This window comes from Dreissena polymorpha, chromosome 9, assembly GCF_020536995.1.
Source record: "Dreissena polymorpha isolate Duluth1 chromosome 9, UMN_Dpol_1.0, whole genome shotgun sequence".
In the NCBI taxonomy this organism is placed as follows: domain Eukaryota; kingdom Metazoa; phylum Mollusca; class Bivalvia; order Myida; family Dreissenidae; genus Dreissena; species Dreissena polymorpha.
In genome coordinates this window covers 76903259-76975347 of record NC_068363.1, presented here as the reverse complement: position 1 = coordinate 76975347, position 72089 = coordinate 76903259, and the positions used below count along the sequence as shown (strand labels likewise).

The 72089-nt window shown below is 33.9% G+C and overlaps 5 protein-coding genes across 7 annotated transcripts; 2 read left to right on the top strand and 3 right to left on the bottom strand.

The window, feature by feature from the left end:
• The first annotated feature begins 13799 nt into the window (after positions 1-13799).
• Positions 13800-28196, top strand: LOC127846551 (uncharacterized). 3 transcript variants are annotated; one of them, XM_052377906.1, is made up of 5 exons: positions 13800-14297; positions 24956-25103; positions 26714-26833; positions 27128-27204; positions 27472-28196. In XM_052377906.1, exons 1-4 carry the CDS (start codon positions 14112-14114, stop codon positions 27175-27177), a joined length of 504 nt encoding a protein of 167 aa, XP_052233866.1. In that variant the 5' UTR covers positions 13800-14111; the 3' UTR covers positions 27178-27204; positions 27472-28196. The 3 variants fall into 3 exon arrangements, with proteins under 3 accessions (XP_052233866.1, XP_052233865.1, XP_052233867.1); XM_052377905.1 differs by having other exon boundaries at positions 27031-27204; XM_052377907.1 differs by lacking the exon at positions 27128-27204.
• Positions 14987-18759, bottom strand: LOC127846550 (uncharacterized). The gene has a single exon (XM_052377904.1). It carries the CDS (start codon positions 18325-18327, stop codon positions 16189-16191), a length of 2139 nt encoding a protein of 712 aa, XP_052233864.1. The 5' UTR covers positions 18328-18759; the 3' UTR covers positions 14987-16188.
• A 2423-nt stretch (positions 28197-30619) lies between the features above and the next one.
• Positions 30620-38841, bottom strand: LOC127844900 (baculoviral IAP repeat-containing protein 7-A-like). Its single transcript, XM_052375450.1, has 9 exons — positions 38528-38841; positions 36809-37843; positions 36498-36649; positions 36299-36377; positions 35722-35850; positions 35245-35426; positions 34711-34852; positions 32689-32784; positions 30620-32448 (listed from the first exon to the last, which is right to left on the bottom strand). Exons 2-9 carry the CDS (start codon positions 37815-37817, stop codon positions 32258-32260), a joined length of 1980 nt encoding a protein of 659 aa, XP_052231410.1. The 5' UTR covers positions 37818-37843; positions 38528-38841; the 3' UTR covers positions 30620-32257.
• A 6110-nt stretch (positions 38842-44951) lies between these two features.
• LOC127845660 (RING finger protein 145-like) lies at positions 44952-49321 on the top strand. The gene is made up of 3 exons (XM_052376686.1): positions 44952-45172; positions 46708-46947; positions 47146-49321. Exons 1-3 carry the CDS (start codon positions 45163-45165, stop codon positions 48807-48809), a joined length of 1914 nt encoding a protein of 637 aa, XP_052232646.1. The 5' UTR covers positions 44952-45162; the 3' UTR covers positions 48810-49321.
• A 2201-nt stretch (positions 49322-51522) lies between these two features.
• Positions 51523-54426, bottom strand: LOC127845354 (uncharacterized). The gene is made up of 2 exons (XM_052376218.1): positions 54374-54426; positions 51523-53833 (listed from the first exon to the last, which is right to left on the bottom strand). Exon 2 carries the CDS (start codon positions 53488-53490, stop codon positions 53071-53073), a length of 420 nt encoding a protein of 139 aa, XP_052232178.1. The 5' UTR covers positions 53491-53833; positions 54374-54426; the 3' UTR covers positions 51523-53070.
• Positions 54427-72089: the final 17663 nt, after the last annotated feature.

The following is a 72089-nucleotide window of genomic DNA, read 5'->3' as shown; positions in this document are numbered from 1 at the left end:
TGAAGGATTGTTCAGTCAAGAACAAGTATTACATGGTATACGAAAGGCTGCCAAAGGAAACGCAGCAGAAAGTCTTAGGAGGCTAGGTGTTGGAGTGAATCTTCAACAAGTTTTGATTAAATTAGAAAGTGTATATGGTGACATTGAAAGTAAGGAAGTTATTCTAAGAAGTTTGTATAATTGTACACAAAAACCCAATGAATCGGTGTCATCTTTTGCATCGAGAGTGGAAGATCTTTTTGATAAAGCTGTGGGTGTAGGTGGTGTTTAAAAGAATGATTTTGAAATTTTTAAAGGTGTTTTATACCAAGGGTTGAGAAAAGAGTTGAAACACATGGCAGCATACAAACATGATACTGTGAACAATTATGATACCTTTAAATTGAGCTGCGAAAATTAGAATTGGATTTGATTGATGAAAAGAATAGTGAAACAAAACCTTGTAAACCAGTAGTAACACCTGAAACTTCTGAGATAAATGAAATAAAGAACCTTTTGAAAAAATTAAATGAACGCATAGATAAAATTGAAAATGAAAAATCAGGTAAGTATGAGCATGTTCAGTACAGACCCTATACCAGTAGAGGTGAAAGAAGAGGACAGTTTTATCCCAACAGAGGGGAAAGGCGTGGTTTCCGAAGTCAGGTAGGTAGAAATTTTCGACCCTCTAGGCCAACCTCCAGTTTTACGTTTGCCAGATCCTGTCATAAATGTGGACAGACTGGACATTTTCAAGCTCAGTGCCCAAACTAGACTGTGCTCCAGTTAGGGGATCGAACCTGAGCACGAAATATATGAAAGATCCCACATTAGTAGGGGAGGTCAGCGAGGTAAGTATAGTGTTAAGAAACATCAATACCAGAGCATTGTTAGACACTGGATCTTGTGTAAGTATCATTTCAGAAAGTTTTTACAAAAATAATTTTAAAAACATCAGCTTGGAGCCATTGAATGATTTACTTAACATTGAATGTGCTGATGGTAATCAGTTGCCATATCTTGGTTTTGTTGAACTTGAAGTACACATTTGTGAAGGACTTGAGAGTTCGAAACCAAGTTATTGTTTATTTTTAGTGTCACCCGACACAAAATATGCTTCAAAAGTACCAGTTATTCTGGGAACCAATATTTTGAACAGATTGTTGGAAGAATGTCATGATACATTTGGTGAACAGTTTTTACAGAAAGCTAAGTTACATACACCATGGTATTTGAGCTTTAGAGCTATTTCATTGAGAGAAAAGTCTTTGAAAAGAAACAATGGCAGAGTTGCAATTGTAAGAAGTTTGAACAGAGAGACTATTTTGCTGAAGCCAAATGAAGTAAGAAATTTTAAATGTTATACAGATATACACATTGCTTATCCATCTTCAAGTGTTATAACTGTAGCTTGTACTGATGCACACATTCCAGATTTCATTGATGTTACACCTTCTGTGAATGTGTTTGAATTTGGTAAATACAATGAAATATTTGTCACATTGTCAAATTTGACAACAAACACAGTTGCTATTCAACCTAAAGCAATTTTAGGGGAGTTACAACCTGTAACCATAGCAACGAAAATTACAAATGTGAAAGACAGTGATTTAGATAACAAAAGATCAGAAATTGTTCACAATATTGTGATCGAAAATAATGATCTACTTACTGCTGAACAAATTGTTGAAATAAAAACTTTGTTGTTAAAACACAAAGATATTTTTTCAACAAGTGATACAGATATCGGTCAGTGTTCAGAAACTACACACCGAATTGACTTGACGAATGACACACCTTTTTAATTGCGTCATAGGCGTATACCGCCTGGCATGGTTGACGAAGTGCGTGAGCACTTAGAACAATTACACTCATGTGGTGTAATTAGACCATCAAAGTCACCATTTGCTTCACCAATTGTTTTGGTTAGGAAACGCAATGGGAAATTAAGAATGTGTGTCGATTACAGAAATTTGAATGAAAGAACAATACAAGACTCTTATGCTTTGCCAAGACTTGAAGAAATATTTGATTGTTTAAATGGTGCTCAATACTTTACTACTTTGGACATGAAGTCAGGATATCACCAAATTGAAATAGAAGAATCACATAAACAAAGAACAGCATTTACTTTAGGACCATTTGGACTTTGGGAGTTTAATAAAATGGCTTTTGGTTTGACGAATTCGCCCGCCACATACCAGAGAGCAATGACTGAATGTCTTGGTGATTTAAACATGAAAATTTGTGTCGCTTTTATTGACGATATTATTATTCATAGCAAAACTTACAAAGAACATTTGGATAATATAGAACAAGTATTTGAACGTTTAAAATCTTGGAATTTGAAGCTTACACCTGAAAAGTGTATTTTTTTTAGAAAGAATGTATCTTTTCTGGGTCATGTTGTGGGCAGTGATGAAGTAAAAACTGACCCTGAAAAAAATTGATAAAGTTAGTAAGTGGCCAACACCTACAAATCCAGATGAACTTCGAAGTTTCCTTGCTTTTGCAGGATATAATCGTCGTTTTGTAAAAGATTTCAGCACCATTACACGTTGTTTGGCGGATTTACTTCCACCCACTAATGAAAAAAAAGGGAAATTGAAGTCTAAAAAAGAATGGCAAGGGGGTGCAGATCACCAGAAAAGTTTTGAACTTTTGAAAAGTATTTTAACTTCTTCGCCTGTATTGGCAAATCCCAATTTTAAACTTCCTTTTGAATTGCATACTGATGCTTCTTCCAAAGGACTTGGTGCAATTTTATATCAAGAACAAGATGGGCTCAAACGCGTAATTTCATACGCTAGTAGATCTTTGTCCCCATCTGAAAAAAACTACTCAGCTTTTAAATTAGAGTTTTTAGCTCTAAAATGGGCAGTAACAGAAAATTTTTCTGATTACTTGACCAACAATCACTTTCGTGTGTTAATAATCCGTTAACATATATTTTAACAACTGCTAAATTAGATGCTACTGGCCAACGTTGGGTATCAGCATTAAGTTCTTTTTCTTTTGACATTCAATACCGTAGAGGTATAAATAACAAAGATGCGGATGCTATGAGCCGTTATCCATATTCTCAACTGGAGTCAGATAAGTATTCAATGGACACTGATGTAGTGAATGCAATATGTGGTTGTATGTCACCACCTTTTGTAGAACTACTGCCATCAATGAATGTCAATATTGTTGAAATTACTGAAAATCCTGGAAAGCCAATGGCTCAAATTGAACTAAGAGAAATTAGAAAACAACAAAGAATGGATCCTTTGATTGACAAATGGAGAATAGCCACCATCGATAAAATAATTCCACAATGTTTTTCCAGAGAAGACCAAATAATGAAAAAACAATTTAGTAATTTTGTCATTAAAAGAAGAATCTTATTTAGAAAGATTAGGGAAAATGATGAAACTGTTGAACAATTAGTTTTACCTATAGTTTATAGGCAACAAGTTCTTTGTGGTCTACACACGGATGTTGGTCATCCCGGAAAAGACAGAACAGCACGTTTGCTGCGAGAGCGTTTTTACATGGCCATTTATGTTAACTGATGTTGAAAACTGGATTTTAAATTGTGACAGATGTGTGAGAAGAAAAACCTCAACGAACATCAGAGCTCCATCGATAAATGTTAATACCACATATCCTTTTGAGTTAGTTTGCTTTGATTTTCTGAGTGTTGAACCTTGTAAGGGTGGATATTCAAATATTTTGGTTATTACTGATGATTTTACTAAGTTTGCCATGGCTATACCAACAAAAAACCAAACTGAAAAAACTACTGCAGAAATATTCTATAATAATTTCATTGTGCACTATGGTATACCTACAAGGTTACATAGTGACCAAGGTGCCAACTTTGAATCTGAAATAATCAAAGAATTGTGTACAATTGGAAACATAAAAAAAATCACATACTTCTGTTTATCATCCACAAGGAAACTCTGGTCCAGAGTCCAGAGCGATTCAACCGTACACTTTTAGACATGCTTGGAACATTGGACAATTCAGAAAAACAACATTGGAAGAAATATGTAAACTCTTTAGTATATAGCTATAATTGCATACCTCATGAGTCCACTAAATTGTCTCCCTTTGAAGTGATGTTTGGTCGTAAACCAAAATTGTTTATTGATGCTGTTTTTGAGAAAGCAAACCCTGATTCAAATCAGAAAAGTTTTTCAGAATATATTGCGGATTTGCAATGTAGAATGCAGAAAACCAGAGATATTGTTGAAAAACACTTTGATAAAGAAAAATTTAAACAAAAGTCAGTGTATGACAGGAAAGCTAAAGAAGCTAAACTGGAAGTAGGAGACAGAGTTTTGGTCAAGATACTTGCTTTTAAAGGAAAACATAAGATATCAGACAAATTTGAAGAAGAACTTTATACTGTAATTGAACAAATTAATGATAATGTGCCAGTTTATAAAGTTCAGGGCTTAGAAACAAAAAGTATAAAAACTCTACATCGAAATCATTTGCATTTGGTTGCAAATCAAGATGAAGAAATCATTAGGATAAATGATTCTGCCGGACAGAAAGAACCGGTACCGGACGAGTATAAAGAAAATGTTTCTGTAAAAGAGAAACTTGATGGGGAAGAAAGTGACGTCACTAAGTCAGAAGATGAACTAGTGCAGCTTGTATTTGGGGACGCCCAAACGAAGACCGTTGTTACGGATGATCAAGTTGTAGTTCATGTAGTCAGATAATGGACATACTGAATGTCCAAATACTGTCATTCAAGATGACAGTACATTTGAAAATGTTGAACATGTAGGAGTTACAAGTGAAGACCAAGATGGTGTAAATGTAGAAGAAAGCCCTGTTCTTACTGAAAATGTTGATGAGGTATTAGAACCAAGTACTGAAGAAAGGGAGAGTGTGCAAGTGAATGATGTAAGCGAGTCAGCGAATGAGGTTAGAGAGCGTGTTGAAGATCAAGATGGAAGAGAGATACCAAAACCTGCACCAAGAAGGCCAGACAGAGTAAGAAATGTCCCAGATAGGTATAAAGATTTTAAAATGTATGCATGTGTAAATATGCGAGAAAATTAATGGTTCGCTATTCTCGAAGAGTTTATGAACAGTGAATTGATTGAAACAATGAGCCCAGATATGGTAAAACGAATTATAAATAGTATTATGCAATAGATTTGCAAATTCACTGTGTAATAATGATATTGTATCATTTTTATGTGAAATTTTGTTGTTGCTTTTCATGTGTGTATTATATTGTGTTTTTTTACAATCGGTATACATTGTGTTGCATCAAATAGCCAGATATTTGATGCACAATTTTATTTTATATTCTATGTTGTGTGTTTTATTTTGTTCCAAATATGTGTTAGTCTATGTGAGGACTACATATTAAAAACAGAGGAGAGCTAAATGTGCTGTCTACATGGTAAGTATTAGTAGTCTGTATCTGTAGTCTGTACAGATCTAGTTGTAAGTATGAGTTGTATATTTTTACTTGTATAGATAGTTACTGTACAATTGTAGTGGTAATGTATTGTAAGTTGGTGTAATGCTTACTTTATTGTATTGGTATAGTACTGTATCATAGTAAGTTTGTATTTTCTTATGTAAGACAGACTATGTTATGTGACAGGGACAATTCTTGTGACATTTGACAAATATTATGGACATACACATGTTATGATGAGGACATCATTTCTGAGCTGGGGGAAGTGTGTAACCAGTCACAAATTCTATTTAAAAGTTGTCTCCCTTGTGTGCATAGTTGTTTTTAGCCTATTTTCTTTCCTGTACATTGAATCTGTTGGGCAAGTTTTTTTTCCCGCTCTGGCAGTAGTATGTCATGGGTTGAGCTGGAAGGACATGTTTTTTTCTAATGTAATTTAAGAGCCGTGCTTCTTTGAGGTTAGTATAAGTCTTTTGGTTGCAATAGTGTTTTTATAAAGATTGTGGATAATTGATTTGTGTTGTACAAGTAATTGTCTAATATATTGTGCATTTATATTTATTTGTAATGTGTTTCCGCGACTTGGCAAAATGGCAGCACTTCTCAGAATTGCTATTTCCTATCTTAGTCACTATTTCTGTATGCTTTATTAGCACATGCATTTAACTTGCAGAGCTTAACATCTTCACGGAGAATCCTGTGTGTAAGATCAGTGTGTGAGGGTAAAGCAGCCATTCCATAAATGGTAAGAATATTGAAATATTGTTAAAGTCATGAATGTATTATAAGAGCGGATATGTATGTTTTATATTGATCATTATATAGTTTTCTATGCAACTTTGTATAAAAGCCACTAGATGACCATCATATTATTATGTATGTTATTTTACTATAATTTGTGTTATTATTAATTTCAGGTTGTCTTCATATCTGGAATTCAACATTGAATATTGAATATTTAATATGTAGCACTATAATAAAGTATAAAACAACCTTATAAAAGGTTTACATGTCTTAAATCTTCCTGAACATTAACGAACCCGTACTTGTGGAACAATATAATTAGGTATAATTAATATATAAATACCACCAGTGTTACATGTATTGAAAGAACATTCAGAATTTGAATGTTAACTTACATATTAAATACTTATAGTTTATTCGTATACATACATGTTATCAATGTGTAGGTCATTTTGCTCCGACTATGCATGTATATGACGTCTTCGTCACATGTTCAACGTATCTTCAACATGTATTGACCATTGAACATTGTTCGAGGTTAATTACATTATAGTCAACATACAAACTCCAATAGTTTCTATTCGTAGATTTTATATTAAAAAACACACAAATGAAAAGACACAAACATTGGAAAATTCAAGCATCCGATAGTTATTTTCGATTGCTTGCATATGACATCAGCCCCGTGTTGCCAAAATCTGGATTGTTGTGTTCAGGGCGTCATCTGCTTGTAATAAACGATAAAACAATACATTATGCAACAATTGTATTTCGGTGTCAACAAAAACATACCATATTGGTGGCGTTACTATATATCATCGTCAACAAACGATTCTATGAATGCGATTGGCTTTTAAATTGGCTAAAGTGGATAACGAAAATACCTGAACATTTTATATATTTAGAACATACTGATTTGTTGATTATTTGAAATTGTCTACTTGAATATATTATAGACTGGTATTTTAATTGAAAGGCCATAGTGTTCGCTCTTGCTTGCATTTTTCTGATGACAATCGTTTGTTTTTTTAATATGAGTTAACTATGCTTGTAAACTTATGAAATCATTTTGTACATAGCATTGACATATTGGGCATTATTTGCATGGAATTTGATCGTTTCGCGAAGAATAAATGTTATGAAGGGCAAATTATGAGTAAAGATGTATGTAGACATATTAAAAGGTTCAACGTTGGCGTTTAATGTCTGCAATCAATACAAAAAACATTACAAATACATGTGTGAAAGAATGTACAAAGAATCTGTATGTAATTTTGTATAAAATTAATATAAACTGGCAATAGTTATACGCATGAGTTGTTAAAAACCTGCTTTAATGTATCCTACGTAATTATTAAAATTGTGTATGCACACGCATTTTAACACATTTTACGTCCACGTGCTTTAAGTTTTACCTGTCGAAATGTCTCGTCTCGGATCATCCTTTCTTCTTTCGTCAAGAATCCTCAAGAGCTTTTGCTATTGGCTCGTTCGGTTCTAATGAAATTAAGTCCGTGAGTATACATGTAATTGCTCAGAATCCTGGCCAAAAATAATGGATCGTTCGCGAAATCATATTAACACATTATCTTGCAATATTAGTGTATCCGGGATGGTCAGGTTGTAATAATAGGAGTAAAAATCAAATTTAATTACAACACGGACAAAGGAAATGTTAGAACTGAAGCCAGGAACTTCGAAACAATTACCACTTAACTACATTTGACTTTCGATATACATGTATAAACGGATGCTTAAAGTTTACTGCATGACATTGAGAACCAATAGTAAAACAATGTGCTTTGCAATTATAACTATACAATCCAGAAACAATACCAACCTAATTTAGCCGCAGGATTTCTATCCTGGACTTCAAATTCGTCAAACGAGATTCCATCGTCTTCGGACTTCATATGACGGTATATGTTGGCGGTGTCTTTCGTCAGTTCTTCATAAGTGTCGGCTATCACTTGGACAATACCAACGTCACGCAGTTACAATGAACCTAACAACAAAAATAACAAACTACTTTCTATACTCTTTTCAGAAACTGTGGTTTGTTTAAAACATGACAGACATTTTGACGTTGTGACTCAGTCGAAGTCCTTCAAAATACAAGTTAATGTTTTTTATCCCTTAATACGTGAAACAAAGCTCTAAGTAAGTTCAATTATATGCTGTATCAGTGTATTCGGTCACTTCTTTATAAAGTACCAACGTCACGCAATGGCGATCAAAAGAGAGAAAAAAGAAAATAACAACATACATTCTATAATCTTGTCAGAAAGCGCTGTTTTGTTAAAAACTTGAACGAAATGTTCATGTGGTGACTCTAAAACTGTTTGCCGGCGCGGTAAAATTATTATTAGTAGTAGATGCTTATTTGAATATAATGCATGCATTCTTTATTAATATTATAACATAATTTTGCATCATTTTGCAAAACCGATCTTTATGGCCGTTCTATGTAACCATGCAAATGCGTGTATGAGAAAGTCTTATTCTCATGCATTGTTTTTCTAACAGAACACCAAGTATAAACATCTCCCCAACTTCCTTCTCTTACCGTAACTTCCTTGTTATCGATATGTGACAGTGCACTCTGACACAAACATAAAAAGCGATATTTAAATGGTGAGGTATACCGGGTGCATCCTTTATCTCAACAGAGCCTTTATATATCGTGACATAAGCAAATGTAAACAAAGTACTTTTTTATCGATTGCGTTACTTATAACTATGCTGTTCTTATTTTTTAATTTGTATTATACATTTAAAATATATTGAACTATAGGATAATAATAAAAGCACCGTTCCCACGCAAAAACTTGTGTAAATGTTAAATCTCCGAACAAGGGGAAGTTAATGCATTTTTAAGCAGAGTTTTAAGTTAAGCAGTGTGCTCGGGTTTAACCGCGGTCACAATGGTAAATAATCCTAATAAGTAAGCAAGTACAATGTTTGTATGTGGCTGATTTGTATTCAGTGCACCGGCAATTTCCAAAACGGCCATCGTCCCAAATAGACTTGTAAGCTGAGTTGCGGGAGAGATACAAGATACGACCCTGGGTCTTTTAATACCCTGTGTGCAGCACCTAGTATTTTGCACCTCGGTTTAACTTCTCACACAAAAGACAAGTTTATCTTCTTATGTGAACGACGATTTAGTAAGTGTGACTCCTTTGTTTTGGTGCTAATGTTTTACAACTAGATCACGGATCTTCTCGCAAGTATAATGCTATTACGTATTACCGATACGTATGAGGGTGGCAATCTCTTGCACGACGGTTACATTACATTCACCTCTGTGTTGGGCTCAGAACGGACCATTGTTATAAAAGCGTCTCATTCATTTCATGATCATTCCAAGCGTTCATCATTGAGGTTACAGTATACTAAACAATCTCTTGCACGACGTTTACATTGCATTCACTGCATTAAAGAAAACCATCTCATACCATGATAACTTATATCAGTCTTATTTCAATTATAAAATTGATATGTTTTTTTATGTTAAGAAACCAACATACATACACACGTCGAAGCAATTCCTAACGTTATTCAAACAAAAATATGTTCAATTGTTTACTTTTGTGAAGTGCGTGGAATGATTTCATCTGCGTAAATGGGCAATAAAATAGCTCCAAAGATTTGCATTTAAACTCGCAAGTTTTTTCACGATTTATCGTACATTTAAAAGTCATATTTCTTAATTTAATGCATGCGATCTTAAATATCCAATCAAATATACATTGAATGCGTTTGTTCGGTTTTACCTATTTTATAGGCAAAATGGAAAGCTGAGCCTTTCGCAGAGTTGTATGTGAGAGCAAGGAATGACAACTCTGCGTGGAGATTGTGAGGGCGGTTTAACCTGAACGAAAAGATATTACGCAGTTAATAGTCGCGCGATGCGATCTAGGGTTTACAATCGTACACAAACACAACTATTTCCAATATTAAAACTCGGAGTTAAAAACGCACTGTGTGCACGAGCATGCCCATCCCACCATTGGAATACGTGCAAAAAGTGTTGAACTATTGCGAAGTACTGGAAGAAGAAGGAAGACAGTGGTAAAACAACACACATGGGATCATAATGTATTTTATGTTTAGTGACAGCCCAAAATGCTGTTGTATACAAACAACGTCACCTTTGCCTAACAGTTAAAACCTGAAACCGTCATCGTACGTCGTTCGCTTGTGAGCACGAATAACGATAATGCTTACAGCATGCATCCTTTTGCATTATAAGCCACATAAAGTTCATATAATGAAACTGTTTACCTGGTCTAAGATTTTTTTTACACAACAGTTGTTTCGCCGCAAACTGATTTTTCTTTGTCCATTTCAAAACTTAAGTCCTTGCTTTCGCCGTGTTGAACAATAGTTTGGAAAAATAATATAACAAGCCCAAGGCTTATCATCACGATGATTATCCTAGTATACAAACTCCGGATTATTATAGGATATTTTTTATTGATATAAATAACCACTCTAAACCATAGCACGAATCGTACACAAACGCTTCGATAGTTGGCTGCTTCAGCTGTATTCAGTGAATTAGTAGCTAATAATAGGTACATGACCAATCTTGGATTCTCATCTTTCCCAAATTATTATTGTAGAATGTCGCTTGCAGACGGCACACATGTACACTCATAAAGAAGCCACCTTTAAAGCAATGCATTTCTTACCCTCTAAACGGAGACTTTAATGTTGACTTGTCTCTATTTTTGGGAATTTCAGCTTGAATGTCCGCAATGAAATCTTGCATATGATGTTATAGTTTAGAATGCAGATCTGATGTGCACGCAGAAAATAATTGGGGCAGTCATTTGTTTTCCCATTACAAATATGACTTAGCCGAAATCCTAATGGTTTCCCATTAATCATGGACAGTTATGCAGTGAGGGCAAACGGTAGTCAGGTGTTATCAAAATTGAAATCAAATACTTCAAGTCCTACTTTTCAAGGTACCTGGTTTATTCATAACGCTGAAATCTTCCCAATCACACCTTTGGATAGATAATTGAGACATTTCAGTAAAGTGACATTGTTATTCACTGAAAAGAATTTTGTTTGTTCATTAATTTATAATTTGCAAATTCATTAAAAAGAACAACATTTCAAATCATAATAATGTTTATTATCATAATAATGCAGAATGCATTGTTCATATAAAGTTCATATAAAGCCCCTCGTCACTAATGGTGAACAAATAAATCAGATGAGCAGTTTCAAACGTATAACAACCGTTGACTGTGAAATAAAACATAGTATTCACATATTTTAATGCATGTCCGTTTGTACATATTACCGAAGAAATGCAAATTGCAACATGTGATCTACCGATGAATATGAACATTCAATACGAACACATGAAACAAACATTTCAAACAAAAATGAAAATGTGCATTTATCATACCCACACCAATCACTCTCGAAACATTAGCAAATGAATGTCTGAAAAAAATGCGACCATAATCAATTCATGGATTTTCTTTATCTCCTGCTATATAAAAAAAGAAAATCAACAAGGTAGAACCGCGCATCACATTTAATTAAATAATGCAAATTGAGATGAAGCAAGGAGTGCAAGAACCATATATCTGCCTTTGATATGTATCGACTAATTATGCTTTCTTAAATGTCCTTGTACAAATCATATCTTTAAGTCAACAATTGATTGAAAGAAGTGTGTATATATATCAATAGAGCATGATGCATACTATTTGATCAAAGGTAAATCTAAAACGAGTCTGTTTTCCCAAAGATGTATAATGTTGAATCAAGTATGTATCTTATTTTATATCAACTTTTATAGCAAACGTATCTTTCAAATAACTTGTCTGATAATAATATATCAACGTTTGCAAATTTATGACAATTCAATGAGCATACATGTCGTACTAATGCATGTGTTCAAAGTTTGACAATTAGCAAACGCCTGTTATAGAACAAAGACTAGAAGCTATCTGTGTCAAGCTAACATCAATTTTAGCAAGTTTCCCAATGCTGTGTTGGACTGCAATGAACTGTCAAAAGCACGCAGGTTTAAATATATTATGTTACAATCATGAATACAATAGTTCAACGTACTTTACATATGTAATTTGAAGCCGTTCCTATTCAAAACAAGGTTTGGATACAAGCCAACAAGGTTGAATATTAGTCAGCAATTTGTATTTATGTTAGCATTCCTCTTGTAGTAGGTTGTTTGCATCTACTTTCATGTTTTTATGCATAATACAATCGTCTTTCCTAATGGACAAATGTGAAGGGCGCATGTGTTCAAATCTCGCTTAGATGATGCAAAGTGTAATCTCTATACATGATTTATATGGCAAATAAATCGCATGCCATCTAAAAGGCGAAGTAGTGTGGTCGTAACGCATGTGTGATTGTGTGTAAAAAGTATATACACGGTTTATAATTTATGCTGCTAAACGAGCATACAATTTCACTTTGTACGGCAAATGTACTAATTTAACCATTCATTTGTAGAAAATTAATAGTCAGTATTTCGTAAATATAATGCATACATACGAGTTATTTAAAAAAGAAAATTTGTATTTAGCGTTTTATAATGTTTATCAAATATTGAACTATTTAACCAGTAATTGTTTGACCCCAGCTTTATTCTACTATGTGTATATGTTGTTTAGTTTTGTGCCGTACTGTACCGTTTTGGCAATTGGTTCCTTGCCATAAATAAAGGACCACAGAGGTGTGTATGATAAAACTGCAATACTGCTGCAGCTTCTGGAGTTTCACTTCTTCATATTGTTAGAAAATACGTTTAAACAATTACATGTGCCATACAAAATTTCCATTAAAACACGTATTTGTATGCTTATCTTAGAGATCTTAGAGATTGCTTATTAACAATGTATAATTCATCAAACGTATTGTTTTATTTTAACACTTAAATTCACAATTGCCTAAAAGAGTAGTAAATAATAATTATCATGGATTGTTGACTAATTTACCTCGAAGCATCGTTTTAATGTCACGTTGCTATGTCCTTTTATATATGTATATGGAATATCGGATACCAACCAGGGGCTTCAACTGGCGTTACCAATTATCTATGTCAACAAGTACATGCAGGTAAAGCTATCTGAAAACACACTACCTGTGTTTAATTATTCATCTACATTTCTATGTCTATTAGTTACATTATATTAAATCTGTGATATTTTTATCGGTATGTAGCAGGGCAATTAAAGATCACTGTTCATTTTACAGCTTCTTACATCAAAGTTGTCATTTAAAAATACCACAAAGCTTTTTCACATGATCGTTCTTTATTTTAAAAATTAATCCGTTTTAAACAAATAGAAAATGTACTTAAAGCGTAAACCAAGTGCACAAATATAACTTCCTTTATAAAACATAACTTTTGGCGATTGCCCAATGTGAACTATTGAATGACAAATATGCGTTCTATATATTGATTGTAAGCAAATATAATACGTACCGTCTGCCTTTGTACAGAGCGATTTGAAGAGAATGTTAATGATACGAGTGTATCTGTTTAATCTAGTTGCAACAACTAAATGGGTATGCCAGTACAGGCGAGCGTTATATAGTGTGCTGTTTTACATTATATGATCACTTTGGTGTCTCGCACAGTTGATAAAACAGTGTGCTGACTTTTAAGAGGCATTCGATAACCGTGCAAGCTCATTAGCTCTTGTGAATTGAAATTTAATGCATATGTTATGTTTAGGATAAATATTATATAATACCGTGTGATGATTTCAAACATCCATTTGATGACTGTGAACGGTCATTCGTTCTTGTTAATTTAGATGCAATGCATATGTAATATTTATGGTTGATATTTTATAATATGGTCATGTAATGATTTCTATCTTTGCAGTGAGCATAAAAGAATTAGTAAAAGCAAGCTTCGAATAGTCAGACATTTGCCGGACTAGACATTATGTTAAATATACGGAAAGAGTTTATCGTAAAGCATGTCTATGTGTTCATGTTTCATACTCTGGCGTCCTTTGTATTAGTAATATGTTCGTTGTTATATACGAAACATATTGAGGAACATAATCGCACGTGCCTGTTTGAAGAGGTAGAACTTCAGTGTACAACGTTATCCAACCTCTTGCAGCAAGTAAGTTATTTGTTGTATTTGTATTTTTGCTTTTCTCCAAAATAAAGCTTTTTCTTTAGTGGAGCTTTGTTAAAGGCGCTTATACATAACTCATTATTGAATAATGCTTTGCTGAATTTAAATGCAAACATACTATGGTAACAAGTGGTGTTTATTGCATGTCAAAAAAGAAAATAGTCTTGTTCACGCATCATGTATTATTTTTAATTTAAGATAAAACTCGGTTTATAATGTATACCGCATAACAAGCCTATGTGTATGGTATGGTATGTGGATCATATGTGTCTACAATTGTATTTGGAAACAATTGCTTAATATCAGTCATGTATACGAGTATAACATTATTAGACGAATAAGTTACGTATGATCTTAGAGAATTTTCAGTCCGTATAATAATGTTTTATAAAAACAGCCATTTTAACACTTAAGTGATAATACAACGAGGGTTCTTTTTTCTTTTTTGTTGTAAAATTGCATACATTAGTAAACATGTAGTCTAATTGATATGCTGTTATCATTTATACACAGATCTGTCTTTATAATATTCAGTGTCTATATTTAACATGAGATTAGACAAACATATGCAGAGATCAAAAACCGCAATGCTCTATTTGTTGTGGATCATTTGAACAGTAAGTAAATGATATAATTGTAATTTAAAATGGATTTGTAAACAGACTGTTTTAACATTTATTGACGATAGTTAATTAAACCGGTATTCGAACCCATGAACTGTGGAGCTCACTACTTGGAAAAGAATTAGAGCAAGCCTATACACGAAATAATCTCAAGGTCATCAGTTACCAAATTAAAAGGACTGGACAGATATGGTATATATTTGAGATAAGAAAACGAAAGTTCGCTATTGTGAAAGACTCTAAATCTATCTTATTTATTACGAGTTTCAAAATATTTTTTACAGACAACATAAAAGATCATACTAGGACACAACTGCTTTGATATTTCTTGTATATTGAAGAAAAATCGCTATATAAATGTCATGTACAGTCATACAAGCTAATATAAAAGAAACAAGTATACATTCATCGTCAATTTTCTTTTTTGCAACTGGTAATGAAATAATTTAATTTAAAATATGTGGCCATTGTGCAAGACTTCAAAATCGTATCTAAATACAAAAGAGAAATCCTTTTTCGCAATACAATAAATTGGCAGCCTGTACCCATCTTATATCATTCTTATACAAATGATATGAGATAAAAAGGACAATGACGGTGGCCACATTATACTGCTATTTTTATTTATTAACTGGGACATTGTGTTTATATTTAACAACCCTATTCAATGAGGACACATATAATTTCGACCATTCATCGCAATCTGTTACATTTTGAATATTGAACAAAATACAGTTACATTTGTTGTAAACAGTGTAAATTTTTATTTTAACATGTACATTGCTCTTTGCTAATTTAAGCACAATAAAAAATTGCATAGCACCACTTAGTAACAAGTGGATCTCTCTTACATTCGTCAATGACTCGGATTATGCATAATAGTGGGAATTATAAATTTCATAAGAGTAATTAATGTACAACATTAACAAAACAAAAAACCCTTAACATAGATTCAAAGTTTAAGACAGTTACTTTGGTTCCTTGTGTCGATCTATGTAATGTCATCATTTAAAACACATATACAAAGCAACGTTATAAGAAGAGACAGTATACGTGAATGGGTGTGTTATGTGTAAAGTACGCTAGATAATGCATTTTGAGACAATGATTAATAACGGTACACGTTCATACATGTTGTTTACAAGCAGCAAACAGTTACACATACCAGGAACATTATGATATAGTAACACAATTGGACTTATAAAGTTATAATTGTTGGTTCTGTATTTCTCTGTGTTTCAATATCGATTTTATTATTGGAAGTAAAACACATGAATGCGATTATCTTGACAGCAACCCACAATCAGTCGACCTCTTTTTGAATCGACACACACAGAATATGGCCTTTTGATATCCGAAATAAGTATCCTGTTTTGGCGGTAGTTCTCTGAAGACATTTGATGAATGTTATTGGACTCTGAGCCACAAATATAGACATTTCCTTCACTATCACTTGTAATTCCTCTTGCATTATCCAAAGGATTTGATCCATAATATTTATAATACCATTTTCGGTCACCAATCTTTTTTTGAAACTCGTCAATGCCGTAGCATGAAATACGATTGTTTTCTGCTAATACAACTGACCCGAACTCTACCGTTAAGATCCTTTTAGCCCAATCTATATAATAATGGTCGTCCTCTCCATCCTCCGAAGAACTGGAAGTGTCCTCTGGGCCATATTCTAATCCGGCGTCGATTTTGCTTCCGTTTCTGATTTCAATTTCTACAGACTCGGGCTCGTTTAAATCAAAACGACCCGACTGTTTCAAGAACAAAATCATTACTCGTTCTTCAAAATGCGATATGCTTACAGGCCAAAACTTCGTTGGATAACCACCCGTCTGGCACAATCTTCCGAAAAAATCAATAAAAAACCTCACGACCTTTTTTTCGTCAAAGCAACAGACATAAATGTCATCCTTAACTACGCACAAATCTATTGGGGGTCCAGAAAGTACGCACTCGTGAAGAATTACAAATTCTGGGGACAATAGTTTTATCTTTTTGTTCTGTCTGTCTGCAACCAACATCTTCCCATCGGAAAGGATTTTAATAGCTGTTACGGAACAATTAAATTCGTCATTTGGGGATTTTATTTTAAATTTGGAAGACGTTTTTGTTACAGACCTTTCCATAAACGACCTTACACTGTGTTTGCTTGCACCTTGAGGCGGCATGGAATGATGTGTTAAGGGCCGTGTTGCTTGAATGTTTGGTTCAGATACGCAAGCGATATTCAATGTTTGTACTTCTTTATTGCATTTGGAAATTGAAGTCTCATACCAAACCTGAGTACCAAAGTCTCGCACTGTGCAGGTGTCACTATGTTTGTCTAATTCATCGCATTCAAGAACATCACTTAATTCATCGCTTGCGTTTTCAATGACGAGTTTATTTTTTACAGCACTTGCAAAGCGAATATCGCAGAGACGATTCAATTTATGAATTTCCTGAAGATTGTCAATTGAAAAGTGTTTTTGGTCACTTGTTTCCAAAGCACATAGTTTTGTCGTGATTTCTTTGGCATTAGCATCAATACTCCTTGAAGCTAAAATACATTCATCAGCACTTCCATATTTATGGGCTGTTTCCATTATTCGGTGCATTCTTCTTATTTCCTGATTTATATAATTAGCATCATTTATTCTTGATTTAGTGATGCTGGTTTCTGTTTTTCCAAGCTCGGTTATCTCATCTACCACTTTTAAAGTGAGTGTATTAATCTCCTCTATTCGTTGTTGTGCAATATCTTGTGCTTCTGCAATCGCTCTATTCTGGTCTTCTAGCATGCGCTTCAGGTATGTTTCTTGATTTGATTTTAATTGTACAATGCGCGCTTGTAGATTCAGCAGACTTTCTTTCACATAGCCATCTATTTCAGGGCCCTTTTCATTATGTAATGCGCTAATTGTCCCCAATTTACACATGCGATGTTTCTCTGTAACACACACGGAACATATATAAGTGGAGTGTTCAGCACATATAAACGTCATGTCGTATTCAGGGTGAAATTCACATTTTACAAGGTCTCGCAATTGACGAAAAGGTTCAACATCTGTAGGCATTTCATCCCCTTGTAATACGATATGCGAACGTGTAACCTTTATTCTCTTATGATTCACTAGGCAGCTTTTGCATAGAAAATCAGTGCAGTTAATACAAAAACCAATGGCAGTTTCTTGAAGGTCATCGAATTTGCACAAATCGCAAACTTTAGTTTCTTTTTCACGTTTTTTCCCAGTTGATGATAAAAGTTCCTCATCAAGCTCTTGTTGGGGATATGGATGTTTACCTGTGTAAGAGTGTGTTTCCTGACCCAGATGCTGCATACATTGTGATTTCATAATGTTCACGTGAAGCTGAAATGGATCTTTTTTCTTTACTTCCATGCTTGTAGATGTAAAAGTCACCTATTATATTTCAACACTTAACATGAGTTATGGATTCAACAGTAGATTTACAAATAAGGATATTAATTAAAAAACACTCATGTCGACTTTACACAAACACAACTTGATATCCATCAGCGTCTGTGTTTACACTATTGTCCTAAATGATTCAATGAAACTTTAACTGCGAAATACCGCAGCTGATTTAAGATGTTACAACGTATGTTCAGAATCAATGTTACTACGGAGACATCTGATATTAATCTCACATCGTCTGCCGTTTAAAAGAATGTCTGGCCCATCAACATTGTGTATTCCATTACGTTTACAATCCAACATAAAAGTGTCTCTATAATATTTTCTCTCTGCTGGCTTATAATTTGCTGGTTAACTGCACACTTTAACAATGTGTATTGGTCACAAATTATAAATGTCGCTTATCTGTGACCAAAGCAAGGCTCATGTACACAGAGATAACATACAAGTGATTTTATTGTGGGAGCGGGTTTAAGTACAGAAACTTAAAGGGGTATCTCGGTCCTAATACGTTATTAGAATATTGTATGAGTTTTCATTGAATGGTTGCTAAACACATACAACTCGTTTTTATTTGCTCTCATTAACATATTTATTTTAACGGCATAGGTGTCTCACATGGGTTTTGACCTGGATTTCTTGCATTAATTATATGCATCTGGGACATTGCATACCAATAGAATTACCTCAACTTTCTATTTTTAGAGAATGCAAACTCACGAAAATGGTTTCGCGGTAACTGTCGGATATTTAACTCTTAAGCTGTTTAAATTTGCGGTTAAAATAAGTTAAAGACATGTTAAATACATATGTACTGTAAATAATGTGTGAAAATTTGTATTGTTTTCTTTTAAGCAGAATAAACTATTCATAAACAATTCACGGGTGAGAAGAAGATTACAACCTAACGGTATGATGTGCGCATCACGTCTTCCTAGTTCTAGATTTTGAATGCGTGATGTTCTTGCTTGTTTTGATATTTTAATGAATAGGCAACAATATAATAGCATCTTCAATGAGAGTTTATTACATTCCTGAAAAATGTACACTATAATTTCACGTTTATCATTCATTTTTATTATCAATACAGTCAATTGGTCAATAAGGATAGACTAACAGTTTTCGGGAAAATAATAGTTGAAAGTGTTCCACAAATGTTATCCGAAACGTCAATGATTGTGTAGTCAATTCATGTGTTCGTTGATGCGTGATTAAAATTAACAGTTGTTATTTTTTCAAAATCGAAACAATGTCAGGGGAAGTTCGCACTGATTTTGCGACGAAAAGAAATTATCCAAAATAAGTTTTATTGCATTTTACGTACTTTTTATAAGATCAATGAACCGTTTCTTGTTGTAATATATAAGAAATATATGGCCTTTAATAAAGTAAGGATGCTACGAAACCAAAAATAATGCATATCGTAAAATCGTAAAAAATAGATATGGAGAGTGCAACTAGCGCTTTAGCGAATAACGGATACGTGAGAACACACATTCTCAAGAATTAGGGTTTGTTTCTAACTACATATTAATACATAAAATGTAGTTATTTAATATTAAATAAAAATTGAAACGGGATGGGAAACTGGCAGTTGGGCGATTGAACATTCAATGAATTACTTTTTATTTGTAAAGGAATACTATCGGATAGTTTCCTTAAAATCCAAAACATCTGAAGAAGTAATGCATGATTAGTATTAGCTTAAATATTATGATCACCGCGATAAGTATGTGTATTTTTGTTATTAATTACTCACAAATAGATGATAATTTGACTGAGATAGTGAAAGTTGTTTTAAGAATGAACTGTTCTGTCTATATGCCAATAGTAAAAAAAAATCAATTATATGATAGTATTCACAAGTGATACATAATTTGTGGACACTAATAATAAAAAAATAGTATACATCAAAACGTGTCATATTTAATTGGGAACCTGCAAATGAGTTTAATTATTTAAAATTCTAATTTAGGTTTGCTTGGTGGCTGAATTATAGTTTTAAATTGTCCGACGGCGTTCTCAATTTAAAATATGCATTTGAAAAGACTTAGGATGCCAAATCATGGTTAAGGTATCATGTTTTATATATTTTTTTATATATTCTTATTATATGCATTTTTTTATATTCTTTTTTACAGTAAGTATTGCATATTATTCATCTATTTTTAAAGCATGACGGAGAGGCCCCGTTTAAACGCAAAAGGTAGCGATAGCCAAGCTGTAGCAAATTCCAAACTAATAACGACAAAATTATTGGAACAGTAACATAAACAAGAGTGGATAATTTCTGAACTTGATTGTTTAATTGGTTTCAAACAATATCTTAGATCTGTGTTCCTTACCCATGAGTCCCTAATATAGAACAAACAGTTTAATTGTGAAACTCCCTTTATTTTGTATTATTTGTATTCAGATAATAATATACTAACTTTTTTGCAATGTTTTGCCAACAGTTTGTTGATTAAATACTTATTCATTGCATGGTGCATTTCATAAAGGAATGTTGTCAACCATGTGGAATAAGTAAACTATGTAATTTGTTCTACTCTAGTGACATTCTTCAACTTATATTTTGTTGTTTGATATGCGATGTTTTTGTTATTGGACATATCAACAATGCTGTAATATGTTTTTATAAATTAAAAAAAATATGTAATTGTGTTAATCTATAATCCTTACAGATAATGCTCTGTGACTTATAATATGAGTTATGTATCATTAATTTCTATTTGACCTCAACGATCTCGCAAATTGTGTTCTTTTGTCACATGTGTTTATTATATAAATAACCCAGTACATCTTAGTAATTTAATAATACAAACGGTTGATGACGATTATTTATATATTTCCCAGTACATTTAAGTTACTTTAGAACAAACAATGTTGATGACAATGAGATAAAGTATATTTCAAAACCAAAATGTAAGATTTTCTAAACTATCGCCTATTTCGAGATGGTTTTAGACAAACCCTGTCACTTCAAACCGGTTGTCATATAAAGACTAAGATTATCATGTTATTGCTGAAAAGTGTACACAAAACCCCAATCTAAACGCATGTTATTTGGTTGAAAATAAAAACTGCTAACATGTTCCAATACGCAAGTATTTTTTTGTTTTTAGGGTATACTAGTATTGTGAATTTGTGTTTTATACATTGAAATAAGAGTCAGAGTCCTAAGCTATTCGTTAAACACGTATCGACTGTTTGGAGAAACAATCGATGTGAAATATCGCCATTAAAATCTATAAACAGTCTGCTCATTATGGAATATCATGTTTGTCACTCACTTTCCCAAAAATCTCCAATGTATGATTCTACATAACATCTTACTTTAAAAAAAGAAAATAATAAAGAATTGTTCTTTAAACTGTCTATCATGTATTGATTTTATCATTGTTTCATGAATACAACTCTTCATAGCAGCTCTTTTCACCACTTTCTATGTGTATCCGCCGACGTGACATGAATGATAAACGATCTGTGTTATCTATACCAATATGGCGACTACACAAAGCAGTATGGTGAGGCGTGCTGTCAGAAAGTTTAACAGGTCATAAACCAAATCGTTTAAAGAAGACAACTAGCATTTTGTGACTACAACCTTAATAAAAAAATCAGTGTTAAATGCACATGGCAATTTGTAATGCATTGATTTAATAATATATTAAATAGAATACATCAATCAGTTATAATTGACATACAATGATGTTTACAGACGGTGAGGTCACTTGGCAGACACCATATCCACTTCACCACGACGACACACTGTACACTGTGTAACACCTTTGCGACGGTTTGATTTTTTGCCAGATTAATTAAACCAAAAAAGAAAGTAGAAGGAGAAATTGATACATTGCCTGCCTGCCTGCCTGCCTGATGGCTGCCTGTCTGTCTGTCTGTCTGTCTGTCTGTCTGTCTGTCTGTCTGTCTGTCTCTCTCTCTCTCTCTCTCTCTCTCTCTCTCTCTCTCTCTCTCTCTCTCTCTCTCTCTATATATATATATATCCGTTATTATATTAATATCCGTTCCCGGCAGAATGTGAGTTTGGTTGGTTGTCATACGTCATACTCCGACTGCCCACAATAGCACAATAACACACTTATATTGAAATCATTCAGTAAAACAAACTGTAACAAAATGTATGATCAAAAATGTCTCCAAATTTTCGTGAGTGAAGTGAATAAGTTATGAACGACAGCTTATACACATTTGAAGTCATCACATTATGCAGCCTCAGGCACGGAATGACCTCATGAACTCTGAAATGCAAACACACATAGTGATTCAATCAATCCTCAATCGGATTTCGAATGTGTAACATACTATTTCATATCAACAGCTTAAACGTCACAATGCCAGCCAAAATGAAACGAACTGTAAAAGTGGGCCTTCTATTCCCAAACGATCGTTACTAACATCATCAGCTACCGATGAAGAATATAGGGACAAAAGAGACTTCCCAAGTCCTTTCCGAGGAACAGGGTGTCGACATGGCCGATTGGCTCAAGGAGATCCCTACGTTTTACACGAAGAGCAAGAAGAAATACTTAAGCAACACAGAAAAAAAGACAGACCTATGGAATTCAAACGCATCAGAGCTTAATCTGGGGTCGGGGCTTATGTAAAAGACCTGGTACCAGAGCATCAGACTAGAAGACAACAAAAGACATGGCTGAAATGCTAAGCTTACTTATGCAGAATTGTGTGTGCCTGGCGTCTCACATAACCGAAGGGAAGGACAGAACAATATAATGTGTGAGAAGAATCTTATATAACTCATTTGATTGTTTTGTCATTTGTTCATAGGAACTCATTTTTATTCTGCCCATTGCCATATTGTAAAGGAAAATCGGACGTTATTGCCGGGTGACATGTAGTGTGTAATATTGTGGAGGAAGGGCCGGTGACACCGTGTTAGTGTGCAGTATTGTGAAGGAAGGGCCAGGTGACACGGTGTTGATGTGCAGTATACGAGGGAAGGGACGGGTGAGACTGTGTTGGTGTGCAGTATTGTGAAGGAAGAGCCGGGAAGAGCCTGGAGGAAGGGCCGGGTGCACGGTGCTGGTGTGCAGTATTGTGAAGGAAGTGCCGAGAGAAAGGGCCTGGCGACCTCTAAATGACTGCCTCGTGGCCGCTTACCACAGATGTGCGGGGTGAAATTTACTGGCCGCTTTCGGAATACGACCGGTATACTGAGGTGTAATAGAGACTGATTTTCATCGATATAAATCTAGACTGGTCGCTTACTTCAGGAGACAGCTTAATTCAGGTGACGGCTCAGTAAGGTTTGACTGTATACTAAAATGGTGTATGAATACGTGTAAAACCAATCTTAAACATACGTCAGAATGCACTTCTGAGCGTTACACATATCTCACCACAGAAACATGTCCACATAAAGCTTACTTATAACGTTATATTTATATTAATATATAAAAACTATAATCATCTCTTACTACTTTGTAATGCTATTGAATTGAACCGTACAATATGTCGTCAACGGCATGAAAAACATGCTTATATGATGTTCAGCTAGACGCAGCCAAACATAAAAGTTTGATGATGAGAAATGTGGAGAAACATACAACATTCTCTATGCAAACGAACTATGATACAACAAAATAAGCTCACTTAAGGCTTTAGACGCCGTCGAATTGTAATTCTTGATATTTATAACAAAAACACATAGAAAGTAATCGTTTATCTAAAGGTTATCATCGAATTACAAGTGTCCGACTATACGGACATGTGTTACCTTATCATACACGCTGATTTTGTTTGGATGTGCGTGTCGTTATCAAAAACAAATACACATACAGTGAAAATTCTTTTTTCACCACTTTTGTTTGTTGGGGGGAGGGGGCATCCTCTTAGTTTAAATGTCGTATGATCGCATTCCATACAAATATAGATGAGCTCAAAAATGTTGTCAATATCAACACATGGAATATTGCATAATATACATGTTTCTTCTCAAATCTAATGGAATACTATTTCCTTATTATGTACAAAAGCCTCAACATGTGCAATAGGCTAAATTACTTTTTACTTAACCAAAAGCACATATTGTAAACTGTACGAAAATTGAATGCGATTAATCACTATTCCAACAGCATATTGATCAAAATATATATATATTATGAACGAAATGTTGAAATACAAATTTTGTACGGAGAACAAGAACAATATTTTCATGAGCCTTTTGACAGCGTGAATATACTGCGTTTTTCATTTTTCATTGCCTAACATATCATCTGCTGCTTTGGTATAACAAAATAAGCATACTATACTTACATCACTATGTCACCACATTGGTGGAAATACGTGTTCATTCATTGTACAAATAATTGTGAAAAATGATGAATATGTTCTTTTTAGTTGTACGATGGTTTTACTGATTTGTTAACAAAAATCCTACTTCCGTTATAATATGCTACGCACAATTAATGAATACCACTACTAATGCAATAATTATTGATAATTTCCGCTATATTATATTATATGTATATGTTGGTAGTTAAAATAAACGTTTATTTGGTAGACACAAACACACTATAGGTTTAGTATTACTAACTTTTATTTTCAGCAAAACCAGTTGACTGAAACTTCAAACCAGCAATACAGATATCCTGAACAGGCCGAAACAGAGGCTAGACTGACAACATTTGAATATTTCCCAAACAGATTCCCAATCAACGTGGACGACCTTGCACAAGCAGGTCTATTTTACACAGGTTGGCTTACGTTTGTTTATATCCGTTTTATATTATAAAATATCACAGACTAATTCTCCTCTCATTGTATTATTATATTGCCACCTCGCCCCGTTCAAAATATCCACTTGATCAAAAAAATAAATACAAAAAACAAATACATTGATTTCTTTAGCACACCTATTTATTAAGAAACATTTTGTTTTCAAAATTATAATTAATTTATCTATCAATAAATGCAAATTTGAAAATATTTTATTAAAAACGATGATTATATTTTAATTTTGGCTTGTTGTATATTATTCTAAAATGCCCTGTGAAAGCTCTAGAACTTTTCCTCGTTTACATGTGTTCGTGGTAATGTTTGGTGTTTTGGGTGTTGCTTAGGACGTAGAAACTGGAAAGAAGATAGTTATCCCCTAATTGAACACATGAAATGGTCCACCACATGTATATTCTAAACATACTTGATTGGAGAATTCGCTACATCAAACTTGTTTCAAGAAAATGTAATTTAATAACTAATTATACACTGCTGTTGTTGTTTACTATTGTATATCCTGTCGAAAAGGCAATTTAAGCTTATTTGGGTCGGTCATTCTGAAGGTCCACCACATGTATCACGGATCTTTTTTATGTTTACATGCAATTTATGTGGACATAATCTAATAACATTTAATATTGTAAAATTTAGACGTTAACGTTTGACTTGTACAGCAGTCCTTGCCATTATAAAAAATATATTACATTTCACTTCATTTAATTAAAGAAATCCTGTAACTTTATATGTCCTTTTTTAAAAGTTTAGAAGACTATGTTTCCGTTATCCAATAGTGGGCATGTTTGATTCGTACACATTTCAATTTGATTCAATAGCAGTTCAACACTTGGACCATGAATTTTCAACAAACCACAGACCATTGCAAATGTAATACAATTCTAGCCAGCGTTCAAAAACTAAATAATAACAACAATACGATTAAATATTCTGAATGACAGCAATCAATGTAGTTTAATGGCATCCAATCGCAAATGGAACGCTATGTTAAACATATATACATAACAATACTTACTTAACATAACAATACGTTTAACCAGTCTGAATGAAAGAAAATACTGTTATTTAAGGACGTCCAAGTTTATATAGAATACTATGATATTCAAACATGAATGCATACATATTAAGGTACGTTTGTAGAATGCCTTTACGGACGGATCAGTTGTCGCGTTAAGAAACAGACACACCGATAGTAATGGAGATGATCCAAGATTAGATTTGAATGGTTTGTAAAAAAACTATTGTTTATTTACTGTATACTATTCCCACCTTATCAGTGTCAATGGGCATCGTACAATCCATATCAGTAAGGATGAGTAAATATAATTAGTACATTAGTGATTAACTATTCCAAATGCTAGTGAAATGATCCAAGAATTTTGATTGAAGAAACTGCTTTTTGTATATTTCGATATTTAATCATATCGGAAATGTGGCAGTTTATAGCGGAAGAATACTCAAATGCGGTACAATTTTTTCCTAATGCGACATAACAAATTTAGTTAAGCATATGTCATGGTGAATGCACGTTGTGTTGACATGATATACATGATAACATTTTCGTGATGTGCAGGCGAAGCTCACGTTCCAGATGATGCCATGTGTGACGTTATCATGTGCACTCAAACTGAAGAAGAAACACCATTGCATGATTCAATAGAAAGTATGAGCCGAATAAATGCAATCATAGCAGGTATTGGGTTTTCACAATGTTTTTCCTTCTAGTCAAATCGTCTCAATCTTAAAATTAGAAGATATTCTGCTGTTGAATTACTTTTATTCTTCTGTATTTTTAACAACAACATGTTATAGCAAAAGTTAAACACGTGTTTACAATTACGGATTTAATTGTGTTGTGTATGTCATTTTTCTTCTTAAACATTAATACAGAGAATATGCATTCAAAGGAAATGATCACGTTCCAAGCATGTAAATGCTTTTATAAAGATGTCATTTTATTACCGTGTAAACACTGGGTTCTATGCAGACGATGTGCATCAAATAAAAAGACATGTCCTGTCTGCGAAAGGAAAGTAGAAGACATGTTTCCAGCTGTACTCATGTGTATGTGTTTCGACGATTTTTAAGCAGTAAAAACAATAAAACAAATCCGTATTTTATTTCCGTATGCTTAATATTTCGACGATTAATTCTTTGAAATAAACAAATATATTATGCACCAGAAAATATATGATCACTTACATTTTTTCTGAGATTCGTTTTGAGTGCAGTACATATTGTTTTCGTTCAACGCTAAAATTCGACATTGAAAAAGTGTATACATTATGCGCAATAAGTTGTGTCAAATAACATCGTACTATCCTGTTTCAGCATCCGAATGGTATATTTTAAATGAAAATGGACGTTTAATGTAACAGCAGTTCTGCCAGAAGTGTACAATCAACAATACAAACGCTCTGTTCATTCCTTGTGCTCATCACATTTTGTGCTTTAGTGTGCACAGAGTTGAAAAAAATGCCAGATCTGCAAATGTGAAGTTTGCGATATCATCAAAACATTTATTAGTTAATACGTTTGTATAACCAGAAATGTACGTATGGATATGGCATTGACCGCTAACACTGTTTATGTTTCAGCTTTGATGATATAATTATATAGTTCACCGGTCTTGGCCGACATGGTGTCGTTGTTGTTGTTGTTAAGCATGAATAAATACGCCAGACTATGCGAAGCTAAACGCAACTTCAACAAAGGCTTTTTTTCGTATTGCCTACATATATTATCTATAGTTTGATACAAAACCATATGATTGAACATGTTTTTTTATAAAGTATATGTATAATTAACTCAACTATAGGTGTTTATTTTTAAACCGACAGCATGTATATGTTGTATCAGGACTTCCGATTTGCGCATAAGTAACCTTTATTCATCATTTAAGGAAGAAAATGTCGATTTTGCACGGTTTATTAACATTTTTTATTTATTTGCACAAAAAAGAGGACCGAAATAAGATTAATAACATTGACTTAGAACTTAATTTTGATTCTTAATTGATATAAATGATATCTTTTTGAAAAATGTATTGAATCTGATACGGGTCGTTAATTAAATCTATTTTTATGTTATGTTATTTGTTGATGTCTATTAGTCATCGAATTGATATTAGTTTATTTTTTGTTTTAAAATGTCAGCAAAAGAATGAAAAAACTGCTTTATTTAGGAATCTTTTTTTATTTTTTATTCTTTTCAATATTTCGTCACCTTGAAGTTCACGTTTATTTATTAGTTAAGCTTAAATTTTCATTTATTTTATTTTGCACTTTATATTTAATATACAAATCCTGTGTGATAACTGGGCGAGATGCCAAAATAAGTTTAAGCTTGACTCCCTGGTTGGAAATCAAACTCCGAGAAATTTAATGACCCTGTCATGAAGATTGTAATATGATTTCCTGTCACACACGTTACATGTTACATGCTAAAACGTTGCTTTACATGAAGGGCGGACAAGAAATATCATATATATTGCATAATTTATACGCAATAGTTAGAATAATATTACTGAAAACAAACATCAATCCAATAGTTTTATCAGAATGGTTCTCTTTTAATAAATTATTTAAGTTTATAAATTTTAAAAGTGTGGTTTATAATGTTTCAAGGGATTTTTTGTTTAAAATGCAAAAGTAAGGATCTAACAAATTGTTAACCCTTACAGTGCGGGAACCGAGTTGTGAAGGCCTTTGCAAACAGTTTGGATCCAGATGAGACGCCACAGAACGTGGCGTCTCATCTGGATCCAAACTGTTTGCTATTCTGATAGTATTCTTTGAAAAAAAATCGTAGAAAATGCTAATTTTAGAAATTCAGCAGACGACATTTTAGCAGACGACAAATTTCCCAGCATGCAAAGGGTTAAGCATGAAGCAGAATACACTGTTTAGCTTAAGACGATCAAAATATTTGATGTTCCATGTTCCATGTACTATTCAGATTATAATCTAAACGGACTGTAACAGTTTTGAGAAACACAGTGTTTTAATTATTCAATTATTTGTTGAAGTAAGAGTAAAATTAAATGCCTATTAGAGGAATGTCTGACATTTCCGCTTCTCATATCAACTATAAAATCGGCTATGTGTCTGCATTGTGCTATTTTGTTTCTCAGCTGTCTAAGAAACGGTTTAGGTTATTGTTTCGATCTTAGCGATGTTTTTGTTTAAATATGAACACAGCAGGGTGTCAGTACACAGGGGTAATATTTACATTGCATGTGTCTTATACAAATTTGCACAAAGCCTTACAGGGCCATATACCATTATTTAATCGTACATACTATTTAATATATTGTGTATAAGGGTAAGTTATGCTGTAATGACACGTTAGTTTTCAAAATTAATATATTTTTACAAAGGTTAACAAAATGCTATGTATGTATATGTTTACAAATTAATATATACATATATATAATATTCTGGTTATTTTATCTTAATTTTCTTTATAATTTTGTTTTTCATTTTTCTTATATTGAACTTCTAGGGGGCATTCATTTATATGTTATATTATAATACAAGTGCACGAAAAAAAGGTTCGATTATTAATATTGTATACATGTGTCGATTATTTAACTTAAGCCGTATGTTTTTATGTGTGTAGTGTGATTTATACGTGTTTTTTTCGTAGCTTTATTGTGTTATGTGGTGTTGTGGAATGATCAATATCCTGATCTTATAGATCGTTTAATGAGTATACATCGATAAAAAATACGTGACTTGATAGTTATCTTTTAACTCAATCTTAATGAACAACAATAGTAATTGCGAGAAAATGTATTGATTAAAGACAATCATAAAAGTGCACATCTTTATCAAATTATTTGATTTAAATGTATTAAACAAACATTCGTAATGTGAATTTGGTAAAATTACATTTGACAACAGGTAAACCTTTATATTACATGAATTGAAAAGCCAAAATATATGACTAAATTTTAGTAGCTATATAACGACGCAGTGAATAAGAAAACAAATAGTATAACGCTATATGAACATAACGAACAAGACATGACGTGATGACGCGGTAGGGAAAACGTAAACACAAATAGAACACAAATGTCCTTAATACTGCCGAATATGGGCACGCTAGCAAAGAGTCATAATAATGCCTGCAATAATTGTGTTTTAATTTAATTTCTACATTTAATATATTTCCGTTAACATGTTTATTTTAACGTGTGTGTGTATTGAATATGTATTTTATTACACACTCTCGCTTTTCCTTAATACCTTGCTTAAATTGTCAGCCCGACTCCAATCTGAAGGGCTTAGGTACCTTGGCAGATACACACAAGTATTTATGGTTATGGTTATAATCTATTTTTAATTTTCAATACTTATTGTTAAACCATTTTCGTTTACCAAACGGCAGTGTCCGAAAAAATTCTTATTTTTCAGGTAGCCCACTGGGCTACAAGTAAATGGTAGCCCATAAAATTTACCTACAAAATAATAAGAGGCAAGTTTTCATCTTTATTTTATTTATTCATTTACATACACATAATACAACAAGTAGTCCGATGGCAAACGTCCACACCATTAGTACGATTAATTGGTGAATTGATGGTATACTATTTATTTACTAGTTTATGTATGATACAACTGCATATAAGTATTATCATGTGATCATTAGTTGAATAAGCAAAGAATGTTTTGAGGAATGATTTCATTTTTCAGAAAAATAAGATTAAAATATGTGTATGCGTGCAGCCCTTCATTACAATGAACGTTGCCACATGATATCGCAAGACTTTGTTATATTGTATTTGAACATCGTTGGAAAACATTCAGCCAACGAATATTTACGAAGGCATACAAAAAGTACCTTAGACCCTCATACAAACAGAAGATTACCTGAAAAGTATACAGCTATTCTAACATCGTGTCTCGTTATTGTGCATGCCCATTACCGTAAAAGTGCATACAAACAAAAGTGACGCTTGTTTTGAAAAAGTCTTCATTTGCTAGTACATACATAATTTACGGATTAAAGATTTGTCACACAAGTCAGAATCTTTAATACGCATATGTCAGGTTGCAAAAATTACAAACGCAATCGTGTGGTTGACGTTGCAGAGAGTATATATACAAGCTTAATTGTTATCAACCATCAATACAAATTGCGATCACTTTATTACATTAATTTAATGTTTGCACTAAAATCACATTGTGCTAAGAAGAACATCTATGTATGCTTATTATTTGTAATTAGTTTTATAATGAATGTTTTATGCTCTATATTACATATTTTGTGAAGATTACAACCTCTATAAACAAACGCAATGTTCAAAACATATTTTTGATAAGTAACATACACTTACAGGTTTTTGTATTCTAAAATTATATATATTTGTTATATTCAACAATACGTCAGCTGTAAAAGATGTCATTTAGAATGATATTATGGATTTTATATTTTAAACAATTATGCGTATATTACATCGTGCATTGCAAAGAATGGAAATCAGTAGGAATACACATTTCCGCAACTCAAACTTCTTCAATCAAACTAACAATAATGCTAAGTTACAGCAACTGATTTTTCGGACGACATTGTGTTTGGTATCATTATTCGTTCGAATGAATGTCTGCACGTAATATATGTGTACCCGTTTATAGACAAAAACGAAGTTGTTTCGAAGAGATGTATGTTTATAATACTTCGCTTCGAATCAGTGTCTTAGGATGAATTAATTGTTCTCATTATCAGTTAGGTTTATTTATTGCCAGTAAACACGACTTAGTGAAACCATGTACGTAAATCTTCAAAACAAGCCGCATGATACCAGATTAATTATGATCGATGTATTATTATTAATTCCATGTTTAAGGCTTGATAAAACAATATAGTGAGATAACGAAATACACTCAATATAAAAACATTTCATCGTTATCGACATGGTCGTCTTAATTATGGAACAATATCATTTTATCAGGACAGGGGTAATTACATATTTGTACATTCCGAATGCAATTTATTTTCAAAATCGTGTAGATACTGTTAACAAATTAAATATGACTACTAAGGTCAAAGTGGGTATTTGATCAAAATGTATTGATCCGATTGGCGACTATTTGTCTAATTAAAATTAACCAGTTTATCCCATGTAGGTCCTGACGGTATCACTAATGCCCCTGTTACAAACAGGACATCTGATCACATCACTTGCACATTCCATGCACATCACGTGATGGGCGCATGGGAGAAACAACGCATTGGTGTTTCTTGTGGAACATTTGCAGCATATCAGCATGCTCTTTAGACGTTGATTTTCTTCTTGTATTGCCTCTAAAATGATAAACATAATTCGAGTCTTTAAGAGCATGGCAATGATATAAATGAATAACAAAATATCGTTAATAAATATATATATGTGCGCAAAACTACTATATGTTTGTGATTTTAATTTGAAAGCAGGTTCAACCAAATGTTTAAAATGTATACACACAATTATTACTAAGAAATAATAATGAGCATTTAAAGGAGTTTAAAAATCTGAAAAGAATATAAAACAACTGTTACATTTACCGGATGTATTCGAACTTTCAGCAACAGTCCGGTTCATTTCAGTTTGAATCAAAGCAATACGATTTATGACGTCATCTATTTGAGGGTGATTATATCCTGTAAAATTACATGTACTTTATCCACATTGGTATATATAATTTCGTTCTTTGCTTAATAATGTAAGTATTTATTTTTGTTATATTGTTTACGGGCGTGTCATGTTTATTTACGCGCGACGTCACACGTTCACGCATTTCGTTGTTTGACGTCATTTAGCAGGAGTAAACAAATTAAAATCAAAGTTCTATTTTTCAAGATAAAGTCTGAAGGGATTCATCAAAATAGGCAATACGATATATTTTGCTTACTTATTTGTTAATTTAAATTTCAGTTAGTTTAGGGTAGAAGTATTGTAAAAGCAGAATATATAACTTATACGAGAGGCGCCAATATTATATTTGAACAACATCTGCATACACGTTAGGACAGTGCCGCGTGAAAAACACTAACAAACCCTTTATCATGTACAATCATACTATTGAATATTGCTATTCGTAATTTATAGCATGGTGCGTCGAACAATCAATGAAATTGTGAGAGGGGTAGTTGTTGGACTTTTGAAGATTAAACACACGTATATTCAATATGAGTCGAAAGCAGTGATGTATTCGATTTTGGATTTTGGATACCAGCAAGAAAATACGTGATAATAGTGGACATCAAAGCCAAAATATGAATTCTGGTCTTGCTATGCAAAGTTTGGATATCGTCAATTTTTTGCCAAATGTTACGTCATCAAACAATCAATCGTATGATCACCAAATATACTCCACCAACCCAATGTGACATGTTGTCTTATATAACTTTATAACAAAACATTGGACTTTAAACTTCAAACGGCAAAGTTTATCACCTTAACTAGCGCAATTTAAGAAGAGGAGGGCTACATCATGGACGTAACAAATAAAGTTAAGAGGTGAAAGATGGAACAACTTTGTTACTTCTGATGAGGTAATGTTCCATTTCGTTGTTCGTGTGGGCGACGAACAGTTTACTTCATTGGGAAAGGCGAAACAATTAGCTACAAACATTAGTTTCTTAAGCGCAACTCTTTCTCAAAAGGCTTCATGGCATGGGTCAGTGTCTCTTATAGAGCAAAAACCGAGCCTCGCTGTATCAATAAAAGAACTAAGGTTAATAACAAGTCTATATCCTTAAGGTATTACAGACATTATTAAGAAACTACAATTCTTAGACTTTTCCAGATGGTAGGAAGTCGAAGTTGTTCCATCAGGACAGTGCCTCAAATCGTACATCAAAACTAACCCTCCAATTTCTAAAGAAGGAGAAAGTTAACTTTATTGACTGTGACAAATGGATTGTGTAGTCTCCAGAACCTCCTACAAGTGACTTGGATGCATGAGGATTCCTTAAACGCCTTCAACAGAAGCGCAGCGTTAACTCTGTTATAGGTATAAAAAAAGGTCTTAAGAAGCTCAGAAATCCTGACTAAACAAACACGACTAGAATCGTTGCCAAAAAAGGCTTAGGCTTATTTACGTAAGCCATGGATCTTATATTGAACATGTACACCAATAAAGGTACTGTGGCAATTCTTATTATGCGTCATTAATTTTGTTAAAAAATAATATGGGCGCCTTTCTTAAATGTGCGATATATATATATATATATATATATATATATATATATATATATATATATATATATATATATATATATATATATATATATATATATCAGTGTTTGATTGTTTCATAAAAACAGTGCAATAATGTAATTTATAATATTATTATAATTTATATCGTCAATGCTGAAATATATGTATATATTTTAGAATTGACGTAATTTAACTTAATGTAGAAACAAAACACAAAAACACACGCATACTAGATTATATCCGGGAGCTCGCAACACATATGCTTTCATTTGTAACTTAGTTAATCAGATTTTAGTATGTCATTTAAACGAGTTAATTGTTAAACTTTTATCTTGGCTGAATAAGAAGTCATTCAAAGAACAGACCTTCACGCTTCAATTGATAGACTGCTTTATCGAAAACATCTTCGCCGAATCCCATTTCTTCTATGCACGCGATCTTTATGGCAACAAGGTCCTGATCGCGATTTATGGGGTAAGTTGTAGCGGATGAACTTGCTGCAGAATTCTGTCAAAAAAAAGCATGAGACGTTCAATTTAAAGATTACTTTATATTTTCATGCGGTTAACCTGTCAGATGGAACATGAAATATATGTTTTTATTAGATTGATTAAAATACAGAATGTATAGTGGTCTGAACAGCGGCCTATTAACACAATACAATTTATATTGCAAAACATGTAGGCTAAAAAAATAGTAAAAACAATGTATGTTGGAAACAAATGCAAACTGAATTGATTTGTTCAATGTATTTAGTTAGCAAAAATACAATATTTGTTTAGTTTCCTACCACGGACAATATAAACAATACAATTATAGCCGCCTGATTATGTAAGAAAGGTTAAACAAAACATATTGGCATGCATAATCCACTGGCCAATAATACAACTTATCGTTACCATCATTGCCGTTGCAGGTTTGTCCATCTGCTGAATGTGCTCAATGAAGGTCTCCCCTTTAGTTTCGTTTGCAAATTTGCACGCAGGAAACCATTTGCAATGTTCAGTCCACGGATCGTCATTGATCTCCCAGTTTCGTAATCCCCCATTACAAGAAAAACACCTAACGTGGTCCCCAACGCCTTGTTTCATTTAAAAAGAATACCGTTGTCTTTATTACATACACATAATCATGTATTGTACATGTTTATAATGTTATACGTTTCCATAAGAAACTTTGTTCTTTATATCTGATCTGTACACAGATAATAATTTCGACTTACAAAACCAAACACTTCATGTTCTCTGATACACGAATTTGCAAGAATGAACAAGCATTTTGCAATGTTAACTTGTGTATGCATAGTATGGCTATAGTATTGAGTTCATATATTTTTTAATCTTAAACGTAATGTGTACAACGCTTAAGTACCTCACCTGTGTAGAAAAAACCGGCTTCAGCTAATTGATATGGTCTTTTAGCACAACGGAAGTTGGAGCTCTCATAGGATACAATTCGTGACTCAAATGTTTTGTACTCAGGATTTCTATCGGTCCGATTTCCGGCTGTATTAAACGGCATACATTTACATTCAACAACGTTACAACAAACATGACTTTTCTCAAAGTTATTGCATTTACTTGATATAAAGATATTTTTTTCATGAATTGTCGGCCATTATTAATCACTACAAAATGCCACCGTTATATTTAAGAAACCGATAACTGGCATCAATCTTACAACCATACAGCCAAAAAAGATAATTGACAATGTTGCAACAGTTGTATCTTGGTCCGTTATGATATATGTCCATCTCATATGTGCACTTCTTACGTCACTTTAAATATTTACTTGTTATGCATGACAAAACATGACCTACAACTGCACATCATGTATATCATGCACATTTGTAGGCAGTTAACAGCGACTGTTAAACAAAAATACAGATAGCTTAAGAGACTGAACACACCTGAAAACATTTAAATTATTGTCTACACAGACATTTTAACATACAAACTGTTCCTCGATTCCTTTGGAATTCTGCATATTGGCGACACCGTATATTATCTGGGTCGATGGTTTCTAATTGATCCTGTTAAAATACATAATCATTAATGTTCAACAATCAATATTTAGAACAATCAATACACTTATATATTAACTTATTTACAGTCTCCATAAATATTTACTTTTATTGATTCAGTGATAATACCCGTTTATATTTTAGCTCCTCCGCTCCAAACAGATTAAGAAGATATTGACACGTTCCTGAATGCTTAATGTGTTCATTCATGGGTTTGTCCTCAGTACTAAAGTCTTTCAGACCAATGCCGCATTGGAAACACCTTATCATATCACCATCGTCTGAAATGTAAGGATGTTTATTTGCAATATATGGGCCGAATGCAACTAGGTTTAAGGAACGGCTCAACTAAATGGAAAATGCACACTTTTTGTTTGGAAACTTTTTACATTTGTTTTCTTGAAAATATATTTTTACGATCGGTTCCAGTTCACACTTACCAGTATAAAAGAAGCCAGACTCGACACATTCCTTTGGCGTAGGTTTATCATGTGGCCAATGGGAGAAGGACTCAACCCGATTTCGTTCTATAGTATACCGCGGGTATCGTGGAGGCTTTCTGACATCCTGTGAATGTGTGGGCCATTGTTCACTATGAGACACATATCGCGAGACATTTATATTGGACGGCGAGCCCACGATAACTTTACTAATATAACCTCTGTTATCTGATAATGATTCCGGTATGTTCTTTGCCGAATCGGCTAGAGAATTAGCAACGTTGTTATGCGAGCTATCTTCTTCCCTTTTGACTTGTATTGTGCGCGCATCAAAACTACTTCCTGATGTTACAATTTCAGCTTTCTCGCTGTCAAGTCTTTCCTTTGAGATTCCCGGGTATGTTGTCCAAACGTATTGTTTTCGTTCATTCGGAAACAGACGCTGATGCAACGGCAACGGTATTTCGGGAGCGGCATCTAACGATTTAACAGGCTCCTCCCCTTTCAAATCGTGAAACTGTACACAGATAGAATTTCGAAAATCGCCGAGATATGCTCGTAAACGTTTGAATGAAACAGAACTGTCTGCGTTATCTTGAGAAATTAAATAACCTGATCCATTTTGTCGCCAAATGATAAACTCTGTCGAATTTATATCGTCAAAAAGGCCTTGTTGTTTAAACAGGCCTCTGGTTTTCATGTCCTTGATGGATTGTGGAATTTCAAACAACAAATACACACCAACTTTGGACATAAATATTGCTTCACAGTCTTTAAAATTACCCATTATACGTGAAATAGCTTCTGCACGATTCACACCAACAACTTGACCTTGCGAAAAGGTAATAACAATACGCGTTAATGGCTGCTGAACTTTGCCATGTTTGCACGACTGGTTTGTTCCATGGCGAGAATACGTAGACCATTCTGTATTTTTTCTGTTAATTCTTTTTTGATAGGGGGTGACAACAAAGGGAGCAATCAATGATTTTTGCGAAGATGTCCACATCTTTTCAGGTTTTCCTCGGAACTCGTCTACAAAATACAATAACTATGACTCAATTGTAGGTTTAACTTACTAATACATGAAACATGTCATTTAATATGTATTTATTTTCAATTCCTTTTCTCCTAAATGCTCATTGTCATTTTAAGTTTCCAATCTGAAATGTATCTCGGCATTGTATAATCGAAGAAAATATATTCCACATCATTACACTTTCGATTTCCATTATCATGTCATTTGGCGCATGACAAAACATGGATATCGAAAGAAGAGTAGTTTACGTTGAATTATTTAAAAAAAACATGTCCAAACTCATTATAATAAAATGTCATCAGATATTAATATAGATATTATTCGGAAATAAGTGAACACTTGATTGTTGGTTTATTTACATTTGTTACAAATAAAACTGACCTACATCCGCGCAATTATGTCTTGATATTCAGATTAGAAAATCACATTTAATCGTATGTAAATATGCGGATATTTGTGTTACGAAAGGGCATAAATCGTAGACAGTTTTTGTACGTATTGATTATTTGATTTCCGAATAAAGTCCGTAGACAATAGAAATCATGCAATGAATTAATATATACTAAAACGCTATCATTAAAGAAACAACAATTTAATGACGCAACCAATACAAGCAAATCGAAAGTATTTATTTATTTATACAGCAGACTATTTCTTATAAAAAATGAACAACAACTTACAATCAAGAAGTTAATTTCCCCTTTCCCACTCGGTAGTTATCGTATTCATATATGACCATTAGGTAATCAGTCTATGTTTTATCACGGATGAAAACAGCACTATAAATATCACATATTTGAGCCAATCCCAAGCGTTGTCAATAATCTAGCGCACAATATCTGACATATAGCCTAGTAGTATCTTTCAAGTGTATCACATGTCAAGTGTTATAGACTATCTAAGTGTAATACACTGTATAACAACACTGTATAACACTCTGACACTGTTTTGTGTAACCTTGTCTTCTTATTATGAAATTCTTGAAGTTTGAGCATTATCATCCTTATCATTAACGGTTGTGTGCATTTGTGTCTTATCATTGTGATATTATTGAAGGTTGGGTATAATTGTGTTAAATTATGCGATGTGTATAGATCAACACTTTAGGTCGCACGGTAGATCGTATCAAGGATTTGTAGTATCTGAAACGCAATACATGGTCCTAAAATAACTATTAAATGCATCTTTCCTTATTAAAGTCTTCCGTGGCCATGTTGTCTTAAAATTAATCCCCTACGGCTTAAATCACACGAGATGTACTAGATTTTATAATATCGGTCGGTCTATCCGTCTGAATGCTTTAACGCAGTTTGATGGTTGGCCTTAAACATATTCGCGTTCTAAATGTGCAAAAAGAATTTAAACAGATGTGTGTCAGTTTGATGACAGTTAAATACCCGTCCGTCTAGTTGCAGTATTATGGCATGTCATATGTGTTCATTGACAATTCGTTATACAGAGTCGTGGACCACAATGCCCACTATGTTGTCAACATGTAATTAGGTAAAACGTACGTAAAATAATCTGAGAAATGTGGCTTATCCATAATTATCCCGCTCCAATATCAAATCGTAACATACATTATTATTTCCTTAAATAATACAAGCTGAAACCGTACTCAACAGTAACAGACCGTAGAAATCCTTGATGAATTCGAGCCAACGAATAAGTACGGATTCAAAAGGTTTAATAGGGACAAATAGGTTAAGTTAGATATAATGTGGTTCAGTAAAGACAATCTACAGTACAATGATCATTGGTCAAATATGAAATATTTCTGAAAATTTACCACTATGTTTTCTACGGATACAAAACGGAAAGCTCCGGACCAATACAGACTGTCACAAAAGATGCCGAATTATTTCCTCAGCTAATCCGGTGCCCACCGTGTGCCACAGTGTGTCACCGTGTGCCATCGGCATAACTGATAACAATTGAAAATAAACAAAGCCACGATCATCTTTCCAAAGTTCTCCTTTTGAACAAACCACACCGTATTCCCCCCTCCCCCAAAACAAAGATTCAAGGAGATTCGGTAACGTAAGTTTTAAGCCTTCACATTTCTACATATCCATTATTCTCTCATCTAATATTTTTCAAAAATCTTTAAAAATTCAGCGCATTTAAACTAATGATAATTATATTTTTCAAAATCATGGCACTTTGTTACACTTATGTGATTTAAATATTTTCCTCCGTAGAATAGTCTGTTGTTTATGTTTCTGTGTTTTGTGCTGTATAAAAATTTAACACCAGTTTGATTTGTGCTGTGACGATGAGTTCTAACGTATCCCCGTACAAATCTTCAATTTTGTCATATTTCAGTCCTTAGAGGCTGTTAGCAGAAATCTGTTGTTGCTATGTGTATGAAACATATTTACGATCTTTGTTACACCTACGGTGTTTGACAAAATGCTGTAGATGAATCTCTAACTCTAAAGTTTAGTGTATTATATTCCATATTTCTTTGTATTCTTACAACTGCAAATCCTATTACCTAATCGTTTAGATTAATATTAATTTAATTAATATAGATTTACGATATTTGAGACTCTAGATAACTAAAATGTGTATTAATCATTCGAATCGCGCGTTTATTTTCTTCTGTATCGGTACATTTGATTAAAATTGTTTGGTTTGTAATGAATTTACGAGTAAGTGCGAGGTACGGCAAGCTCTCAAACATTTTTTAGACCACAATTGCTTTGCATTGACCATTCCAAGGCGGTCATCCGAGTTTAAAACATTTTATATTTGTTGTTCTATAAAAGATGTATTTGAAAAAAGAATTTCTCTCCCGATAAAGTTACTGGAGTTTAATTTGCTGGAAAAAAATTGGGAAGCAACAAATGAACCCATGGTAAGCAAATGAAGTAAAATCAAACTTCGAAACACTTAGATATGTTATGTTACATTTTATGTCAAGAACTATGAAACCTTTCTACAGAATGAATAGCGTCAAAACTGCTAGCGTTAAAACGATCTCGAAGTAACATCAGAGGCGGTAAATAACAATACGCGAGTCCAGTGGTTACGAGGTCAGTCATTTTGGGATAGCACCTTTAAAATATCAATACTTCCTAAATTTACTTTAAAAACTACACCCATTATTCTCAAGTTACACGTATAGGACTTCTAAAATGAACTCTCCATCGAGCGCGTTCTAAATCTATCGATCCATTTGTATATCGTTTATACTTAAAAAGTATCACTTTTAATGCTGACTAATGTACCGTTACATCAAAATAGTATTTTTTCACTAAATCTTTACTTACTGGGTATTGCTTGTCAATACTGCAAACAAAACAAATATTAGTTTATGTCTAGATAATATGCCTTACTGTTACTAACTGCATGGTCAGTTTAACAGTGGACGCTATATAAATGTTTTCCTGTTAAAATCTTACATATATGAATTTATTTATCTTAACATTGTATTTTTGTATAACAATAGACTTTTAATGCTTCAGTTTAATAAATATTATGTTCTTTAATATTTGAAAAAGTCAAACACAACTTTTCCTTTGAGTAAAATTTAAGGTTTTTTAATTATAATAATGCCGCAACTTAAGAAATTGTCATCATTTAAGTCGAAAAATATATTATTAATAAGGAAGGCTACTCTTTTTTGCTTAAGGCCCAGTCTCACTTTGACGCCGGCTCTACCGGGGTAAACCGGAGCTTCACCAGGGACGACCGGGATGAACCGGGGACAACCGGGGCGCCACCGGGAAAGTATTCAAAGGTTTAATACCTCCGGGATGAACCGCAAGTCACATGGAAGGACCGGCAACGACCGGCGCGGCACCGGGAACAACCGGGACAGCACCGTAGCTCCACCGGACCCATTCAGACCCCGGCAGAGCTACGACATAGCTATATATCAGTGCGCATCGGCAAATAATTCATATGCAAATAATGTTGTGAGTTTTAATCCCGTCGACTACGTAAATAAATGGAGAAAATTAAATAGCAGCTTGCAGACACTGATCTGATGGAATGCTGAACATAGATTGTCATCCGTTGCAGACTTCGGTACAAGCGGCGCTGCTTCGATTCGGGAACAAACTATCCAAAAGAGACGCGAATTACTTCATTCTAACATTGATTTAAATTATTCGAGATTGCATCCAAAACATTTGTTACACATCTTTTTCGAGATAATGGGAAACAATGTGATACTAAGACATATCTTACATTTTTTCACGGATGAATACTATGCGACTAATAGATGTTTTTAAAGCCTCGAAACGCACGTTTTTTACTTAATTTTCCGCTAACCCCTTAGGTATTGTTTCGCGGCCGGTGTGTCGTATTCGAATCACCCTGCTGCCTCTGACAGATATAAGTAGTGATATGTAAGTTCTAAATAACGATTATGCTTCATCACAGATCGATACATATATCTTTGGTAGATATTTAGAGGTTTTAATGTTTCACTCTTTACTTGTTAAAGTATTTTATTCGAGTAAAAGATTCCCAATAAATGAACACATTTGTTCATACCTTTCCATTTTTCGGGTTGATGTATCAATTTGCCTATACACGGCCGTTAATAATCGGCGCCGACTCTTTTTGGCGATGCATTAATAAATGAGCAAATGCTACTTCCAAGGTGGCGCTAAGGACCGGATGTTTTGAAATTTCGGGCAATGTAAAGCGATTAAGCGAAGAATAATTCATCCACAAATGTAAAGAAACATACAATCACAATCCATTTGGAAAAGTGGGGACCTTTATAAGTTGTGCCATGGTGAATTTGCAAAACAACCGGTTAAGTTAATTAAGTTTTTGTGCACACACTTTTTTCACTAATTCAATCGTTTAATTTCGTGAAGCACATCTACTCTTTGTTAAACATGCTTCAAAGGCATATCATTACATAGGTAAACATCAACAGTTTGTATTTTAAAAAGACAGCCGCAATAATGAAATGCAAAAGGCCTGCATTGCTAAGTTAGTTATGTTCCAATAAAGCTGTTTTCAAAACAATGAAGCATGTTCGAATTTGTTTAGGTTACATTAGTTATATTATTAAATATGCATGTTCGGGCTCAATTCGCACACCTAATATCAAATTACAACATGAATGACTTGATTATAAATAACTGTTTAGATTTTTGAAAAACTAGATTTGTCATGCAAGTCAGTGAAAGGATTCCCAAAACAAATAATGTCAGAAAATTACTGACACGGTTTTGTACTGAATTTGTAATATAAGTTACAATGCTTCCAACTGACCTCATACGTGTTGATGCAGTGTAATTGAAACGTTATACAAGTTTCAAAATAGATTTTGAATTGGAAAAATACCTTAACACTCTTTTAATTCTACAATTTAGAAATGCTTATGTCCGCCTCATAACATCATCACATCAACTCATGATTGAACATGGGCAATATATAAATCTCGAACAAAACTAAAGGATGTGTCCCTTGTGAAAGAATTATATTGAAAACTTATATCATTTCTTACTTGTATGTTCTTTCTATGAAGATCTTTGTGAAAGGTTTTTTCCGTCAAAGTTGTATAATCAGCAAACAATCAACAAATTTAACAAGACTATTGCCAAGCAATATAAGTCCCCTACCGTTGAAACTTCACCATTTTCAGCAATATATCTGGTGTTTTTGTGGCCATAGCAACCAGAATTATTGACGTAGGAACAAAACGAAATGACGTGCATAATCTACATATTGCCATCTATCCATGTTTCAAGTTTCATAAAAAAATGTGAAAAACTTTTAAACTTATCGCAGGATCCACCATTTTCAGCAATATTTCTAGTATATATGTTGCCATAGCAACCAGAATTCTTGACGTTAGAACAAAATGAATTGACGTGCATAATCTCCATATTGCCATCTGTCCATGTTTTAAGTTTCATGAAAAAATATGAAGAACTTTTAAAGTTATCGCAGGATCCAGTAAAGTGTGACAGACGGACAGACTGACGCACAGAGCGCAAACCATAATTCCCTTCCGGTTTCACCGGTAGGGGACAATACAGCTATTGCCTCGCGGAATGAAAGCATTATACGAAATAGTGCCATGTATATTTATTATGCCTTCGAAAGACGTAAAGTGTCGTTAACTTAAACACTTGCTTTGCTCTACCACTATTGAATTATATGTTTTCATATAGGCTTTTTTGTATATGTATATGTTTATGCAAGGGCCGGTGGCCGTATAGCAAATTAACCTCTTTTTCTTCATTAAATAAATATTTGACCTGAGCGAGAGCTATAGGTAAAGTTTGCAAATGTTTATTTAACCCATTTATGCCTAGCGTCCTGAAAAAAGGACATTGCAAACAGCGTAGACCCAGATGAGACGCCGCATGATGCGGCGTCTCATCTGGGTCTGCGTCTGCGCTGTTTGCTTAAATGAATTTCTCTATGAAATATTCTAAATATAGAAATAAGTTTACTAGACATCCCTAATTTTCGAAATAAATTGATCCAATTTAGAAGGATGGGAGAGTCCACTAGGCATAACTGGGTTAAACTCCTTAGATCATAAATTTCCATACGCACCGAATTTATGTTAACAAGATGTTTAACGTTATGTAAATAAAACATTTTTTTTACTTTTTCATTAACACAACATTGCTGGGTTTATAACAGCGTTCGAAAAAATATTTTGCCAATATGTAACTGATAAAGAAGTATTGTGTAACGTTTTTTTTTGGAACATGTAGTTGTGGTTTTTCTTTGCGTATAATAAATCTGCAATTATTGAATGTTTGAAATCACATTTGAAAACATGTGTCGATGTGTGTGTCGGTGCCCTGACCATAAGAACGTACAATTTTCTTATCGTGAGTGCAAAATAGAACATTACTCATTTGTCCCAATTTTAACATGTTAATTTGTCTATAATATGCGACTGGAATAAAACAATCGTATCGTTAAAGTTTCATATTTCAAACACGTAACTGAAGCAGTGAGCCAAAATGTTCTGCGTTAATAATTGACACTTTAAACTGTTGTACCATTTTCCTGTGTGGTTATTTTTAACATTGAAATCAGATAAAGGTTTCCCAATACAAGTCATACCCACATATATAAATTAACAGGTAAAATTTAAGGTATGTCATTTTAAACTTGTAAACAGTTGGTTGTTTCGTTTCGAGCACAATCTTTAATACAAGCTTTTTACCTGTTTTGAATTGACTTGTTTACTGCTGTGTGTGGATGCTATACATTAGTATATTTGCATTTATTTTTCCGTAACTATAGGTTGATAAGGACAATATCGTGATAGTTTTAAACGCCGTTTCTGTTTATAATACGGTCTCTCGACGGTTCTTATATGATGGCAGGTAAGCGCATCGTTTTTCTTCCTTTATCAAAAGCAAATAGAACAAGATACATTCTTGTTGACTGCAATAGTTATGTTCATGTCGCCATAGTATCTTTATTCATACCTCATGTACTAATATCAAATGAATAAAGATGAACATAATATTTGCGGTAATGTAGCCAGAGAAACATACATTTTAGGGTAGGTGAGACGGCTTAAATGTGTGTATTTATAATTTAATGATATCTTTAATAAGGATATTAAGTGGCAGAGAACTTCCAAATCTCTATTCAACATTGTTTCTGTGTTAGTAAAGTTAACGTTAAGTGTGCGAATGAAGCAAACATGATCCGACAACTCAATCGAAAAAGTACCAAAATGAAGTTAAGTGTTAAATCAAGTTCAAATTAAATAATATATACGCCTGATTGTATATGAGTTAATAGGTACATTTAAAACAAGAGACTTAAGCCAAAAAAAGTTATACCATATCATTTTAGCGTGTTTGCCATTTTGAATAGTTGTCAAACACGTCATAGTTTCAAATATTCCTATCGGAACGACAGAAATGGCGAAAGTACGACTAATATTAGTAAGTGTGGTAAAGTTGCATTCGCAAAATAATGCGTATAAGATAACGATGCCAGACCTATTGCAGCTTACACGTCATTCATTCGGAATTGTCTTTTTACATTTACTGTGTGACTTTTGACGCCAATGGTTATTCTAAATAAGTCTATATCTAATTTGTTAAAGCGTGTTTAACATGATAAATCCCTCGAAAATCGAAATAAGACCAGAAAAACCTATTTTCTCAAGCCGTCATTTTGAAAGACGGCACTGAACAATACTGTCGTGTTATTAAACTAGGCTGGCACCCAAAGACCCATAGGAGAGTATCTATAAATATGGGCATTTTAAATCAGAAGAGAGCACAAATATCAATTGAAATTATTCAGATAATAAGAATGATATTTCATATAAAACAAGAATTAATCAAATAAATGAATGGGGTACCCGGTCAGAGTTCGAAAAGAACCAATTTAAAATAACTAATGCTTCTAATGTGATGTAATTGTTTAAGTACATATGAATATGAAGAGTTTATTTCTTACATTAAGTGTATTGTGTTTTCATGTACCGTCATTAAGTTTAAGTATTATAAAGCCTGAACGGGTCCAAAAATTATCATCTATTAAAAACCATAACTTTCTGTTGTATCTCCAATAGGTTTTGATTTTGTTACATATACTCATTAACTGTTTTATAAAAGACATGTGTTTCTTCCAATTATTTGTTATTAGCATATTATTTTAGGATATTATTCAGACGCACATACGAGGTAGACTTTCATTTACGCTATCGTTTTATGATATATTGTTACATGAGTGAGTGTTCCGTCTGGCTGGTGATCAAAATTTATTCATTGATCGATATCACTTTATGGATAGACATCATTTACACAAATTCACAACTTTGAACTTCTTATTATACAAATTAACTGCCTTGGTGGATTAGCTTTTGCATATCTCAAGGGTGCATTTTTCAATGCAGATAACGCGCGAGAGGATATACAACAAGAACCCGATGTCACAAATCAAACGAAAGGCTGGATTGAAATGTGTGGGGTTAGATTAGATAATGTTTTGGACCGGACACATGGAAATCGCAAGGTTATCATCGAAGGGATTTTCAGAATGCCATTTGTCTTTATGCTGTTTGCATGGACGACGCTAGGGCCATCCGCGGACAGCCGTCTGCTAGAAATACCGTGTTTGCTGTGTAGATACTTAGGTAAGAATAGATATTTTTGATGTAGTATAATATACGCAAATTCTGTATTTTGCTTTAAGTAGATGGCGTGTGTCGTTTTATTCTAACATTCGAAGAATCATCAGAACAATAAAAGGTTTTGTGACACCGTTTATACTGTTTGCGATTATTTTGACATATATATATGGAAATATTATCCCTAGACATTGTCATTTCCAGGAATGCTAAAATGGATGGCACATGCACAAACAGGATTTCAAACCATTCTCCCACTATACGTAGATGCTGTTTTATGTTTTACTTCTGCGTGGCTCTGTCAAGCGATTTATTGGACACTTCAAGCCCAAAATGAGGCGGCGTGCTTTCTAGATGAACTCGGCATTGCATTTTCTGACACGTACCCAAGCCGAAAAATAACATTTATATCGGCTTTGGTCGTTCGTTCGTTGTACGTACATCGTGTTGTAAACAAAACAACGGAAGCATTTTGGTATAATATTACTCTTACAATTATAACACTGTTGTCTATATCAACAAAGTGGTATTTGTTTATGCAACTAGATTACTGGAGCATGCAGTACATTAATTTTGCGTTCATGATTAATCGCTACGAAGATTGCTCGAAGTCGGAAATTAACAGATTAAATGCATTGAAGAAAGCTACCGATATTCAAATGCGATCTACAACAGACGAAACAGTAAGGCTTGTTTGTTTCGAAAAAATCGAAGCGTACTCAATGTTAATAACGATGCACACACAACACAAGTTCTCGTGGAAAGCTGTTTCATATTTCAGCAACCAGTGCATTTTCTTTTTTATCTTCCAGACAGCAATAGTGGCTTTAGTAGAAATACAAACTGGATTTAATTACATTGAAAGAAACATCTACTGCTATGTCGTATTATGTTGTTTCAATATAATTTCGGGCTTTGGCTTGGCTACACTATTTTCCAAAATATTGGAAGATATTCTTTGTTTATTGGCAAGATTCGTTTTTCAAAGTTCAAACCCCAATACTAATACTATACGCATCGAAGTCGTCAGCACTATGATGATACTGTACATAGACAGTAACTTATTTTTGCTAGATGTAAATACAAGACAACATGTCTTACTTACAATACTTTTGATGGCCCTTTCTCAAGTTATGTTACTCGTCGTTGGTAGTGTCGAATTGGAGATTTTATCAATTATAAACGAGGGAGCAAGGAACAAACTGTTCAAATTATTCGGAGTTTTGATTACCACAGCCTTCATTTTATCAACGTATCTGTACATTTCATCGAATGTAGCTATGAAGTCCGGAATCGGCGGATGGACGTTCTTGTTTTTGAGCCGAAACGTCGTTGTTCTTGCTAAAGTGTTTTTCCTTTTCTTGAAGAGTGTAATTTTGTTTTCATCTAGATTCCCATCTTGTTTTCAAGAACATTTAGATAATATATTTTTTAATATGCATGCAATATCAAACATATCAGTTCTTGTATGCGTGTGGTTGCACTGTTATACGCGACTTTTTGCACCAAATATGGGCTCATTTTTCTTAATTCGGCTTTTTATACTTACGATTGATACTTTATTAAAAACCAGTATCGCGTGCTATGCTGAATGGAAGAATTACTTAGTTCGCAACCAGTTACAAGGATTCATCAAAACGCTCCCGGAAATTCAAGAGCACGACGAGAATGAAGTGTGTTCTGTATGTTTAACTCCTCTGGGGGTTTCCAAACAACTGCCTTGTGGACATGCATTTCATTATGACTGTCTTAAAAGGTGGTTTCGCATTCGAACTGTTTGTCCATTATGCAACATTGAAGTCCAGATTCCGGAAATCGACGACAGAATTGGACATGCCTTGCGCACATTTATTAACAACAATCAATAAATATGAAATAAATGGAATCGTTAATCAATCACAAATTGACATAACATTCTAGAAATAAAAAAACAACATTTACATAGTTTTCAATATACTGTTCAAATATGCATTATTAAAAATAAGTTATCTACAAATTACACAGACGATCAGAAATACTGAACGTGCAGTGAATGTTTGCGTGTGTTTGTTATGAGCGATTTATATTGCAGAGTATTTACACGATACTTAATGTTTATATTCGATTGGACACTTGTTATTTATCAAACGGTATCTTGTGCATCGGAACCATCCATCTAATATTGACCCAGTACTACAAATCAACTAATTATCATGCTTAAAACTTGTAATTGCTTATTATATATAATTTGTATGTATATGCGAATCAACATTTCATGCGGACATTATTGTGAAAGTATTAGTTACAATAATTGCCATGCTACTGAGTATAACTGCAAAGTGTATGCAGTGTTTTGTTGGTTTCTAATGTTTATTCAAATAAACACTATTTCTGTAACAACGTTTCGTTTTTGTGTTGTGTTCCGTATTTCTAAACGAAGCCATGTCTGTTTGACAATCGATGAACGTATTTAAATAATGGCTCTTCTTTGTGTAATAAAGACAACATGCTAACATTGCCAATGGTTAGTAGATATAATATATAGTCGTCTTATTATATTAAATCAAATTAAACCACACAACCAATTGTCAATAAACTAAGTTTGATGTTCATTCGCTATTATTTATTTGTGTTGCCTGGAGATAAGATAAACCGACCAAATCATTAAGTTATATTTTAAATAATTAGACCAATAACTGTCGATCGGGTCATTGTATTGTTCCAAATAAGTTTAGGGTAATAATTATTTGAATAAAACTTTATCGGCACTGGTCCTTATTGTTGATCAGACCAGTGTCTTGGTATGTTGTTAAAAAAATAACACGGTATTTTGAACGGCCCTTAACATAACACACTTAATCAAACGAGAATTTTACTTGCGAATCGAAATGTGTTTTTAAGATTTGACACTAAATGTTTTGTCGTAAATGCAACGTTGTAATTCTTAAATAATATATGCACATGTTCATATTACTAAAGAGCGCTTATAGTCATGGTGAAGAAATCTAAGACAATATTAACTTTTCAACGATACAGAGAAAGGCACATCAATTAATAAAAGACATTCCGTCAACTAAATATGGTTGAGGCAAAAACTACATTATCGTTAATCCCGAGTACAATTCAAACACCAAACAACACAACACAATCTCGTTACAAAACACAATCTCGTTATAAAAAGACAATCTCGTTGATGCAAGTTTATAGCGTCGATAAGTTAAATGCAAATAATTTGGTGTTACACGAGTTGGACCTGTCTGCACAAGTATATCTGAGCTTTGTTAAGGAGTTGTAAATCTCAAAATGAAGTACCGGGTTTAAATTTACAACACCAACCACGCAAAATATTACGTGTACAAGCAAACAGATGGCACAATGCAACTAAGTACCTATATTTGAATAAAATATAAGGACACAACGGCATATCTAAGTGTCTCTATCAGCTTGATTAAGTGGAAAATAAATTGAGACAATATAACTTTTTTTCGTAAATAATTAGAGATTTTCAGAGCCTTGGCATTACTAGTACACAACTGACTTAACTTTCTCGAGGAAAATCAGCAGTTCCTTTTGTTTAACTTATGTCAAACAATATCATAACTGTAAATAGAATTACAAAACAATAAATAATTGAAATTGCTTTGCAAATGTATTAAATTTAATGGTATGGTGTAAATGATTATTTGATCCTATACTTGTGTATAGAGCCCTATACGCGACCTGGTGTTTGGTAATAGTTCATATGATGTGCAATATTGTTCTGACCGACAATTAAGTGTCGAGCAGCAAACAAAGTAAACAAAGTTAGAGTTTGACCCTATGTACAGCTGTGAACTATGATATTAATAATTTTTTAATAGCACCCAAGCTATAAAGGTAGGAATTCTAATCCCAATGCAAACTTGTAGGGAGGATTACAAACTCATGAGCACCCAAAACCCATCGCGTATAACTTAAATTCCCATTGTTCTCATCGCGTAGCAATTAATGATGAATTCCTAAGAATTATACACGTGTAATACTTTTTTATCTGATGGTCATTACCACCGGGGATGTGCTATTTCTATTTCGGCAAATTGTGCAACTTTGAATATGAATTTTATAGAAACATTAGTTCTCTGACTCTTATATCCGCTCAGTCACGGAATTCAGCTATGTAAGTCTGAATCCTGTAAATCTTCAATGACGATAGTTTACAAAGCGTTCAACAAAACTTTACAATTATAGAACCTGTATGTTACTTCTGTATGATTTGTCATAAATGGTAGTACTATTAAATATTATCTTTTTTGAAAGATCATAAAGACTAAATAGAACATGGTCTCTACACATAGCATATTCCCACAAGGTAGACAATTCTGAGGACAAAAATAACATGTACATTGGAACAAACGGGAAGGTAGATGAACGGCCGCAATTCGAACTTAAGGCTAAAAACAATAAAACAAATCAAGAAAATACAAGTTATACAGTGACACCATCATGATTTTGCTGTCCGGATACTTCAAGTGAATGGTGTACGTTAACTTTAGAACACCAAAGGACGTTCGTTGCAAATAGTTCATGCAATCGAGATAAAACAATGCCATAGTCGCAAACAATTTTTTAAACGAATCATCACTACGCAATATCAGCCATGTAAATAACCGTTGTCAAACCTATGCAGCTCACAAACTATTTAGTAAAGGCCGTACAGGGGAACACTCCTGTTTTATCAAGAGAAAACCTTTCGTAGAAATTACTTCCCTATTCGAATACCTCTCCATGTATTGTAACTTCTATTCTTAAAGGGCGATCATTGTGTAGGAGATTGCGACGGGACCGAATCCGATTCAAAGCATACTTTTATTAAGCATATATATATACGTATTAATATCGTAATGATTAAATGTGCTTCCTACTTTACGGGCAAACGCTTATTTGATAACCGTGTATTGTAGAAAAATCATTAAATATCATGACATTATTTTGTACAAAAACATTATAATTTTCAAAACAATGTCCAACCAAACAATTAAATCGTATTAAATGCTTGATGAAACAAAAAGCTTTTTACATATTCCAAGTCGTTAAATCATTTAATGAAACTGTATGATTTTGTGGTTGTTTTTTAGCCTCAGGAATTTGAAGCTGGTTAGGTTTTGTATTGTTCCGTAGCGGATATGGTGTCCGCCCAGCGACTGTGAGGTCTCAGAGTTAATGCCTAAAGTGGTAGCGTTCTTAAGCGTACTGATCATATCCAGAACAGAGGCTCAAAGATGTCTCAATTGTAACGTGTCGGTTAACCCAGCCTCGGTCGTAAGTATGGCTTGGACAATAAATTGAAAATCAATACATTATAATATAATTGTCCTTAAACTACCTGTTTTTATGATTTGCTTGTAATAAAATAAATAGTTAGAAACAGTAAAACAATAATAGTCAAAATGCTACAAAACTCTGACCTCGAATTGTATATACTAAAGTTATGACTCATATTTGTATATGGACCTCAAAATATTATGTTATATAAAACGACTCTGGGTCATTTAGATAAAACCTCAATACAAGACTTCGGGTCACGTTGAAATGACTCCGGGTCTGCCTTGTGATTTCCTACCCTAGGTATGGAGTCCTATAAACCGTTATAATGTTTGTACAATGGTACGGGACTTAGAGCATCAACTTTTAGCGACCCGAGCCGCTGAGGGAATCCTTCGTTTGACGAGGATAGCCAGTCTCTAATGTTATATTAATCATCAACATCGTCATCAATCAATTGACATATTTGGCCGTTTGGGGGAAATGATACAGAAATCCTCCTCCATACAGGTCGGCTGTGTGCCTCTGAGAGTTATTCATCCATGGGAAGGGATGTCCAATTTTTTACATTATTCATCCAGCTTGTCTTCTGACGGCTTCGACGTCGACATCCTTTTATCGTGCCCTGGAGAAAATTCGTGTACAGAGTCGTGCTTGGTAACGTATCCAAACCAATCCAACATTCGTCGTTTGACGGTCGCCAGTATAGGCTCTTGTGGACCAACAAGTGTTGCATCATGTTCCGGAAGTACTCGTTGGTCTTCAGCTCTGTATGCGGAGCAGACTTCGGAGACTTTTATGTTCAAATGCCTGTATCATGCGTTCTGTGTCCGCGTGAAGCGTCCAGGTCTAGCAGCCGTAAAGTAGTATGGAGACTACGAGGTACTTGTAAAGCCTGTACTTGGTGGGGAAGCTGATATAACTGCATGTCCATAACCTGCTCAGTCTGGCAATCGCTTCGGTCGCCATTGCAATTCGTATTCGGACCTCAGCGGTACTGGTGCCATCCTTGGAAATGGTTGCGCCCATGTACTTAAAACTGGTCACTTCTTCTAGCTTCTTGCCGTTCATGGTGATGTCTGCACTGGTGTTTGTCGTGCTGTTCGCCAGTATCTTCGACTTCTCCGTGCTTACCTCAATCCCGTTTTCTCGTGCGTTTTCATAGAGGATGTTGGTGAGATCTTGAAGTTCACTGCTGGTGCCATCCATGAGGACAATGCCATCAGTGATGGAGATAGAGGTGAGGTGACCATGGAGAGTCTCCTGCATTATCTTCTGAATGAAAATGTTGAACAGGACGGGAGAGAGCAGACGTCTCTGACGGACGTCCACTGATGTCCTGATGACTCCCCTTGTTGTCCGTTGAGAAGTACTACACTAGTGGCGTTTCCGTAGAGTTCTTATATGACTTGCACCAGCCCTTCGTCAATGTTAAATCCTCTCATAATATGTCCTAGGTCATCAAGCCACACGCGGTCGCAAGCATTCTTAAAGTCAATGAAGCTGTGGAAGAGGCCACGTTGGTGTTACAGGTGATGATTCTGCACTTGAACATTTGCTCCTCTTTGCTCAGCCTAGCTGTCAATCCAGCCTGCTCCTCGGTAAGCAGTTCCTCGGAAAATAAAATAATAATACATGCTAATACTTTAATGTAATAACCTTTACATGCTTATTGAGCTATGTGTGCACGATGAATTTGAGAGCAGAACTGACTGTTCTAAGAGAAAAAGCGCTCTTTTTGTACAATTTACTAATGCGGCTTTACTCGGACATTTCCATATGTCATAATTTATAAAACCTCGACCACGCCACCGCAAATTTAAGGACTATTACAATATAAACTTCAAGTAACAATATACCTAAAGAAAACTAAACAGAAGGGTAAAAATCGCCACACAATAAGCGTCAATCGTTAAGATTTGGATGCAATCGAGCTAAAATAATTAAATTTCATTGACAAGAAAAATTGGCTTCAGCATTTTTTATCGCGACCTAATGTAGCCTAGTCTAGTTTAAAATTATGTCGCCACTAAATAACTGTCCATGTTTTAGCCAATACAACCTTAACTATTGTCACTGAAAAAAACTATCCATATGAATCATCGTTTACCCTGCATACACTTAATTTGTAGCTGTAAAACTGCAAACATACTGTTAAATCATCCACATGTCTTGTGTCGTACAGTTCAATAACGCACACTACACACAGAGATATATCGGTAATCATATGAGCTTATTTATCTATCAATCATCGTCTCTCTAAAAATAGCCACTATCAGACGCATGTACATGATGTTATAATATACAGTATTGCGATAGCAACACTTCACATGATTAATGTTCACGTAAAAGAATAGCACCACGATAGGTTTTACTTAAAACTGTCATCTTCGTATAAGAAAAGTTAAGCTAAAATTGATTTTCATTTTGAAACAACTATTGAATCAATGGTTTATGAATCCTTAACCGTTCAATGCATGATTGAGAAACAAGTATTATACAGCATAGTATGCAATTTATTCTAAACACTTTCGTATAAGAAACATTTTTTTTATAATAGCCTATTAAATATTTAACCTGGAGCAATGATTTAATTAACCAATAAGGAAGAAATCATACACGCGCATTTAGAAACTAAAAATAAAATTGCTACTGTTTAGAATTGAACTGTCTAACTCAAAATGATCTAAATCAAGTTGTCAAGAAATTTAGTGTTTTTTTTAACTTTCTTGTGATGATTTTTTTTTATTCACTTGTTCTACATTTATGTGTAGGCACTGATCGACATACAGATTAAATGTGCATGGTAACTATCATATTTCTTCAACTTGCAAATTACTTGTAACTTACAGTACAGCTCGCGCGGATTTGTCAAAATCCGCGCTGCCACCGCGGACAATCGCGCTCGAGGGCGGACAATCGCGACGATATTGTTTCTTGTACGCGGTGTTTTCTCGGCGTTTTATCTCGTCCTTACAAAAACGCCGCGGACACTATCACAGTTGGAAGTCACCGCGGAACGCCGTGGACTTATCGCGGACCGGGGTGGACGCGCGGCGGATCACGGTGGAGGTTTGTTGTAAGAAAATTTAATCAGAGATAAGGTTCATTATGCAAACATATAAGTACATGTATACCTTTTTTATTTTTCGTATTGAATAAATTATTTCCATTACTTATAACATTATCTATTCTCTATGATATAAAATTGTTGTGTTCTGTTTCCCAATAACGATGAAGAAATACGAGATTATACGATTTTTTACACGTGTTCAATTGTACTATATTGATAAAATATGTTACACATACACAAAATAGGCAAACAAATTTATATATTAAAGACGAATTTCATTAATTGCAGCAAAGACAAAATAGTGCCCCGAGCCGATTGGTACGATGATATTTTGTACATATTTACCTACAATAACCGAAGCATTCGTCTTTGTATTAGGATCTTAGTAAGTGTTCGTGTGTCGTATGAATATATATCGTTGCAGGAATTTAAAATGAACCGTTAAACTATTTTATTCACATCGTACATGCATGATATACATGCTGGCGAATTCGACTGTACAGACATTGTCGATTTCAGAATTAAATATCTGGCTTATTTCTCATTTTTCGACACATGTTTTTCTTAACTTCCATTTTAATTTATATTGAAATATTCATATATTTAAGTTATTTTTATACACAGTTTATATAAATTCATTAATATTCGACAAAATCGTATAATCTCGCTTGAAAGTATTTATAGCCTGGTGACGTAGATTCCCGAAGATAATCGTAAATAAATGTTCCTATATCTGTGAAAAATAATAATTATGAGGAAATATATTTGAATACACAATTAAATACCCGCAAGATAACTCGTGTAGAATAATCTTCTTGTGCGTAACGTTTAACGCCACCTCGAGTCCCTAACACATTAGCACATAATCTTAACCAATCAATCAATTTTAAACACTTGTATGACAATTACAAGAGTAGCATTATTCACGCTTATTCAGTTTGTGTGAGCGTTATCGGTTTGTACTTCCGCAATTATGTTAATTGTAATTATTTAATTACATGTACTGTGGCACGCGTATCATCGAAGTTGCAAACTGTGACCTACTTCGGCTTGGATCAGCGAACTACGACATATTTTAGCTTGGATTTTTCAAACTGTAGAGGGCTATAAGTAAGCTATCTTCACCCTCGAATATATAAACGAGTTCACACGCATTACGCTTTACTATGCGAATACAGTTTTACGATGGGGAGAGTAACACACGCGACAAAATTGCAGATTATTAATCTGCATCGAGCTGGCTATCGCGTGTCAGCTATAGTGAAGTCTATAAATGCAAAAGGACACAGTGTTACACGTCAACAAGTTATGTACTGGGTAAAACAGTATATTCTTGGCTACTTCATCCCACAAGTTCCAAAAACATGGGAAAAGAAAACAGAGTTCAGAAAAGTTACAGCGCGGGAAATCGAGGTCGTACAAAAGTCGTTAAGTGTGAACCCGGAACAATCAAGTAAAGACATTCACATCGAACTCAGTAAAGATGGTGCCAGTCTATCTCTGTCAACCGTAAAAAGAGTGATTCATGCTTCCGGGTTCAATAATGCCATCCCTAGGTACGGCCAAATGGTGAGGGATGCTAATAAGCTTAAAAGAGTAGAATTTTGCAGTAAGCTCATTTCCAGCGATGATACTATGGCCGATATCATCTTTACGGATGAAAGTTCGGTGCAACTGCATCATAATAAAAGAACGTCTTACTGGAAAATTGGCCAAACAAACCCCATACTCCCCAAACCAAAGCATCCTCTAAAGCTGCATGTGTGGGGTGGCATTAGTCTTAGGGGGCAAACCAAAATAGTCATATTTGAAGGGATAATGGAGAGCGAGTTCTTCACGGTAGCAATCCTAAAAGACGCTGCCTTACCCTTCATCCGGCACAGATACCCCGATGGGCACCGGTTCCAACAGGATAACGATCCGAAGCACAAGTCGAAACTAGCCAGAGAGTTCATGTCCGCCAACGGGATAAATCATTGGAATATATGGCCATCTGGTAAGTTATTGAGTTTTTATATTTTAATGAATCAGTATTGTAAAAAAAACACATATAAAACATATTTGATATTATCGAATGAGCATCCACTAATTACACATGTCATTTTACTATTTACAGAAAGTCCTGACCTAAACCCGATAGAGATGGTATGGGGGCATATGAAGCGGGAAGTAGCCAAGGATCAGCCAACAAACAAAGAGGAACTAACAAACACCATCACGAAGTTCTGGTACAAGACTCTTAATACGGAGCTATGTAATCGCTACATAGATCATGTGTTCAAGGTAGCTCCAGTGTGTGTGGCGATGCAGGGAAAGCCTACAGGGGACATCCCAAACAAACTTTTTCCCGAATCATCAAAGGGAAGAAGCTTTTTGTACTTTGGCCAAAAAATGGAATGTGCGGACATCAAAGACAAGCTGAAATCGTTGTGAACAAATAGTAGATTGTGAACAACTAGTAGAATTCTACTGTAATACTTATTGCTTTAAGTATTGGTTAAATGTTCTGTAATATTTAGTGATACGAATAATATATACAATAAAATAATTGAACGTACCATGTTGTTTGTTATAACCAATATGCATACATTTATTATAGGAATAAGGATCGAACACTTGAAACATCTTATGTTTTATTTCCTTCTAACAAATATTAAAATTGTTATGGTGTTTACCAAAGTGTTAATAAATGTGTCATAATACATAATTTATAGTAACAAATACATATTTACATTTATGTACAAAGTCCAAAGTACATATATCCTGAGTAAATCAAGATCACACAATGCAGTCCGCCAGTTATATTTACATGTTGTAATAAATTGAAGGAGTCATCAGCGCCTCATTTCCGAAGAACATGTGGGGTTGTGGTTCACTGGAGTTGTTTGTGGGCACGTGGCTTGGTACAGGACTTGATTCCCTCCTCTTTTCCTTCCGGCGCAGAGCCTCGTTTACCTTGCATACCACTGAGTCCTGCCAAGATCGTTCACTTGCCACTTTCGGGTGAAAGGCAGTTACATACTGCTTAATGACTGACTTCCGGCGCGGGCTCAATGCAAGCTTGTTCTGGTGCCCGCCACCATTCCAACTCATCATATGTCGCATGTTGCTGCTTCCATACAGCTCCGGAAACAGCCGCTGCGTCAGACGTGCAGCAAAGTTGCCAGGACCCCTCGCCTCCTTGTGGATATTCCGTAATATCTCGTCAGGAACTGCAAGTGTCTCTGGTATAGGCGTAGCCACAGTTGCATTCGATGTAGTTTCAGATACGTTTACACTTAGTAAGCTGTTCCTTACTTTTCATGATTTACCAATTTAAGCTGGGAATGTGTGAATTGCGAATAACATTAAAATATCAGCATGCAACGTGTTAGGCGTGTTTCAGAAATTTAAGTTCTGATCGAAGTGTTTAATTTTATTACACCAGTTATGTTGTTCATTAATCGATATACCGTGTAGCTTTTGTAATTCGATTCGACACTTAAAGCGGGTATATACGATCTTGTCAAATATTTGTTAATAAATATAAAATGTGTAAAAAACTTGTTATACATATATTTAAATATAAACTAAAATAAAAGTAAAGAAGAACATGTGTCGAAAAATGCTAAATAAGCCAGATATTTAATTCTGAAATCGAAAAAGGCTGTACAGCCGAATTCGCCAGCATGTATATCATGCATGTACGATGTGAATCTAAATTTAGTTTAACGGTTCATTTGAAATTCCTGCAGCTATATCGATTCATACGACACACGAACACTTACTAAAAAGACGAATGCATCGGTTATTGTAGGAAAATAATTACGAATTATCTTCGTCACAACCGGCTCGGGGCGCTAATTTGTATTTGCTGTATTTTATGAAATTCGTCTTAAATGTATCATTTTTCTTGCATATTGTGTGTTATTATTACATATTTATATCAATATTTTACAATTCAGCACATATAAAAATCGTATATACCCGCTTTAACTGTTCGATTTGTCAAATCATTAATCCGTTAGCAGTAAGCCATTCAACGTTCATGACGAATTACGGGGAAATAATAATTAAAAAAAACTTACCTCTTCGTCAGTCCGGATGTATCCTTTACTTCTTACTTGTCGTTTTGAATCACACAAATACTGAACTAAGAAGTGAGACTCCTGATTACAAGTAGTTCTCTTATTCCGATGAGCCATTGTACAGACACAAACACACAACAGATAGTAAGTACAGTCCAATATTTCAATGTAACAACACAGACAAACACCGTAAGTATTTAGCTTGAATGATTTTGCAACTATCCAAAGGGATTTCAGATTTGAATGATGCGACATACAGATGATGGACATTATGTACACGCAGACGCAAGAACACTACTAGGTTGACACGAGTGACAAATATACTGCATATTGTCACTTCCGAGACCGGAGTATGTATGGGACCCATTTGCCTCCTTGCATGACACACTGTGGACACACGGCATCTGGCAAGTGGGATCTATACTGACGAGAACAATATACACGTGTACGGGTGTCAAGTCTATATGGAGCTACCTTGTATTGTTATTCTTTACTATTGTGTCAGACAATGATTTCTTTGTACTTATTTGGCGTTGTTTTACTGTACAGTGCATATTTAAAATCCAAATTTCGATAGCATTCTACCGTAAATACCCCTTCTCTCTCCTAATAACCATTACCTGTGTGTTGTTGTTAAATTATTGGTAGGCACAATAATTTACTAAAATGAACTTTGTCATATTGCCCTTTTTGTATATGTTAAATAATTGGGTAAAAATAAAAGTTCTGTTCTGTATCAGTCACAGAATCGTGCATCAATAATTCATTTTAACAAAAGTTTTACGATTAAGAAACACGTTTAAAGGGATATACAGGATATTTGCTTGTTTCGATTTATTTCAAGAATAAGATAATAAGTATTTTGACGAGTTGCAGAACACGAGTGATCATCCTTAAAATAAAATCGGTAATCTACCCAAACCAACATATTTTATTTTATAACACAGTTTTACAAATATGAACACTGATAATCATTTAATCCATTAATATAAGTCAATTCGGCGGGAATCAGAATGAAGCGACGCTATGTCATTTCAAAATTTGGTCCCGACTCCATTAAATGTGTGTTACATGTATCATAATAATAGTAATGATATTATTATTATTATTAACATGCACAATAATACGTGTATCTATTATTCGAAAGATAAATACAGGTTTGTATATTTAAAATCTACTGCGAGATTAAATAGATAAGGTCACGGTGTTACGCCGCGGATCTTCATCGCGGACCACGGTGGACGAATGCCTGCTGTGTTTTTTGCCGAAGAAAATTACGTCCGCGATGGCTTGACACGACGATCATCGCGGACCGGTGAAACTCCGATGTCCGCGGCGATTCTTATCAAAAACGCGTTCGCGGTGACACCGCGGAAAATGAATAATTTCTAAGAGCTGTACTGTATGTAGTTAACCACTCTTTGACAATGTTTGCACATCTGATCTTTGTTATGCCCTGGCTGCGTTTTGTTTACAGACTTACCTATATTAAATAGGTCTATACAAGTTTACTAATATTCAATCCAAATAAACCCAACAAACGAATCAATTTTTAATTACTAATTTATGATGATAATAATGACAATAATCGATCAATTGATCGAAGCAAATAAAGTCGAAAGAAATCGGGATTAAGGCAATACATTTCAGACGTTGTTTTTTTAACCAAAATTACGTTTGAAAAATGTTATTTCGATTGGAAGTGAAACAGTCTATGGCTAATTCCCTTAAGATTGGGAAATAAGAATCAGGAGGCATAATTAAATGAGTGCAAAGAAGTCGTATTTTTAACGGAGAAAACATATTATGCGAAAATAAAGAGTCAATACGCAACAAATGTTGTATTCATATACATGTGATACAGCATAAGTCTAAGTGTTTATGTGGCTTTAAAGTTCTTGTAAAAGGCATAAAAGAAAATAGATGACGCGGGCTAGCAATTTCGGGTAGCCATATTCCAGGGCTCTTTTGTCAGTTGTTTTCATCAAACGCCTTGATATAAAATATTCATTCACTGCTTGTAAAGTAGGTACATTGATTAGGTAATAGTATGAAGAGATTGCGTCTGCAGCGCATTTCAGATGGTTCATATGAGTATCTTACCATCGGAAACTGATATATGGAAAACACGTGTTGTTTTTTTGGTAAGCAATGTCTTAAATATCTTGCTAATTATCATGATGAACATACGTGGTGTAAGGCATTGTCACTATCATGTATACAAAGTCAAGTTATATTTGTGTTGAAAAATATAATTCAATTAAAAAATATGCAAGAAATAAAATATCAAGCGAACACGATTGTTTATTTTCGTATGTAAATTGCGTGTATAAAGTTAATTTTATAATAGTGTTAATCCTTGATAAAGGTATGCAATCAATTAAATCTCAACAAGATTTGCTTAGTTTTCCTATGAAATTTTACTTGAATTCTATGCACATTTACATTTCAATAGCTCAGTGATTAGTATCTTTGCAGCGCCGGCATATCACATGTACAGTAAACATGTTTGCATAATCTAATTAATTATTATAATATTGTTATACAATAAGTGAAACGAAAAATGTGAATGATTTATCAAAATCATTATATTTTAGATTTGAATCGTATTCACAAAGAATATGTATACAAATGGTTACTTGCCAACACGATAAACTGATTTTGATACATATGTAAAAAATACGCGAACGAAGTAATCTTAATATTGTGATATTTAATACATCACTATTTATCACACTATTCAGTCGATTACGTTTTTCTTTAGAGTATATGTGACGAAATTAACTTGTTACTTAATAAAAACAGGTATATACATAGTCACTCGCAAACATAACAACTGATTTGTTTTATTTAAAATATCACTGAATTGAATACTTACTGCCGAAAACTTGAATTTCCAATCAATACATGCAACTAAAGAAACAGGAAATCATTAAAGCAGTCTGATTCAAATTGCATGCACATGAAACATATATGTCATTAGTGGCAAGCTATATGTACACAAACGAGAAAGCATTTTCGAAATGCTAACAAAAACATTTCTTTAAATAAACATTAAGTCAAACTTCATTCTAAATCTATACATTGAACCTGTAGTCACCGCGAACCACCGTGGCCGCGGTGGTCCACCGCGATTGCGGTGGTCCACAGTGAGAGCGATTTCCCGATAACGTCCGGGGTGCTCACCCATTATCACCGCGATCTATCACGATGGAACCACGCTCAGACCGTGGTGAATTTCTACGCTGACGAAAAATTGTCCACGGCGGGACTGTGTTTTAGGCAGATATCGAGCTAGACGTATTGTATGTTCTCAACTAAAGTGATTTTCTCAAGATCTTCTATAAACATATTGTAAGTATTTTTAACATAATATGGACTCGAGATTGCCTCAACAGCATGTTTTCGATGCAATTAAGCTCAAGTAAATGTTTGGACACATATCACATAGTCAGCTAGATCGTAAATATGTGGCATGGATACTTCAACACGTTATATCTTTCTAACATCTACGTCTTTGCCTTTTTCAGTAAAAGGCGTCATAATTGCCAGCGCTGTCTTGGACGTGTTTGCATCGAACTCATTCCGAATCTAATAAAGATATACATTCAAGACGTTATAATTATATTAGCTCGCTCAAGTCCATTTGTTCTGTGCCATTTAGAGAAATGTGTTTTATTGCTAGCGCTGTTTGGAACGCGACCAGCGTCTACTTCTTTACGGTTCCCCGTTCGTCTTCGTGTGCGGCCTCTACGAAGAACGCGGCTCGCTTCGGGCGCCGTCATAACCACCTGTATTGCAGACAAAGTTTAATTTATTCAGGTATTTTAGCCAATCCTTTATTTTGTCCGGTAGGATTCGTAGCCTTGAAAGCTTTTGCTATCAAACTTACTAAGATACTAAGACATGTCTTACATTAGCTTACGGGTGAATACTGTGCGACTGATAAGTGTTTTTAAGCCTCGAAACGGGTATTTTTTACTCAAATTTTCGTTAATATCCTTGGTATTGTTTGGTGGCCGTTTTGTCGTATTCGAAATGCAATGCTAAATCACCCTGCTGCCTCTGACAGCTATTAGTAGTGATATGTAAGTTCTAAAATAAGAATATTCTTCAACAAAGATCGATTTATATATCTCGGTGAGTATTTAGAACTTTTAATGTTTCACTCTGTACTTGATAAAGTATTTTATTCGAGTTCAAGATTCCCAATAAATGAACACATTTGTTCATACTTATGATTTTTTCGGGTTGATTAATCAATATTGCCTTTTATTAGCATCTGATGAACATTTCCAAGAGATATAATGTTAATCGACACCATTCGAACGCTCACGGCAGGTTACTCCCTGGTCAAACGAGCTGTGTACAACAAGAAAGGCGAGATAAAACGTTTATTCGAGATTAATACATCCTTTTTCCTTACATATAAACGCGAATAATATATCATCGTGTTTTTCAAAAAAATAACTAAAGTTAGTTCAAGTTTTTGTGCTTACACTTTTTTCACTCATTCATAAACGTAATATCGCGAAGCACTGCTTTATATATTCAATTATTCTCGTTAAATAATCCGTAGATGTTATATTTCATGGTCAATTTAAATTGGACAAGTACATGCACGTGTATATAAAAGTCAGTCAGAAGCGTTACCGCTTAATTAGCATAGCATCACATAATGGTTTCACAATTCAAATAAAATGGAAACGAAAGAAAATAAATTTCAAGTTAATTACCAATGGTTGAACACAAATCAAAAAATGAATTTTATCTTTCCGATTTGCTAAAAAAATTGCCACGTATTAAGTACCACTCCTATTTGACCAAAAGGCTTTAAAGGCATGCCATTAAATAGGTAAACATCAAACTTTTGTATTTTAAGAATACAACCGCAGTAATGAATACAAAATGCTTACATTTCTTAGCAAGTTATGCTCAAATAGGGATGTTTAAAAAAATGAAGCATGTTCGAATCGTTCACGATTACATTAGTTATATTATTAAATAAACATGTTCGAACTCAATTTACCCATCTTATATTGAATTACAACATTACAGGCTTGATTGTAAATATCTGTTTAGACATTAGAAAACTACTGACACAGTTTTGTACCGAACCTGTACTTTACGTTGCAATGCTAATTACTGTTGATGCAGTGTCATTAAAATATTTGGCCTGGGCGAGAGGAATAAGTAATGTTTGCGAATGTTAATTTAAACTCATTGGATCATAAATCTCCATACGCACCGAATTTATGTTTATAAGATGTTAAACGTTTTGTAAATAATACATTTTTTTTTACTTTTCCATGTACAAAACATTGCTGGTTTCAATATTTTAACTGATAAGTGTTTGTTATTAACAAGTGTTGTGTAACGTTTGTTTTGTAACAAGTAGTTGTATTTTATTTTCGTATCATACATCGTCCATTTTTGAATGTTTAAAACCACATTTGAAAACATGTGTCAATGTTTGGATTGGTGCCCTGACAATAAGAACTGTACAGTATTCCTTCCGTGAGTGCAAAATGGAAAATTACCCATATGTCCCCATTTAAAAATGTTATTTTGTTTATAAAATGCGACTGCAATACAACAATCTTACCGTTCAAGTTTCATATTTCTAACACGTAACTGAAGCAGTAAGCCAAAATGTTCTGCTTTAATAATTGACACCTTAAAGGGATGGTCAACCAGATTGCGATATATATCAAAAAAAAGAAAAGTTCCCAAATACCGTATTTTTTAACCGTATTTTTTTACAATTATAAGTTTATATTGATTAAAATATCACGACTGGTATATTACATACTTGAAAAATGTTGTTCAGTTTTCATACTTTAAGCATATTCGGTAATAAAATTTTACTGAGTATGTCTAACAGGTAATTTGGAGAGTTCTGTTGTTATCGTTATATTTTGTGAAACTACGAGGATTGTTTATATAAAGTATAAAATACAACTTTCCTTGTATGAGCATGGATGGCCAAGTGGTCTAAATGGGATACTTTTTACTCCAGGACTCCAGGGGTCAGTGGTTCGAGCCCTGTTGAGGGTTACATTTATTTATTTATTTTTAATTTTATTCTTGATTTTTTACTGGAGATTTTTAGATCCAATGTTTAAATTTATCAATATAAAGCATTGAATGACGGTGTTTTATATCTTTTCTTTTTTCGTGATATATAGTGATCTGGTTGACGATCCCTTTAAACTATCTTTCAATTGGCGTATTTGTGGCTATTTTTAACAACACGTCATTACTACATATATAAAATAACAGTTCTTATTTAAGGTATGTCGTTGTAAACTTTTAAACACTTGGTTGTTTTGTTCCGAACACACTAGTTAATAAAAGTTTGTTTAACGGCCAATAATTAACTTATGTTTACTTCTATGTGTAGATGCTATACATATTTTATTTGCTTTTAGTCTTCTGTAACTGTAGGTTGATAAAGCATAATATAGTGATAGTTTTAAACCCCGTTTCTGTTTTATAGTGCGATACCTCGACGGTTCAAACATTATGGAAGGTAAGCGCATCTTTTTATCCTTTAATCAAAAGCAAACAGAACTAAATAAATCCTTTTGAACTGTAATAGTTACGTTCATGTCGCCATAGTATCCTTATTCATTTCGCATGTACTGATATCAAATGCAGTAATATGTGTATTATAATTTCGGTAATGTGGCCAAAGAAACATATTGTATGTAACTTAAACTGTACCCATATTTCTTGTCATATCTTGCATAAAGGGCTTCTTATATAATTAAAATAAATTTATGTTTAACAATGAAAAATTACAAATAAAATAACATGAATGTGTCAAAACAAGTAATTAACAAGGGACAAAATTGTCACAAAACCAGGTTTTCATTGTGAAAAAAAATCTGATAAAGGGAGACAACTCAAACTGAACTTTTGAAATGAACAAACAAAATTAACCCCCTTTGTAAGTTTGTTTTAAAATAAATCTATTTTTAGTCGTGGCGACCTTGACATTGGATATATTGACGTGATTCTTTCGTTCGACACACCGTCCTATGATGGTGAACAAAAGTGCCAAATGATTTTAAAATCTCATAATGAATGACATAGTTATAGCCCAGACAAGCTCATTTATGGCTATTTTTTACCTTTGAACTCAAAGTGTGACCTTGACCTTGGAGATATTGACGTAATTTTTTCGCGCGACACACCGTCTAATGATGATTAACAAATGTGCCAAATGATTTTAAAATCTCACAATGAACGACAAAGTTATGGCCCGGACAAGCTTGTTCCGCCCGCCCGCCAGCCAGCCCGCCAGCCAGCCAGCCAGCCAGCCAGCCAGCCAGCCAGCCAGCCAGCCAGCCCGCCCGCATTCGCCAATCTAATAACCAGTTTTTTCCTTCCGAAAACCTGGTTAAAAAGACATTATACTAAAGCCATAGTACAAACTTTTTTACTGACTGTAAATAGTTTACAAGGTGCTGTTTTTTTCATTAATTTGTGTGACCATTTAATAAAATGTTGTCTCATGTTGTCTTTTTTTTCAAATATAATATGAATATACTGTGTAAATGCAATATATGACATGCAAATTATGTAAATGTTAAAAACAAATCCATAATTACTGTGTTTTTTTCCATTGAAATGTCAATATGTGAAACCATGTTAAGTAAACTCATTCTACCATATACTCACTGACTTTTTTCCTACAACAATGCAAATATGTAAAAATAAGGAAAATTGTTAAAATACATTTTTTTTCTTCAATACCAACATAACTTTATAATTGAAATACATTTTAACATTGCCATATTTCATGTATATACCTATAAAATGTAAATGTGTACTCCATGAGGTTCTATTTACAGTTTGAATTAAAAAAATAATATCAATAATAACACTTACATGTAAACGTATTATACCACAACCAGTTTTACTTCTTGCTTAAATAATGTTAATGTAGTTTTACACCCAATTTTCTAAATTAAACTGGTAAAAAATGCTTATATTTATAAATTTCCTTTCCCTAAGGGGTTATCTACATAACTCATATGTTATCGGTACTCTAAAAAATACTATATTATTTCAAAATTATCAATGTAACTTCTAAAAGAAATCTTAACATGTTCTCATGTTAAGAAATTATTGTATAAGGATATATCTATTGTAAACCATCAAACAATACTGCTCTGCACTAAACCTTAAATAGACCTGCTGTTAGCATTGTGCATACTGTATTTAAACTTTTCCTCAATCTGTTTGGATAATAAATTGCACCACCGCTTGGTTCATGCACAATATCGTCCACATAATTGTTTTCATTGACACACACAATAAATCAAACTAAAATAAACCAAGAACCAATACACATGGCAGGTAACTTGTTTGTTTTTTTTTTACTTCATTGTTGACACAAGATATATCTGATCCATAGATTTCTAAAATCAATCTGTGGATATGCACATCTTATAAAAAATGCAATCACAAACTTTGAACTCAATCCAATAAACACGATTATAAGCTAGCATCTTTACAAAAAATAAATTAATCACTACCTAATAAACAAATCAAATAATCTTGGACATTTTCGCTTTCCATTTCTAAGATTGTTTGATATTACTGTTCTTCTATCTCAAAAAAGCATTGACCCACTTCCATTCTCTTGTAACATTACAAGATTATGACAAAAGTGAGTCATCTAATTATTTCACTGCACACAATGAATAAAAAAACAACTCAAAACTGAAAATAGGTACTGATACTACAATAATTACATTCAAAATGTGCATACATTAAAAACATATTATTTATCAAATCTATTGAGTTACCATCCACATTGACAAATATGTATCTTGCTTCTATAAGCCTGAGGTTATTAGATAATAAATGCTAATGGTGTACTGGAGTACATAACAAATGACACCATGTTATAAAATAATAATCTATGACCATGGTGTATAAAAATGGTGCATAAAAATGGTGCATATTAAAGTTGTGTTAGGTAAATGATGGTAATCAGTAGTTGATAACAAATGGTAATTATGTACATAGTATGTATATTATATGATAATTCTTTTATGGTGTATATGACACATGGTAATGTTGTACAAGTCACTCGACAATATGTTATGCATGCATGTTTCTGAATTGATTTTCCCAAGCATTTATTTTTGAACATAAAACTGGTAAATGTTTCAGATACTTCTTTTTCGTACATATTATTGGAATTTATATGTACCCAGTAAATGGTACCGTAATAATGTACAAGTCACTTAATAATGTGTTATGCATGTGTGTATTGATTGTGTATTTTCTTGCACTTATAGTTAAACATAATATAGGTGTTAACTTACTTAACAAATATTTAAGGTGTATATGATAAATGGATATGTTTTATAAGTCAATTGACAATATGTTATGCATGTGTGTAATGACTGTTTTCTATCAATCATATATGAACTTGAACAGTTCCCGGGTGACTGAGTTATCTCACTGTGTACAGCAAATTAATTACTTGTGTACTCTCTTGCACTTATGCAGTTTAACCCCACATACTGGATGACCAATTTTATATTTGTACATCAACATAATTAATTGTTACTTGTGAAATCTCAACACTTACATATTTGAACACCAGTTATTGGTTGATTTATCTTTTGTTGTACAGCAACTTAACCTTCTGTGTACTCACAACCACTCATATATTTTGAAGCTCAGCTGCCAGATAGCTTATCTTGCTTGTTAGGATATTTGTTTAGACCCATTGTGTTGTCAGATTGACTGATTGCAAGTAAATCCATATGCTAGGTCAATTATTCAAGCAGTTATCCAACATATCGAATAGCAAACATCTGATTTCTTCTATGATATGTAAGATCTTACCAGACTCGCTTCTTGTAAATATACGTCCAAATGTTGCCTTCAACTGTGGTGTGCAATAAATCCCACATCAACTGGTAATTCATCCACGAATAAATAAATCCACAATTTCGGAAAATGAATATTTACAATTTAGTGAATACACACATCCTTTTCTATTTTATTTTGTAAATGCAACTACACACATTTCATTAAAAATCACCCAATAAGATACACTTTTCAATATCAATTCCACCTGAAGTAACTTGTAAACTCGTATTGTGAAAAAAAAACAATTAACACGATCACTCACTCCTAACTTGTGACTAAATAGTAATCTACAATCTTTCGCCACACACTTAGTGCACATGTTTTCTTTCAGCTTGCGGAAATCGTGCACATTGTACAAACACAGACTATCCCGTTAACCCGCCGCAGTAGCATATACTTCAAGCTTTGTAAAAAGCTTGTCATTTTTCAGTTTGCCCAAGTACGAAGCGCATGTTGCGTAGATCCTTGTACTATTATGTTACTACGCGATCATTCAATATAAGCTCCACTTTCTGTATCACTTATACAGCCCAAAATATAAATTTATCAAATGAGGTTTTAACATCTCTATAACATCAAGATGACCAAATTTTGTATTTACTTTTGTTATTCTTCTCTTCTCATTAATCCTCCTTCCTTCTTTCACTTCTTGCGGGCCGGGCGTACGACAGCTTTTTCCTCATCCAATTATTTCTTGCACTCAGCATTACATGATGTACACTGACATAGGAGTGTACAGGATGAGGATAGGTTTGTTCCACTCACGTACAATGAAAAGTAAAGGACTTCAACAAATGAATATGTTCGAGTTAGTTTGCTGGCTGGCAATCCTTCTTCTTAGAGGAGGCGATGTCCATCCAAATCCTGGACCCGACAGCTCCCTTGATATGTCATCCTCTTCTTCGGGTATATCTTTCTCATATTCAATAAATGATGCATTTGCCCATAATCTAAAAATTGTTCATTACAACGTTCAGAGCTTCCTCGCCAAGAAAGATATTCTGTATGCAGATGTCAAAAATTTTGATAGTATAGTGCTTACTGAAACTGGGCTCAGCTCAACAGTTGACACTGACGACCTACTTTTCCCTTCTTATCATAAGCCGTTCAGACGGGATAGACGAAACGATCCCCATGGAGGTATTCTAGTATACGTAAAATCCGATCTCTTTGCCATTGAGCGACCTGACCTACAAAATTATGATCTAGAATGTCTATGGGTCGAACTACGTATATAGGGGAAGGCGTCTTTTATCTGGCTCTTTCTACAGACCACCAAATTCTTCTCCTTATCTACTAGAATGCATAAACGATTCGATCTCACTAGCCGTTGACACCGGTATTGAGAATATTGTTATCACAGGTGATTTTAATCTTGACATGAATAAACCACAGTGCAGGATCAAAATGGACTCCCTTCTTTTACAGTATAATCTCACACAGATTATTAAAGAACCTACTCATTTTACTGAAACCTCGAATTCCATTCTTGATCTTTTTATAGTAACATCTTCCTTGAAAGTGTTAAAAAGCGGCGTTGGAGAACCCTTTCTTAACCAGCAACTCCGATTTCATTGCCCAGTCTACTGCGTCATAAAATTCAATAGAATAGCTGGATCTAATTTTAAACGTAAAATATGGCGATATAAAGATGGGGACTACACTAATCTACGACAACTTGTGCAGAATTTCGATTGGAACAGTTGTTGTGATAATAATATTGACATATATACTTCAAATTTCACACGTCAACTTATCAGTCTCTGCGAAGCTACAATCCCGAACAAAATATGTACAATAAGAACAGCCGATCCTCCATGGCTACATACTAATATTCGTAAGAAAATCCGACGCCGCAAACGAGCATACAAAAAAGCCAAGGCTACCAATTTAGACCGACACTGGCACGTCTTTCGCCAACAACGTAATATTGTTAATAATCTTGTAAGAACAGCGAAAAAAGTACACTTTGAAAATCTCGCTAAACTTATACGTGAAAATCAACACTCATCATCCGACTTCTGGAAAATAATTAAAAAAAACACAAATAAAAACACCACACAAAACGAGTTGCCTCCCTTAATTCATAATGGTACCATATATGAGTCACCCCTTGATAAAGCAAATATTCTTAATTCATTCTTCCAATCTCAATCTACTTTAACTACACCAAGTACGCCTATGCACAACCTACATTCCCAAGAGCCAGATTGCCCCGTTTTTGATGATCTAATTATTTCCCGTCAAGATGTCTTGGATTCCATTAAAGTTATGAAAACGGGAAAGGCATCAGGTCCAGACCAAATAAATAGTCAAGTTCTGAAGCAAATTGCATCTGAGATTTCAGGTCCACTACAAAATCTTTTCAATTTTTCTATTAGTAATGATAGGGTCCCACAGAGCTGGAAAGAAGCAATTGTTTGTGCACTTCACAAAAAGTCTGATCCTCAGGATGTTGAAAATTACAGACCGATCTCCCTTTTAAGTGTTTTAAGTAAATGTCTCGAGAGAATTCTCCACAAATATATTTTTAACCATCTAAGGGCTATTGAATTTATAACCCCATCTCAATCAGGATTCATTCCAAAAGATTCCACTGTGAACCAATAAATCTCTGTGTATCACTCCTTTTGTAAAGCCCTTGACGAAGGTAAAGAGGTTCGAGCCGTTTTTTGCGACATTTCTAAGGCCTTCGACAGAGTATGGCATGAAGGACTTCTCCACAAGCTCCGGCTTAGTGGTATCTCGGGCAATCTTCTATCTTGGTTAAAAGACTACCTACACGAGAGGACCCAGTGTGTTGTAATCTCTGGCTGCCGATCTGACCC

Excerpts from the sequence above, each read along its gene's own strand:
- LOC127845354 (XM_052376218.1), bottom strand. The coding sequence starts at position 53,490 with ATGCAGGAGACTCTCCATGGTCACCTCACCTCTATCTCCATCACTGAT.
- LOC127845660 (XM_052376686.1), top strand. Across the intron at positions 46,948-47,145 it reads TTTGCTGTGTAGATACTTAG|GAATGCTAAAATGGATGGCA; the intron begins GTAAGAATAGAT and ends TGTCATTTCCAG.
- LOC127846551 (XM_052377905.1), top strand. The coding sequence starts at position 14,112 with ATGTTAAATATACGGAAAGAGTTTATCGTAAAGCATGTCTATGTGTTC. Across the intron at positions 14,298-24,955 it reads TATCCAACCTCTTGCAGCAA|CAAAACCAGTTGACTGAAAC; the intron begins GTAAGTTATTTG and ends TTTTATTTTCAG. Across the intron at positions 25,104-26,713 it reads AGCAGGTCTATTTTACACAG|GCGAAGCTCACGTTCCAGAT; the intron begins GTTGGCTTACGT and ends CGTGATGTGCAG.
- LOC127846550 (XM_052377904.1), bottom strand. The coding sequence starts at position 18,327 with ATGGAAGTAAAGAAAAAAGATCCATTTCAGCTTCACGTGAACATTATG.
- LOC127844900 (XM_052375450.1), bottom strand. The coding sequence starts at position 37,817 with ATGTGGACATCTTCGCAAAAATCATTGATTGCTCCCTTTGTTGTCACC. Across the intron at positions 35,427-35,721 it reads AGCCGGTTTTTTCTACACAG|GCGTTGGGGACCACGTTAGG; the intron begins GTGAGGTACTTA and ends AAATGAAACAAG. Across the intron at positions 34,853-35,244 it reads AACCTGCAACGGCAATGATG|AATTCTGCAGCAAGTTCATC; the intron begins GTAACGATAAGT and ends TTTTTTTGACAG.